This window comes from Notamacropus eugenii, chromosome 1 (assembly GCF_028372415.1).
Source record: "Notamacropus eugenii isolate mMacEug1 chromosome 1, mMacEug1.pri_v2, whole genome shotgun sequence".
In the NCBI taxonomy this organism is placed as follows: domain Eukaryota; kingdom Metazoa; phylum Chordata; class Mammalia; order Diprotodontia; family Macropodidae; genus Notamacropus; species Notamacropus eugenii.
The window spans coordinates 19,891,884-19,963,972 of record NC_092872.1 but is presented as its reverse complement, the minus strand read 5'-3'; the positions used below and the strand labels follow the sequence as shown (position 1 = coordinate 19,963,972).

Genomic DNA, 72,089 nt, shown 5'->3' with positions numbered 1-72,089 from the left:
ACACAATTAATAAATGTCTGAGGGCAGATTGGAATTTAGGAAGAAGTCTTCCTAATTCCAAACCTAGTTCTCTATCAACTGCACCACCTAGTTGCCTGAGCAATTAGAATGGATTTCATTGAATGCCTGACCCTGAAAGGAAAAATGTGGAAACCATCTAGTTCAGATGTTCTTAATCTGGGATCTATATACAAGGTTTCTTAATATTCTTTTCTTTAACTTGTTTCTTTTGCAATCCAGTGACTTTATTTTATTCATTTATATATATTATTCTGGAAAGCAGTCCATAAGTCACACCAGATTGCAAAAAGGTCCATGACACAGAAAAAGTTATGGGATTCTGATCTAGTTCACACATCATTATTTTACAGATGAGGAACCTGAGTTCAAGAATGTTGAGATTATTTGCTCTCACATCACATAGCCCATTTTTGGAAGAATCAGGACTTGAAAACAGATCTCACAACTCCAATCTGGTTCTTTTCTGACTATATTAAGCCACAGTCAGTCTTAGATAAAAATCCCAAAGTTTGCTTCACTATTCTCACTCCCTTTTGGCTCTCTAGAATGTTAGTGGGGGAGACATGGTTGTTTTTAATCATAAAAAGCTCTAAAAGCCTTTAAATAACACCATGGAAGCAGCCACTGTTCATCCAACCCACCCCTCCCCTCTTCCTCCAGGGATAGGTCTACCAAAGCTTTTTTTAGGACTAAAAGAAGGAGGGGAGAGCTGTTTGACATTCACATAGAAATGAAGAGTACCAGCCTCGGGTACAAGCTAAACAAAAGATTTACATGATAATGTTTGGCATCCCATTTCCTCTCCAGATCATTGGAAAAGAGCTTAGCCAAGGAGGTGACACTGACCTGAAGAGTGAGCCACTTGTCATCCACTGGTCACCACACACTTTCATATGTGTCTCCTTGTCGTAACTCATTATTTAATTTCACCATTCAGAAGAATTTAGAAAAGAGGGCAAAAGTCAGGATCATATTACAGACATAGCTGTGTCTTTCCACAAAATACTCCTTAAACATCTCAGAATGGAAGGCCTCCTTGGCAATAAATATAAGCCACCAGGAACTAAAAGAATTCTATTTCTGCAGAGATTTGCCTGGCTTTTCAGGTGTTTTAATCCAAATGAACAAGACTAGTCCATCTGTCTACAGGTAGGAATGAAGAAAGAAGCAAATATTTTTTGGCTTCTATAGGCAATCATTAATCATTTTCCTAGGAACTAAGCATGGTTTGGTTGTCATGAGAGGCAAAGAAACAAATCACTGAAACCAATCTGTTGCCCAGATGTTTTCCTTGCCCCAACAACCACATTTTCTCTTATTTGAAAGCAAAGATAAGATGATATGTTGGAGGAAAACTCACTTCTGAATATATGAGCTAACATCTTTGAACCATACTTAAATTACTGAAAAATTAAAATTTTGATGGTGTATAGTAATTCCTTCCTTCCTTCCTTCCTTCCTTCCTTCCTTCCTTCCTTCCTTCCTTCCTTCCTTCCTTCCTTTTCTCCTTCCTTCCTTCCTTCCTTCCTTCCTTCCTTCCTTCCTTCCTTCCTTCCTTCCTTCCTTCCTTCCTTCCTGCCATGTACTTGTTACTGAGGGTATTAGGAAGGGAATCAAGTAGAAGGTAATGTTTGAGGTGAGGTGAACCTGAGAAAGTTAGAGGTTCTTTGAGAAGGGATTTATTCTGGGCATTGGCGGGGAGCAGTCTGAGCAGAGGCATGAAGAGGAAAGATAGAATTTCTTGTACAGGAAGAACAAGCAGACCAGTGTGACTGGCAAGTAGAGGGCATGAAGGAGAGGAATGGCCAATAAGCTTGCTGAGGTAGGCTGGTGACAGATTGGGGAAGGTTTTAAATACCATAATGAAATGGCTTCTGCCCTCAGGGAGTTTACATTCTATTGGAGAGGGTACATAGCACGTACACAGATATTATAAAAACTTTATAATTATATACACATAAACATTCTGTATCATATTATGAAGTGATTTCAGGAAGTAGAGCATATTCAACCAGAAGGGATCAAGGAAGACTTTCAGCTATAGGTGACATGTAAGCAAGGGTGTATAGGTAAATGTTTAACAACAGACTTTTGGGAAAAGAAAATGTACACTTTTAAGGATACACTTTTAAGTTTAATCTGCATTATTAATATTTTCTCCATCACTTTCTTAGGTCTAGACAATCAACAAAATAATAGATCAAGAATTCTAATTTGTAGTAATTGTTGATTTCCACAGTTTAAATGATCATACTGAAAATTTAACAATTGACTCTCCTGAGCCAGAACAAGCTGGTTCCAGCATGTCATTGCATTTTTGTTATATTGTGAATGAAGCTAGGTGATCTGCAAATTGGAGGTGAAAAGAGAATACACTCTAGTCATGAAGGATAGAATTGTTAAAAGATATAGAGGTGTTTTGTTCTGCAAAAAGGATCAAGTAGGACAATTTTGAGGGAATAGTTTTTAAATAGGAAATATCTGAAATAGGAAATATCTGAAAAAGCAGCCTGGACCTAGGTTGTGTAGGGCTTTCAGTACCAAGCTAAGTAGGCTATTTTATGCTGAAAGCAATAGGGAAAGATAGTGGGACTTATACTTTAATTCTATTTTGATACATGAGGAAAGTCAGAAGAGAGAGACTAGAAGCAGAAAGAATGTGTTGAATTAGGGTGGTGGTGAGAGACATGGAGATAAAATGGACAAGACTTAGCTACTGATGTGATGACTGATGGTGTGAGGGAGGATGAGAGAGAGAAAGCGAAGAATTATAGACGATACTGAAGTTGTGATCCTGGGTGACTGGAAGGATAATGAGAGCCTGACCTTGGCAACATCTCTCAAATATCCCTTCCTTCCTTCTTCAAATGCTGCCAGAACTCTAGTACAGCCCCTCATCACCTCATACTTGGATGATTGCAATAACCTGCTGGTAGGTATACCAGCTTCAAGTGTGTCCCCACTTCAATCCCCTCAGCTGTTAAAATGACATGGTCCAACCACGTCATCCTTTCCACTCAATTAACCTTTATTATATTGTCCAGGTTCAACTATAACATTCTTTGTTTGATATTCATAGCCCTTCATAACCTATTGCTCTTTTCTGTGTCCAGTCTTTATATCTCACTCCCCAACATCTACTCTTCCATTCAGTAACACTGGCTTTCTGGCTATTCCGTGAACAAGACATCCCATCTTATGACACTGGGCAATTTCTTTGTCCCACATGCTCAGGATGTTCTCCTTCCTCATCTCTGCCTACTGATTTCCCTGGTTTTCTTTAAATTACAATGAAAATCTTGTATTTTATTGGAAGACCTTCCCAACTCCACTTACTTCTAGTGTCCTCCCTCTGGTAATTATTTCCCAATTATTCTCTATATAGCTTGTATATATTTGTTTGTCATCTTTTTGATTAGATTATGAACTCTTTGAGGGTAGGAATTGTCTTTTACCTCTTTTTGTATATTTGGAGATTAACTCAGTCCCTGACACATAGTAGGGCTTACTAAATGATGGACTAGGAAAACAGGGAAAAGTGGAATGAATGGAAGTTATGTTGAGGATGAAGAATATCTTTTGAAAGGATAGGACAGAGAAAAAGATGGAAAGACAAAGATTTATGGTCCAGTAGGGGAATTTCACAGCTCTAAGTTATAGCATTTGTGGGTGATAAGGAGATCAAGGTAGGTAATATGACCAACTTCTTCTGTAGCTGATATGAGATAATGGTGTGGATCATGGGGCTTGAGGACATTGATGAACTGAAAAGTAAGAGTTTCCTTCCTTCCTTTCCTCCTTCCTCCCTCCCTCCCTCTTTCCTTCCTTCCTCTCTCCCTCCCTCCCTCCCTCCCTCCCTCCCTCCCTCCCTCTCTCTCTCTCTCTCTCTCTCTCTCTCTCTCTCTCTCTCTCTCTCTCTCTCTCTTTCTCTCTCTCTCTCTTTCTCTCTCCTCTCTCTCTCTTTCTGGGGAAAATTAACAAGTACATTAAGTTACCCAAGTTTAACTGCATGATTTGGGCACCTATGTTGATCAGAGCTAATCTTTCATTTAGTAGATAAGTCCTAGGAAATTGACTAAGGCTTAGGAGGTTATCTGACTTTTCAAGTGTCACTCAAATGGGTGCATCAGAGGAGAGATTTGAAACCAATTTTTTCTGACTCCAAGTCCAGAATTCTATTCACTATACCATATTGCTTTTATATAATATATTACATTTCATCTTAGAAGTCTTCACAACAGTGTCCAAAGAACCCTCAAAAAGCAGTGCCAATGGAATGTAAGTTATACTAGAATTTACTAATGTGAAGAGGTTTTCATCATGGTCCTACCAACACATTGCCTGCTAAGTAGCAGACAGTTAATCATAGAGGGCTTCATCAACAACTCAGTAATCAAATGATGAACTTTTTGGGCTACAGCAAATAACTTATGAAATGGAAAAAAATACAAAATGCCTTTCACAATCATTTTTAGTCTTTCTTCGCTATCATAGTGAGAGTGACAGAGTAAAATCAATAGTTCTGAAAGAGGACAGAATTGCTCAGCTTTTAAACTGTTCAAAAACATGAATTTAACTTTTGGTACTCTTTTTCTAAACACCAATGAGTTGACATCAATAGAGGAAATGAATCACTCCATAGGGACAATCCTGTAATAAACAAAATGATATTGCATAAAGAAGTCTTATATATGTGTGTCTGTGTATAAATATACATCTGCTTGCATGAAAAAATATTTATTAAGCATTTATGTGCAAAATACTATGCTAAATACTGGTGAGAAAAATAGAAAAGTCGGACATTCCCGGCTCTCAGGAGCTCAAGTATTCTAATGGGGGGAGACAACCCATATGGAAAGTTTCAGCAAGTTAGATGGAAAGGTCCCATGGTCCATAGGTACAGTGACAAAGTAGTTGATAATGATTCTTTGTTAGTTTCATTTATAATGATAAAATTATGTTATTATGTTGAACCATTTGATGATGACAAGGATTTTGATGGCAAGAATTATCTTTTCTATGTCTTCTGTCATAGTAGTTTTTGCAGGAACAGTTGTCAAATTGCATCTTTATACGGTTTGCTTCTCAGAATATTTCTGAGGGCACTGGAGTGGAAACATCGCTATTCCCAAGGTTCTTGGTTTCAGGGCCTTGGACTGTCTCCATCAAGATCTGAAGGGAAATGGTGTTCAAGGTGGTGGTGATGATTTGACTTGCTTTGCACACGTTGCCTCCTGTCTCCTCAAGGTACCTTGTTACTTCAGCTAAACTGTATTGACTGCCCTGTGGTAATGGTTGGTGAGGATGGGCAGCCCTTTCTCCACAGGAATTGCTTTCTCTGTTGTGGGACTGTTGTTAATGGTTGTGAGATTAGAAGAAAGGCCTTTTGTTTGGGGGCTGCTACCAGTATTGTACTCTTGTGCCTATTGGTGACAGTTTTTTAGCACTTTCTGCTGGTGGCAAAGATAAGCCCTTTCTCCACAGTGATTTTTCTCCTCAGTGATGGCTGTCGGGGCTGGGCTGGAAGCAGGTTTGCCCAGTGGTTTGGAGGTCAGTGCTATTCCTGAAGCTTTGGGGTTCAGACTACTTTGCTGATTTAAGAGGGATGTGAGGGGAGATGGTGGTCAAGGCAGAGGTGGTGACTTGTTTTTCCTGACACATGCTGCTTTCTGTCCCTCCCTCAAGATGTCGTTTTGCTCCAGGTAGGCTGGCTAGTCTGCCTGGGGTGCAGTTGGTTGTCATTTGGTGGGGATGGTTAATATATGTGTCTATTTCTGTATATAAACATACATGTAGATTATATATGTTTGTGTTTATGTACATATGCTTCTATATTAGTGTACATATACACTATAGGATATGCATACACACATATATCTATATTATTGCCTATTATGTCCTAAAACTTTATCTCACATTTCTGAGATAATTTCTCACAACTTCTTCATGGATAGTAGATGTGGATTTGTTTAGTTCCTTCCAGATCTCATTTCTACAAACACAAATACATTTAAGAGACAACATGATGGAGTAATAGAGGGCTGGCCTCAGAGTCAAGAAGATCTGAGATCAGATGCTCCATCTGTTCTATATAAGACATATGTCCTTTGGCAATTCAGTGACCTCAACAGGAAGGCTAGATTAGAAGGTCAAGATTATATAAGAACACAAACTATAAAAATAGTAATTTTTATATAAGAAAAACACATTTAAAATCTGTGAATTTGTGAAATGACAAAATGATCTTATTGTGGTAATGAGCTATAAAGATTGCTATGTTTCCCAGTAATTATTTCTCTAGAACTTGCTCACTCTCTAAAGCCATTATTATAGACTACTTCTTGATCTGCATCCATGAAGAGAGTTTTCAAATTGGAGGTTCTCTGCACTGATAAAAATTACCAGTCTTTCCCCTTCCTAATCTCTCTCCCCAAAGTATATTTATATAGGACTTATCAGTTTTCAACATACTTTCACATAAATGTTCTCATTTGTTACTGGCTTCACAGCAGCTCTGTGAGGTAGTGGGAACAGGTTTAATTATCATCATCTATTTGATAAAGAAATCTAGTGAAAAGTTGAGTAACTTGCCCAACATCACAAAGATGAAGTAATGGGATTAGAATCTGGGTCTGGCACTGATCTTCCCAAATGAAAGAAGCAAATATTTTAGAAATAGTGCCATCAGACATTTTTAAAAGCTATATATCTTTGCATAGAAATAAGGGAAACATTTGAGAAAAGCAAGTGACCCAACATCATTCATTATATCAGTAGAGTCAAAAGAATGGCCAGAATCTGTCAATGATGAGTTATACCTGTGGAGAGCTTTGTCCCAGGAAAAGGATGACCATGAACTATAAATGGTGGTGGCCAAGATATAAGAGAAGAAGATAATGACATCTTGATCTAGTAGGTATACAATTGACAGAAGTATCCTTGGCTTTGGAGACCATTCTCCTCTCCCACTTTGAAGGTGGATACCTAAAAAAAAAAAAAGGATTCCTTCATGGATTAAGTTGCTGAAGGGTTCTCACTTGAGAAATGAGTGCTAAGAATGCTATTTTTAGGTTATCTATGTTCCAATTAAATGCCCTTTTAAAAAATCAGCTCCATGCTGTTTTTCTGAGTTTTATTAACATGCTGGTGACTAAATATCCAGATCCAAGTCTACTTTAGATGTTCCTGTATCTGAATGGGTGGCAGCACAGTGAGCCATGGTGAGTAATTTAACAGAGAATTTCTCAAAGGTAACTCAAGTCCATGAAACACTAGTGCTGGCACATGGCAGATGAATCTTTATGGGCAAGAAGTCAGAAGCATTATGTTGTGAGACACGTACGTTTCTCCAGACAACTTGGTGCTTAGGTGTTGCCCCCAATCTTCTAAGTGCAGCTTATCTCCACCCTACCCAGCTTTACATCTTTCAACTTATTATGAGAAGTCTTTGTGATATGTCAATTTCTTTACCGCAGTGCAGAATGAAATCACGCAGGAAGTGGAATTCTTGGAAACAGCTTCCAAGAGACACAAAGATGATGTAGAGATACCAAGAGTTTATTGTGTTTGGGAAAGCCAACAGAGTTCTCAAGTGGAGACTTTTGCTCTCATATAAAGAAGCTTGAACATTTCTTTTGTTCTATTTTGTTTTTACTTAATGACACTAGTAGGAAAACAACCAAAGAAGGATTAAGTCTAAGAGAACACATGACATGCATATAAAGTAATGAGGCTAATCTCATGTGTGACTCATACCTCTGTATGTCCCCTACCTTATAAAACAGGACCTCAGTATGGTTTTTCTCTGATTACAGGGATGTAGACTTACCAAAAGTAAATCTTATAACCCAAAACAGAACAACTATTTACAGGATAAGGCTGATATAATACAGGTGTTCATTTTAGCCAACATCTGTTAGACACCAGGGTGGTACAACATATATGAATCCATGTCTCTCTCACACACACACACACACATGCAAACATGCACACACAATGACTGACTAGTCTATATTTCCTGTACCAATTTCCTCTCTGAGGCCCACTCCATAAATTGTTATGCCATGGAATGAGCACTGGACTTGGTGCTTAGCCTGGTTCTTCTCCATACTACCTGGGAACCTTGGAACAAAACTGAACATTGGCCTTCCTCTATTAAATGAAAGGAGAAAGGCAACATTGCATAGTGGATAGAGGCCTCATCTTATGGTCGGGAAGGCCTGATTTCAAGTATTGTCACTGACATAGATGCTCTGTATGACAATGGGCAAGTCAGTGACTTTGGCAACTCTCTAAACCTATAAATTTCAGAAGAGCTGTAATTCTGCATTGGCAGAAGAGTTTTCACGCCCTCAGTTACCAAATGGATTAACTCAGAATTCTATACTTAAAAATCAAACAAACAAAAAAATTTTTTAAGGTCTCTTCCAAATCTAAATTCTGTTAAAATAATCAACTGATATTTTTCAAACTTGTAAATATTTTTATCTTTTACTTGTATCAGTCATCCAGATATATAATATTTTAAAAACAATATAACACCTGTCCTGATCTGAGTAGAGAAGGTATTTTTTGAAATAGGGGACAGAAATTAGAAAAAAAAAATTATTGGTCTGATTCATCTTTGTGTTCCTAGATCCTAGCCCAGGGCCTGGCACAAAAGAGACACTTAATAAATGTTTGCTGATTGATTGATTCATTCATTGATTCCCTACCTTGCCTTAGAAAAATAGCCCAAGGTCTTTAAAACTAATAATAGAAGCTCGCATGTAAGCAAAGCTTTAAGGTTTAAAAAAATGCTTTCCTCACAATAACCATGTGACACAAGTTGAAGTCAACATTATTTCAATACTTTTTGACAGATGTCAAAATGGCGTAGCTCAGCGGATAGAGTGCCAGATCTGGAGTAAAGAAGATTCATCTTGCTGACTTTAGGCCTGGTCTCAGATACTTACTAACGGTGAGACCCTAGGCACATCCCTTAACTCTGTTTACCTCAGTTTTTCATCTGTAAAATGAGCTGGAGAAGGAAATAGCAAACTACTCCAGCATCTTTGCCAAGAAAATCCCAAAATATGATCACAAAGTGTCAGACGACAGTGAAACAACTGAATAGCAGGAACAACTTTGACAGATTTAACTGTTCTTCTGGAAAGGCTGCCTAGTAAGATGGCCCACTTTGCTAAAGGCCCTGGAGGGTAAATGCTAAGGGTCTCCCTCGTGGTATGTTTTCTCTGTCTGTCTGTTTTTTCTGTCTTTGTCCCCATTCCCCAAGAGTTATAAAAATATCCACTATGTTGGAAAACTCTGCCCTCAAGTTCTGATCTCCTGTTAGCTTCCTCTCTTTTAAGCTAAGAAGAAGTACCACTTCCAAGTTCTTTAGTGAGTTAGGTTTTTTTTACAAGGCAATCAGTGTCCACCTTTTCAGAACTGATATACAAAGGCCATGAGACTTGGCAAGGTACCATGACTTGCTCATAGTCACACAGAATCAGGATAAAAGTCTCCCATTCTACTTTCATTATACTAAGCTGCCTCTCAGCAGGTCTTCTCTGTTGATAATTAGGTGAGTTACTTTGCTATCTCTGCTGTCTATGGACCATCCAGGTCACCTTCTCCATTTGAAAAAGATTAGTTCTACTTCAATAAAAATTCTTCACATACTGGGTCAGCATGAGCCTGGAGGATGGGAAAGTCAGAGGCAAGTCTCCAGTCCTACATACCATTAGCCAAAATGCCATGATTTCAAAACTTGGCAGGAAAGAAAGTGTTTTTGACCCAGAGAATAAGGATCTGTGTTCTTACTGTCTGGACCTTACCTCCTGGCAGTACCCTATCATCAACCTCTCCCCCTTCCTCTAATTTTTCTCTCCAGCCTTTCCTATTATCTCCTGACCTACTCACCACTTACTGTCCCTTAAGGTTGAAAATAATATGCTACATTTTGATGAGGGAAAAAACAAAAGGCCCTTACAAGTGTGTGTTGCCAGACCCTATCCCTATGGGGTGAGAGAACTCATTGGTAAATTTCAGGTTCTTAGACATTATTTTCCTCTTTTTAAAAATGGATAGGATAATATTTGTACTACCTATCTCACAGGATAATGAGAAAAGTGCTTTGGCACTCACAAAGTGCTATATAAATGCAAATTATTATATTTTCACTTCAAGGCAGGAGCATAGAATCATAGAATAAATTTGAGAGTTAGAAAGGACCAGTCCAACTTATACACAACAGGAACTCCCACTATAATATACCCTACAGGCAGTCTCTGCCTCTGCTTGAGGACCCAAGTAGGGAGAATCATCTTTCTAGGGAGTCAGTCAGTCAGCAAGTAATCATTAAGCCTTTCTACAAGATATAAAGTGCTAGGGATATAAAGAGTCCCTGATTTCAAAGAGCTCACTTTCTAAGTGGGATTGCAGGAAGGGGAAACAACATTAAAAAAAATGTACATGGAGGATAGATAGATACAGTACAAAAATGTTAAGTAACCTCAGAAGGAAAGTACTAAAAATGAGGGGGAAGGGAAGACTGGTGGTGGAGCAACTCTGAGGACAGGACACTTTTGGAAGCTTTTCCTAACATCAAGCTCTAAATTGGCCTTTTAGTAGCTTCTACCAATAATAATTCTATAATAATAATTATAGAATATATTAAATAATATACTAAATACATTATAGAACATAATAATTAAAAATAATAATTCTTGGTTCTTCCTTCCAAAGAGAACAAAATTAATCACTCCTTCAAATTATGTAGCCTTTGGACTGAAGCATTGCCTCGAGGCTGACTAGATAATAGTAAGATTAATAATTAGCCTTTATGTATCACTATAAGGTGTACAAAGTGATACACACACATGTACAAACACATATATTATCTCATCTGATCTTCCCAAGGATCTCATGAGGTAGGTGCTATTTTTATTCCTAATTTACAATTGAGGAAACTGAGGCTGGTTAAGTTATTTACCCAGAGTCACAAAGAAAGTAAGACTCTAAAGCTAGATTTGAATTCAGATCTCCCTGATTCCAAGTCCAACTGTCTATCCACTGTTCCACTTAGCTGCTCCCTAGATATAATGGGCTAAGTAAATTCATGCTCAATTCCATCAAAATAAAATTACTCATCCCTAAAGGAGGAGCTCAAAATTAACGCCAGAGACTGGGGAGTGGGACACAGAAGTCTTAGCTCCAGAGAAAACTGGTCCAAGTGCAGATAAACAGATCAGAGACAGAAGAAGTAGAAGGTTGGCTCTAGTGGGCAAGCAGATAACTAGATGCCATAGAAACACGATTTGGGGTCAGCCAATTAGATAAACATAGTTTACGTATGATCTGTGAGGCTGACTTCTCCCTCCTAGTAATAAGAGTGAAATTTGTATACTACTTACTCTGTGTCAGGCACTGTGATAAATACTTTATAAGTTTTTGCCTGATTTGAGAGAGGTAGGTGCTGTTATTATCACTCCTATTTCACAGATGAGGAAATTGAGGCAAACAGTGGTTAAGTGACTTGCCCAGGGTCACACAGCTAATGTCTGAGGCTGGATTTGAGTCCAGGCTACTTCTCCACCTATTGTTCAAACTGGTTGACTGGGGGTCTTAAAGAGCCTTAGGCTATGTAACCTAGGGTGTCATAATCCCTTTCTTGGACTTTAGCTTGCCAGTGCTGCTCTCATATTAAAATTTCGAAGAGAAAGAAGCTTCTCTTTCTATACAAATGCCATACCTCCTACTATCCCTTTCATGAAATTCCTTTCTCAATGTTTTCAAGGACCAGAGATCCTGGGCAAGGCAGAGACAAAACTGGCAGGTCCTGGAGTCAATAAATAATAGACATTTTTTTTCCCCTGAACTTTCTGCCTGTTCTGTCCCTGACTTTGTATTCAGATTGCTGAGTCATGGTTTATGTCCCTTCTCCTGAATTCAAATTCAGGAAGGAAAAGAAAATGGCACATATATAGCAATAAGTAGAGATGAATGAAGACCGAGCACATGATTTCCTTGGTATGGGGAACTCCCAAATGAGGAAGCTCCTTCTACCAATACAAATATAAATCTTCTTTGCAATTTATAGATTTGCCTGAAGTACAGAGAGATAAAATACTTACCCAAGGGTCATGCAACCATGCTGTATAAGAAGCAGGATTTAATACCAGGTATTTTTGACTGTAAGTACAGCTCTCTATCTACTATATTATGTTGGCTTTCATAACAATAAGTGAGCATAAATGATACATGACGCTGAATACCCATTAATGAGTATTCTAGAGACAACAAACCTTTTTATAGATATTCAGCATTAGGCACATCGGTCAGACCTCAGAAAATTCCATGCCCTCATGATAAGCAGTGACCTTATTAACTCTGATTATTTCAATATAGATATACAACTTGGTATGGTAACTTCTTAAAGTGTTTTGCAAGTAGGAGTAAGTAACATTTATTATAGTCGAAAATAAAAGAACATTCTACCAATATGACCATGGACAAGGAATGGTAAGGTTTTTGGGAAGGAGAGCTAACTAGAGTGGCTACCGCACTCAACATTCAAAAGTAGAGTCTGAAAAAACAGGCAAAACATATCCTTAAAGTGAATGACACATGAAACCAATTCACTCTAAAGCAGCTCAGAAGAGAACACATGGAATTTTGGTTCAGGCGGACAAGTCAAAAGGTTCCCATAGTCATCTGAGGAGGACTTTTTTGTATAGGGTTAGGTTGTGGGAACTGAGTGAAAGAACAGAAAATCTTACATGGTCCAAATGGATTCTAACTCTGGGTCTACATAAAATAACTGAAAAGTCTCAAATCGTACAAAGGTATTTAGTCCTTTAATTATGAGAGAACTATACCATCTATTACTCTTCCAACACAATTCTTCCATAGTTCAGCGGATCAAGAACCAGCACCTATCTCTTGGGGGAAAAGTTTGTTTGTGTCAGTCCTTTGTTTTCAAAGAAGACCATGACATCAGAGAAAAGATGACATGACTTGCACTTGACTTTGTTTTGAGTGAGGGAGGGATGTGCAGGTCACCAGCCTCACTTTCCCCTCCTGAGTGATCTGGATCCAGTGACCAGATGATCAGGATTTCTGAAGAAGGTCCAGGATGCAATGGGAGACCTTGGCCTATCAAAGTGCTCACTTAGAGTGAGGTAGCATCCATTCAGTGAGTAGACCTCTTTAAAGAGTAATCAGAGAATGGCCCCTTAATGAGCAAAAGAAAAAAAATAAGTAAATCAAGCTAGGAGGGAAAGAGCAGCAGTTACTACTGATAATCACTCTGAAGCCAGGAGGGTCCAGAAAAGAAACATTAAGTGGAGTTCGGGCAGGGACCTATTGGTGTACAATCCAGAAAAGTATCACCAATGTGAAACATCAAAAGGCATGAGGTAGAACATAATGACTTCCATAATGATGGCAGAACAGGAGTATCAAAACATCAAGACAGCAAGGAACCAAGGAGCAGAGGCATAGAGCTTTAGCACCAAGGAGCAATCCTAGACATTGTACCATACTGAGGACCCTTTAGGCCAGTACCATAAGTTACTTGGATTCATTTTTGTTATTGTTCAATCATTTCTGACTCCTTGTGACCCCATTTAGGGTTTTCTTGACAAAGATACTGGAGTGGTTTGCCTTTCCTACTCCAACTCACTTTACAGATGAAGAAACTGAGTCAAACATGGTTAAGTGGCTAATAATTGTCTGAGGCCAGATTTGAACTCAAGAAGGTGAATTTTCTTTACTCCAGGACTAGCACTCTATCCACTAGACCACTTGGACTCTACTCTGTAGGAAGTAAAGGGCAGTGATAACTGATTAGGCTTCATAGTTGAAGAACAAGGAAAGTAGGTATTGAGAGGTATTATTTTTTTTCCTTCAACTGTCATCTATTGGTCCCTGGCTGGGTGTGATTGTGATATTAATTTAAAAAAAACACATTATCTTTGAATTGAGAGAGATATCAGATGATACCTCTTCTTTCTAACAAGTGATCATTTACCCCATGGGCAGCTAGGTGGTACAGTGGATAGAGCACCAGAGCAGGAGTCAGGAGGACCTTAGTTCAAACCTCACCTCAGACACTTGACACTCACTAGCTGTGGGACCTTGGGAAAGTCACTTAACCCCCATTGCCTCATCCTGGGTCATCTCCAGTCATCCTGATGAATATCTGGTCACTGGATTCAGATGGCTCTGGAGTAGAAGTGAGGCTAGTGATCTGCACAGCCCTCCCTCACTCCAAATAAAGTCAAGTGCAAGTCATGTCATCATTTCTCTGATGGCGTGGTCTTCTTCAGCAACGAAGGACGAACACACATTTACCTCATTTCTATGAAGGGTAATCTGCTACCTACTAAGGCATTCTACTTCTGAATAGCTATACATGTTAAGTAACCTTTTCCTTATATCAAAATAAAATCTACCTCTCTTCAGTTCCAACTCATTGTTCCTAAGTCTATACTCTGAGGTCAAGCAAAAAAATTCCAATACTTATTCTATGGGTTAGGTTTTCAAATCCTTAAAGACAGTGATCATGCCCAACCTCCCCTCCCCCTTACTCCCACCAAGTCTTCTCTTTTCAAGGCAAAACCACACCAGTTGCTTTAGCAGATACTCATGCATAATAATCTTGCGGACCTTCAATACCCTGATCACAACACCTAGATACTATCCAACTTATCTATATCTTAAACATGTGATGGCCACAACTGAATGTAATATTCAAGATGTGTTCTGACAATGGCATCATGAAGTAGAGTCCCTAGTCCAAAAAATTATACTTCTATTAATACACCTTAATAATTCATTTCCCTTGCTATATCACATTATGGACTCACATTGAACTTTCAGGGAATACATCAAAGAGCCAGATCTTTTTCCCTAGTAAGAACCATAATCCAGCAACTCTCCATACATATTATAATTGTGAAATAGATTTTTTTGAATCCATATGAGACTTGACATTTATCCCTATTAAATCTCTTCTAATTAGACTTGGTCAGCCATTCTAACAGTTGAAATCTCTTTTGGATTCTAACTACATAATCCAGTGTTATCAGTCCTTGGTGTTGATCATCTGGAAATTTGAAAATGATGTCAAAAATTGGTCTGTGATTTCTCACCGCAGCCATATCAGTTTTTTTCAATAATTTCTCCCAGAAGGGAAGAGGGTGGAGGGGAGTGGGGCAGAGATGGGCATCACTTGAACCTTATTCTCATCAGTATTGGTTCAAAGAGGGAATAATACACACAATCAGCTGAATAGAGAAATCTATCTTATTCAACAGAAAAGTAGGAGGGAAAGAGAATAAGATTAAGTAAAGGTGGGGGAGGGATAACACATAAGTGAGGGCACATGAAGGGAAGTGATAGAGAGAAACAAAAACACTGGTAAGATGGGAAAGAGTGAAAGGAGAGAGAGGACAAATGGGAAGAAGAATAGGATGGAGGGAAATACACAGGTACTGTGAATGTGAATTGAATGAACTGTCCATAAAAATGAAAGCAGAAAGCAGAGGAGATAAAAAAAAAAAAACAAAACCCAGAATCCTGTAATATGTTGCTTACAAGAAACATACTTGAAGCAGAGAGATACACACAACATAAAGGTAAGGGGCTAGAACAGAATCTATTATGCTTCAATTGAAATTTAAAAAAAAGAGGGGTAGCAATACTGATCTTAGACAAAGTAAAAGCAAAATTATTCATAATTAAAGGATATAAGGAAGGAAGCTAGACATGTACCATTGACAATGAAGCAATTTAATTAGAAGATATAATATTAGAAGATATTAGAAGAATAATCTACTTGTCGGATCTATGAGGAGGGGAGGAATTCGAACCAAATGAGATAGAGAACATTAAAAAATGTAGAATAGATCATTTTGATCATAATAAATTGAAAAGTTTTTGTACAAAGAAAATCAATGAAACCAAGATTAGACAGAAAGCAGAAAACTGGGAAATAATCTTTACATTAACTGTCTCTAATAAAGGTCTCATTGTTCAAATATATAGAGAACTGAGTCAAATTTAGGAGAATGAAAGCCATTCCCAAATTGGTAAAAATGGTCAAAGGATATGAACAGGCAGCTTTCAGATGAAGAAATCAAAGATACCTAGAGGCATACGGTGAAGTGCTCTAAATCACTTTTGATTAAAGAAATGAAAATGAAAACAACTCTGAAATACCACTTCACACCAATCAGAATGGCTAAAATGACAAAAAAACAAAAAGGAAAATGATAAATGTTGGAGAGGATGTGGGAAAATTGCAGCTATGACCTGATCTAACCACTCTGGAGAGCATTTTGGAACTATGACTAAATGGCAACAAACTGTGCATAACTTTTGATCCTGAACACCACTACTAGATCCATAGCACAAAGAGATCATAAAAAAGGGGAAAGGACTCATGTTCAAAAATATTTATAGCAGCCCTTTTCATGGTGGCAAGATATGGCAAATGGAGGAGATGTCCATCAATTAGGGAATGACTGAACAAGCTATGGAATACGAATGTAATGGAATACTACTGTGCAATAAGAAATGATGTACAGGTAGATTTCAGAAAAAATCTGGAAAGGCTTGTGCAAACTGATGCAAAGTGAAATGAACAGAACCAGGAAAACATTGTACACAGTATCAGGAGCATCTTGTGATGATCAACTATGAGTGACTGAGCTCCTTTCAGCAATGATCCAATACAAATACAGAAGAGTCACAAAGGAAAATGCCATCTATATCCACATAAAGAACTGATGGAATCAGAGTGCAGATTGAAGCATTTTTTTTACTTACCTTATTCTTTCTCATGTTTTTATTTACATATGATCTGTTTCTTCTTCCACAACTGTGATAAATATGGATATATGTTTTACATGATAGCAGATGTTTAAACTTTCTCAAACTGTCTACCACTTTCAGAAGAGGGGAGAAGAGGGAGGGAGAAAAGTTTGGAAGTCTAAATCTAAAAGAAATGAATGCTAAAAATTTCTTAATATGCAATTGAGGAAAAACAAAATACTATTTAAATAAATTTTAGAAAAGAAAAATAAATTCTTTTTTTTCTTCATATTAATTATTTCTCATTACATCTATGGTGTTTAATTTCTGAGAGCTTCTCATTCCTCTTGGGCAGATTTCCAGCATAGAGTCCCTGCATTTGAAATAGTCACAGAGAATAAAAAAAATCCCCTAAACTCTAAACCCATCTAAACTTTTCTGGTTGTTGTTATTTATTACACCCCAATGGAAACCACAGAAATGAGGAACCTGAAGGTTTTTAGAATGACTTTTTGAGACACAGATGGAGCACAGGTTGGTGAGATCACATCAGTTCAATTAGTTTCAACATATCTTCACTAAGCACCCACTATGTGAAAGGAGTTTCAAATAAGAGAATAGATATAATCTTTGCATTCAGGACATGATAATATGCTAGTGGTTCTATGGAATACGCATGCCTAAGTACAGTTCAAGATGAATGTGATTATGAATGCAAAGGAAAGATTTAGGAGGGTACTGGGGGGGGGAATGAGGAAATTTATGGTGTAGGATTAATGACTTTATTTTTTTAAATGGGACCAACTTATGCTTGACTTAAAAAATATATATATTAAAAGCAATTTTCAGGAGCCATCAATATTCATGCCTCAAACTCTGTGTTCATGGAACGAAATGTTTAGTAGACTCTGTCCTTTGGGTCTGCAATAATGAATGGCCCTGCCCAAGCACCTCTCTCAGCATACTGTAATTATTGGCATGGCAGGAAGATAAATTAGCAGAAATGAAACTGCCAACTTGATTAGATGATTTATTTAAAGGCTTCAATGCTGATAGAATGGTTTGTTATTCTAAGATCTATTCACAAATATTAAAATGCCCTCTATCTTTAGGGCTTCTGGTGGTATTCTGTACATGTGCATGAAAATGTGCCTCCTGATTTTGTTTCTTGTGTCTTCAAACACTGTACTCACGTGTGAAACTAGCCACTGTCCTCGGACCAAATGAGGTAATGTGTGTCAAGGACTTCCTACGAGACTGTAAATCATGATGACATGCAAACTATTATTGTTCTTTTAATACAATTATTATGTATAACATCCATTATCCATAATACTATATGGTACGGAGAGCCTGGGAACTCATGTTGAAGATAACAATCCTAGAAGTGATGGCAATAATTTATAGTTTTCTGAAAGTTTTCCAACCATAGAAAATGAAGCCTTGAGAATATGTCAGCACTAGAGAGGCTCTCTGACTGAACCTTCAAATTTATGGGCAACTGACAGCAGAGGTCTGAACATTATCATGGCAGTAGTGATCATACATGGCAAAGAAAAGCAAACTATTTTAATGATTTCAAAAAGGTTTTCTAATAGTACTCCCTCCCTCAGCCCCCATTCTGTAACAACATCATGGCAATATGTCCTGGAGATAAGTACCTTATAAAATAAGCTCTTCTGAACCAGAGAACTGCTTAAGGGGGAAAATAATTATTGTGGCACCATCCTTCTTAATATATTCAGTGCTTCGTGCATCAAATGCCCTTTATAAATGTTAACCATTGTTGTCATAATTCAGCTAGCCTCGATTATCATCGTGGGGTTAATTTTGACTTGTCCCTGCCCTTGATATTCCATATCCAATTGGTTATCAAGCTCTGTTGATTTTACATCCTCGTTTCCCCCTCCACTCCATTCCTACTGTCACCTTAAATAAAGTCCTCATTCCTGTTATCTTCAACTATTGCCATTCTGTCCTCTTGTCTACCTGCCTTCATTGTCTCCCTTCATCCCTTCTCATTCAACAATCACTTACTCATTAAATTCTTATTACTGTCAGTAAGTACTAAGGAAACAAACAAAAAATTTAAAAATTTTAATTGTGATAATTGCAATACTTTTCCTCAAGGAAAGTTGAAATCTACTGGGAAATGGGCAAAGGAGCATGCTTGAAGATAAATAAGCAGGAAATATATCCTGAAGAATTTTGATTGTTGTGAGAGGGAACATTAATAATTAGGAAAATCAAGAAATGACATTTGTAGCACTTGGCATTATGTTGAGATGAAGGAAACTAGGGTTTTTAAAATACCAGAGTTGAGGAGGGAGAATATCTTCTGGTATGTGCTGTGTGTACATCCTTTGTTGCCAAAGAAGACCATGCCATCAGAGAAATGATGACATGACTTGCACTTGACTTTGTTTGGAGTGAGGGAAGGCTGTGCAGGTCACCAGCCTCACTTCTCCTCCAGAGCCATCTGAATCCAGTGACCAGATATTCATCAGGATGACTGGAGATGACCCAGGATGAGGCAATGGGGGTTAAGTGACTTGCCCAAGGTCACACAGCTAGTGAGTGTCAAGTGTCTGAGGTGAGATTTGAACTCAGGTCCTCCTGACTTCTGCTCTATCCACTGCACCACCTAGTTGCCCTATAAGGCATGTGCTAGTGCTTGTACAAAGGCAAGGAGGTGGGAAATGGAATATCAAATATGGGGAAGACCAAGGAAGCCAATTAGATTACAACATAAAGTCCACAAGCAAGGTATTACCTAATTAGTCAGAAGATAAATTGAAAACAAATTGGAAGGGACTTTCAATGCTAAATAGAGCAATTTACATTGAATGAGGGTGTGACATGGTCAAAAGAGACTTTTCCCTATCACCAAGTGGCAGACTCCAGCCCAAGCCTTCTTCTGAACGACGTTTTTTTACATTATATCATCCTGCCTTGCCTAGAGATCTGGTAGTGTTTCATACATATGTGCATAAGATCCATCTGGTCCACATTATTAAGTGAAAAGATCAGAGGAGAGGGAAGAAATCAGAAGAAATATTCTTCTCCAGATATAATCATCTAGTATATTAATCTCTAAATAGTTTTTCACTTTGAGATCAAGTACAGATAAATGATGCATTCATCTCTATAAGGCAAGGTGTATCAGCCCTTAATAGCCTATATCAGGGCCAGTCTCCTGCTGGCTCTGCCTACCACAAGTTTGTCCCCTCTCCAATCCATCCTCCATTCAACTGTGAAAGTAATTTTCCTAAAATGCAGGTTCAATCAAATCACCTTCCTACTGAATAAACTCTAGTGGTTCCCTATCAGGGAGCCAGATTCTAAGCTCAAATACAAAATTCTTTGTTTCATGTTTAAAGCTCTTCAGAATCTAGACCCCTGCTTCTCCAGCACCCCTTGTTCTCGGGGTTCTTATTCCTTACTCCTGTTATATACTCTTTTATCCAGTGATACTGCCCTCCTTTCTTTTTTCATACCAGACACACCATATCTTGGCTCTATGCATTTTCTCTGGCTTTCTCCAATGTCTACTTCCTCCTCTACTTCCTGGTTTAACTGACTTTCTTCAAGTCCCAGAAAAAATTTCCCTTTCTTAAGGAGGCTTTCCCCCTAAACTCTTTCTAATTCAAGTGCCTTCCTTCTGTTACTTTTTGGTTATCCTGCAAATAGCTTGTTTATGCATATTCATACCCATACACATACACATATACACATACATCTTGTCTCCCCAACTGATCATAATCTCCTTGAGGACAGGGTGTGTCTTTTGCCTCTTTATGTATCCCAATTTCTTGGCTTGGTATCTGGCACATAGTAGATACTTGCTAAATGCTTATTGGCTGACTGACCTGTACTGTACATGTTATTATTAAAAAGCTTATCTTTGATTCATGGTAGTCAGTCGATATGCATGAATTTAAGTTCCAACTTGACAGAATAGATTTTATATAGCAGAAAATGGTGACTGTGAAATGAGGCTAAGGGCAAGAGCACCTTAAAGCCCAGGAAACGTGAATTCTATCACAACTACAATTGACTTCCTGATATACATGATGAAATGACTTTACTGCTTTATGCCTCGGTTTCTGAATAATGTAGTCAGTTCTGGTATAACTCTGGTTTTAAAAATGCAAATTTGTTCCAATGGATTGATGTAACAGGAAACATTTCTGCAGTGAAAAAGGATGAGTACAGAAAATGTCACCCAGCTGAACTGAGCCTAGAAGGAATACACAAAATGCACACAAACTTCAAATACCTACCTCAGTTTACCACATGCATTTTCCTATGTGAACATGTTTGCTATTCTTTCACATTTGGGAATTTTCTTTATCTATCTATCTATCATTTATCTACCTATCTATCTAAACTAACCTATCTAAACTACTTAAACTCATTCAACAATTCAATATCCCAAACATATCTGAGTATCACATTTATTGTATATCTTCTAGTGGAGTAGGAACTGTGGGTGGAAGATAGCTGGATTCTTATTCCCTGATTCTGGATCCCCACCTTCTTCAGTCATAGATGAGACTGGCCCCCGTCCTGGAGTTTTGACCTTCTGAGTCTGATCTCTCACCCCATAGCCATTGACTTTGCCAGACCTTGGCCACTGACATCCATAGGACTGGGGCTCAGACACCACTACTATTCATTGCAGTATTTTTGGATTTATTGACCATTTAACACATATAAAACTATGCCCTTATTTTTATTATGTTCCTATCTTTTTTTTAAATGTGTCACTGATGAAGTTTTCGAGTGTTGGGCTACCAATTCCATTTTCCATAAGCTCTTTTGCTTTTATTGTGCAATTTTACATAGCAGAGAAGTTTTTAGGTGGGCATGTGTTGATTTATAGCAGAATTGATTGTAATGAAAATAATCTGTTCTCTTAACTACTTTGAATGGGAGTATTTGAGGAGAATATGGTACACTTATACAAGTGCCAGGAAGGCAGAGATATGACCTGACAAAAAAGAGATGTGTTGTGTTTTTTTTCACCTATTATACCATGGAATTATACATTATATGGCTTTGTAGGATTCATACTTCCTAAAAGTAGAACTACACACAGTAGGTGTTTATTAAGGATTTTTGTCTTCTTTTCCTTTCTTTCCCCAGCAAAGTGCTTGGCACGTAGTAAATGCTTAGGCAATGCTTGTTAACTGATAGTCTGTTGAATGATTGAACAAATAAATGAATCAGAACCATTTATCCTCTCAACCTCCATCTCACCTCCTTTTTTTAGCTTTTCTCAAAGGGGCAGAAGGTCTCCAAAAAAAAAAAAAAAAGGATCTAATAAGTTGTTAGGGTTTCCCACAGGTTAACACCATTTAATCCCAATATTTGGACTCTTGACAATCTCTTTATTGTAACTGGAAAAAAAAACCCAAACATATACAACAATGAAGAAATAAGTGTAACAATTGTCAACACCAAAGGTGTTGACATGGGGCTTACCTGACAAAAGAGAGGTAAGAAGATGAACATAAAATAGATCGAGTGTCAAATTGTCCTCATTTCTATGTGTCCTGTTGATTACCAGCCTTGGCATCTTTTTCTACCTTCTGACACTCAGAATTAGACTATGGATCATGTTTATTTGGCCTTGCTACTTAGTTTAGAAGTTTTGTAAGTACTTTTGATGGTAATATTAGGAAAGCTCACTAAGATAGTAGAATTAAAGGTGTGAAAGACATTTGGATGAATGATTAATTACCCTCCTTGAGAGGTATGCTAATGACATCACACCTGATCAAATCAGCCTATCACTTTACTTCCCTTTAAAAGTGCCAATATGCTCAACCTTCCTTCATCTGGGTTAGAGGTATAAAAGAGTTTATAGGGATTTAGATAATCTTCTAAAATTATTTTAGATTTAATTCTATGTAAGTAAATTAGTGGTTCTAAGGCCTGTATCTGAAAGACTCCCATTACAAATACCTTTTCTGCTTCCTATGAAATACAGTGGGTGTTTGTATATGCCATGTAGCAATCTAAAAGACCCATGGTACTGGTCTTTTACTGAAGATCATACTTTATCATCAGCCAAAGAAATTGAGGCGGGTTCTCTTTTGCAAAAAGTTATAATTTAATTGACCAGGCAGGACTCATGTGTAAGAAGATAAATTCTAAATACAATTAGCATCCTCCAAATGGCATAGACAATGAATACTACAGCAGTTTGGACGTGAGGTCATACTAAAATGGACAGTCAGGGAAATTTTCACAGGGGAAAATGATTTGAGCTGGACTTAATGTTACCATTTCCTGCTTCCTTTTTCTAAGTTCAGTGGAATGTGATAAGGGTCATCATTTAGGCACACGGAAGAGAACTAATTCATTGTGAAGCAAATTCTAAAATAATACTTATACTCACTGTTGTCTTCCAAATGTCAGCTTTTTGTGCTGAGGTACTGGGCCTGTTTCATCAATGTGACATATTTTGAAGACGTGACAGGAAACAGAGAGAGAGAGAGAGCAGAGAGAGAACACAGAAACAGAGAGAGAGAGAGAGAGAGAGAGAGAGAGAGAGAGAGAGAGAGAGAGAGAGAAAGAAGAGAAGGAAAGAAAGAAGATAGAAAAGTATAAGAAAGAAGGAAGATTAAGGATTTGAGGTCCTGAAAATGAGAGAATAGTAAAGTTTTTATTACAGTCATTTTAATCTAATTAATTAATTAAAAAATACTTTTAGTATTTGTATTTGCCACAAACTGTGTAACTTCAGGGTATAAAAATATCATCAAGTAAGGCAGTCCTTTCTCTCAAGAAATATATTGTAGTAAGGAAAGGCAGCACAACACAAGGGAGTGGTGGCCAGGAAGTAGTATTTAAATAGGGAAGTCACAGAAATAATGACTCGAATCATAGGATAAGTGATTGCCCATTCTCTCTAGGAATGGTAATGTGGTAGGATTTGATTTCTAGTCTCAAAGTTTGAGTTGGAGAGTAAGGGAAAGAAATAGAGGAAGAGTAAAAACCCATGGTATGAAGATGAACATGCTACTGTACCATGGATCCGGAACTGGGAATAGAAATGCTAAGACCAAGTATCTTATAGTAGGATCTTGAGTTCCCGATTGGAGATGGAGCCTGGAGTTCAAGAGCATGATAGTTCGAAGAAATGATGAACATTTCTTCCTTTGCAAATATTTTGAACCAACCAGCTAAGCAATATGAGATTTTATAAATTAGATAGCAATGACCAACATCCTCAGAGAAAATTATGAATGACAGAAATATATGGAAATAAAGAGATAGAGCTTTTAATATATTTGATTCAATACATCCTCATCTGAATCCAGGCAGCCTATAATTCAAAACAACTATAATAGCAATTTTTTGTTTTATCGTAGGAGACAAGGACATAATTCTGGGAATAGTCAATTGAAAGTTTTTTTTTATAACAATGTGAGATAAAATACTTCAAAAGATGTTATATTTAATTAGTTTCAAAATGGTTTGGATATTCCTTCTATCACACTACAACCTCTCCTCCGTACTTTAGCAGACAGTCTGAATTGTTGTGGACAAAATCCCCCATCATTTGGTGGTCATACTTCTGGTCATCCTTCTGGTAAAGAGTCTGTATGCATTTAGTTGGACCTCAGACAGAAGTATAAAGCTAAGTGAAGTTACAAGATTGAGCAGATCTTGTGCTCCCCTGACATAGCTTTCTAGCACTCCATGCCATGACAAAATACAAAAATACATGAGTCAAGGAAGAGGCAATAAAAGAAATCAAACTTGGTGCCTAGAGGAAGTTAATATAGTCAGAGAAGCCAAGACCTATACTTACTGCTTAATATGGATTGGAAGGTAAACAGATTGATCATCAGAAATGAAAACAATAAATAGACAAGGAGGCAGGGTGCTTAAAGCAATATAGTGAATAAATCTATCCTCACCTGTCTGAGGGCTTTATGATAAAATTGGACTATGATAGACTTGGCCAAAACTGCAGACACCTTGTAGATCCCCTTGTACTACGTGCCAGGGATACAAAGATAAACAAAAACAGCCCCATCCTCAAAGATCTTACATTCTAATGGAAGATGTAACTTGATCATAAAAAGTTCGGAGAAGAGAGAAATAAATCTGTGTCAGTTGTAGAAGTAATGAATGACTCAATGGAAGAGGAGAGACTTGATGGGAATCGGAAGGAAAGGTAAGATTTGTTCTCTAAGCAGTATAAATACATTGAGTAAAAAATATCAAGGCAATGAAAGACAGTTGAGAAGATTTCATGAGAATTTCAAAATTAAGTTGATAACTCACCAACTTCCACCACTGTTTCCCCCTCTAACCCAAAGCTTTCCAAATATTGTAGCTATTAGGTAAATAAATTATCTGGGTCACTAACTCACTAATAGATCATAGCAGATAGTAGTAAGCAGATCAACAACCTTTTCAATCACATAATGCAACCATCTCTTTCCAAGCTCCTGTCATCCTGAAGATATAAAAGCAGGTTTTCTACCTAGTTTCCTGTATTTGCTTTGTTTATTCAGTTCAAGATTCCGAAAGACATTGTCCATATAGTTTTTCTACCTGTCTTTTACTCTTTCCAGAGAAGGAATGGCTGGGAAGTTAGTCCTCTTGAAGATTCTCTTAACTCACTGACATTCAAATTAACCTTAGTCACTCTACTGGATGCAGTCAATATCACCCACACACAAGGACACACTCACTCACTACCACCCTTCATCACCTTATCGCTATCAGCTGCCTAGCCCTGGATGCCCTTCATACTTAGGAATGATCTCCACTCTGGAAGCTGATGGAGACATCAATGACAAAGTGTTGAAGGAAACAAAATACAGACTTCTCCTCACAGTAAACTCAGCACCAATCCTTTCTAGGACCTATCTCTTGCCCTTCCTTTCTACTGTATGCTCTGGACCTGTCCTTTGTTTTAGAAATTAGATTTATGTTAGCATACCTTACTTCCCATATTGTTCTTGCTACTTACTAGTTGATTGTGTGGTGTAAGGCAGGATAAGTCACCTCCTTCGAATCTTAGTTTATTTATCTATTGGGGCAGCTAGGTGATACAGTGGATAGAGCACCAGTGCAGGAGTCAGGAAGACCTGAGTTTAAATTTCACCTCAGACACTTGACACTTAGTAGCTCCGTGACCTTGGGCAAGTCACTTAACCCCAACTGCCTCATCTTGGGTCATCTCTAGTCATCCTGATGAATATCTGGTCACTGGATTCAGATGGCTCTGGAGGAAAAGTGAGGCTGGTGACCTGCACAGCCCTCCCTCACTCAAAACAAAGTCAAGTGCAAGTCATGTCATCATTTCTCTGATGTCATGGTCTTCTTTGGCAATGAAGTATGAACACACACACACACACAGTCATCTGTTACTTGAGGGGTTTTTACTAAGATCCATCCTCACCCAATTATCTTTACATCCTATTCAGATTCTTGTAACTGTCATCTATGGACTTCTTGCTCACTTTTCCTACTCCTCAATCAGTTAAATACCTAGACTACAGTCTTCATATCCAACTCAATATGTGATCCCTTCAAAAACCCTGGCTTCCCAGGTCCTTAACTTGCTCATCTCCCTTGTTTTTTGTCTTGACTACCTCAAGTACGCTCAGGAATAGTAATACTTTAAGCATCCACTTCCTGCAAACTAAATTTATCTCAGGTTGTGGATTTGTCATTACATTTCTGCTGGAGTCTCATGATGGGTCTGGTGGGAAAAAAGTAAGAGGTGAGGAATGCATACATATATCTAGACAATGAGGTCTAGAAAGTCTAGTGGAAATGATTATAGAGAATGAGAGGTCAAGATACCCTAGACTGCAACTGCTGCACCCAGAAAAGTCAACAAAGATCTTAACATTGATGTCTCATTTCCATGTCAAAGAGCCAGCACTTTCAAGAATTCTGCTATTGTGATTATCTCTAGCACTTTTCCGTGAGTTTACTGATTGGTCTCTCTCCAAGACCCAGAGGTTATGTTGTCACCAAAGGTAGTTCTCCCTTGAAGGATGAGAGAAGTGAAAGACATTTGGGAATGGGTCCCAAAAATATTGGGACAGTTAGGTGGCACAGTGAACAGAGTGTTAGCCCTGGAATCAGTTCCAATTCAGCCTCATATTCTTATTAACTGTGTTACCCTAGGAAAGTCACTTAACCCTGTTTACCTCAGTTTTCTCATCTGTGAAATGAGCTGAAGAAGGAAATAGCAAAACACTCTAGTATCTCTGCCAAGAAACCCCAAGTGGGGTCACAGAGAGTCAGACACAAATCAATAAAATTAAGAACATTTTAAAACCTGAGTCAATTCTGTGTTACCTTGGAATTCCATTTCATTAAATGCCTTTTACTTTGAATTCATGTGTTATACCTCTTATTTTGGCATAAACTGATGCATTGGCTGTGGTTTGGTTCTACAAATTTTAATGCACAGCTACCCTCATTAATAACATGAACCTGGTTTTAGGTAAGAGGAGGCTAGTGGCAGGGGCACGCTGAAGAGCCTGAAGGACACATTCTCATCTTCAGGAGCCGCGAACTTTATGTGATGGTTATTAAATATTTGAAAACTATATTTTCCTACACTATTTCATTTAGTCCTTAGGAGACAGACACTATCATTATCTGGTTAAGTGTGTCACCCATAGTTACAGAGCCAATAAGTGTGGGATACTGAATCACTTTCAGGTCTGCTGGAATTCCAGGATTCCAGCGCTCTTTCCACCATGCTATTTTGTATCTCAACATATATGTTTATATTTGTTGCTAAATAAACTTACATTTATTAAGAGATTAAAATCATACAAATGCTCCCTTAACTCTTCCTCTCTACCCCAAATTATTTCTACGGACTAGAAAAACACATCTGATAATAAAATTCATTGAGAATGATGATTCTTGGCCAGAAATAGGATTACATTAACATTAATTGTATGGCTTTGGGCAAGTAATTTCCTGCCTCTGAGATTCAGCTTGCTCATACATTACAAAAGGAATGTGGATTAGAAGCTCTCCAAAGTCCCTTCCCTTAGATTGTAAGCTCTTTGAGAGCAGACTGACTTTTTCAAAAGTTTTTTTTCTTTGTTTTATCTATTTTTGTTTGTGTCCCCAGGATTCAGCATACTGCCTGGCATATAGCAGGCACTTAATAAATGCTTGTTGAATGACTGATAACTGATTTCTAGCTTTAAAATGACTTTATGATTGTGTTTTAGGGCAGAGGAAGATTCTTTCTGTGTGTTTTTCTTTCCCAGAGAAACTGACCCCATCCATTGTGGCAGTCACATTGTTTGATAGGTACCGCTATTGTGTGATGCCAACGTAAACGTTTGAAAGAAAACCGCTTTCCCAGCACGGTGCTCTATGATTTTTTTTAAAATTTATTTTTATTCTTTTATGATTAATATTTTCTTTTGGTTTTAGTTCTGTGAGAAAACAGTGAGTAAGAGGAAATTACTCTAATCTCAAACTTAGCAACACATCACATGTGTTGTCATTTTCATAAGCAACAGAGGGCAAGAAAGGCATTTCAAGACCAGATCACACTTATCTGGGCAGCTCAGATCAGGGGAAAAACCAAACCAAACCAAAACAACAAAATATGTATTGTGGAGGCAACTGAAGGCAAGCAGGCAGGCAGGCCAGCAGGCAGCATGGAGAAGAGAAGGAGGAGGGGGAGAGGCACAGAGGATCCAATGTAAACACGGATTAGATTTGGAAGTCCTCTGCAGCATGGAGCTGATGGAGAGGGAAGAAGACTTAGGGATCAGGAGTTTGAAGACTCATTTTATAGGGTTTTTTGGGGAACAGACTAACCCTTATTTGTGCCATCTTAGGGTTAGTTCATTAATATATTCAAATCATCTCCAAGTTATTAGTGTAACTTTAAAGTTAACATGCCCACATCATCTCAAAATTGTCAGCACCTGTTGGTGTTGTGCGGATGTCTGGAATTTATCTGAGATTTCCTTATTATAGGATTAAAAATCTTGACAGCAGAGCCTAGATATTTTCCCCTTGTTCACACGTTGTTGTTCAGTTGTTTCAGTCATGTCTCTGTGACCCCATTTGGAGTTTTCTTGGTAAAGATACTGGAGTGGTCTGTCATTTCTTTCTCCAGCTGATTTTACAGATGAGGAAACTGAGGCAAATAGTGAAGTGACTTGCCCAGGGTCACGCAGCTAGTAAGTGTCTAAGGCTGGATCTGAGCTTGGAAAGATGACTTCCTGACATCAGGTCTGGTACTCTGTCTATCCATTGTGCCACTTAGCTGTCCCTGCACACATATTACCAGTATGTGATTTTAATTACTAAATGATACATTTTATAAATTTTGTTTCTTTGATCTTTGTGACTTCCACATTCCCCTTTGCAATCTTCCTTGCTACTCTTGTTTCTTTATACTATTTATCAACTTACTATACCAACTAGAGGGGAGTTGATGGCCAGAAGGATCAGAACAAGATCCAATTTTGATACATCAATTTAAAGTTAGCAAGGACTTCAACAGTAACATAGTTCAAATCTTCATTTTATAGATTAGCAAACTCAGGGACAAAGAAGTTATCTGCTTATATTATTTAATCTATACCAGTAGAGTAAGAATCTCAACCTTGTTCCTCTGACCCTAAATCTAAATCTACAGTTCATTCTCCTGTTCCTGCCTCAGACACATTCTAACTGTGTGATCTTGGACGAGTCACTTAACCTCTGTTTATCTCAGATTCTTCACCTGCAAAATGGGGGTAGTAGCTACCTCCCAGGTGGTTTGTGGGGGGTCAAATGAGATAATATTTATAAAGTGCTTAGCATACGGTGTTATTATGTCTGGCTCTCTCCCCTTTTTTACCTCATACTCTAAGCAAAATATTGGCAGGAGGGTGATAAAGTTAGTAAGTCACTCCTAGGCCGTTTGTAAGTCCAGGTATTAGAGGGACTTCCTCAGTCTAGGGGTGAAAGGGGGAAGAATAATTCACAAGAATCTGACGTTCACACAAGACTGATTTTCTGAAAGTGATTAAGCTGTGCTCCAAAAGAAAGTTCAGCTCATTTATAACATACCGTTGCTTATCTCTTCACCATCACTCCTATCAGTAATGGGAATAATAACAGCTTGTATTTGAGCCAAGCAGACCCAGCCAGAGCGAAGCGGACAGCTGCGCCATAATCAGGCAATTTCAGGCAGCAAAAGAAGTCAGGCTCAGTTATTCCAGCCAAAACATTCCAAAATGGAATTAGCCAGCTTGGCTGGCTTGCCAGTGACTGAATTCCCCTTGCTTTGGTAAGGCAGTGAGATCCTGTGCAACAGATCAAAGCATGAGACACTGATTCCTATAATTTCCTACATACCCTCTCCCCGCCTTCCCCATATCCATCCAGTGAGGTATGGATAATAACATGAGAATGCTGGGCACCCAGAATCTCAAAACTGGAATGGAGCTTGGAGGCCACCTTGTTCAACTCATTTCTGAACTAGGATTCTATGATATAAGGGACAAGCAGTCATCAAGTCTTTGCTTAAAATAAGTGGTCAGCAAACATTTCACTGTTGTTATTCAGTCATTTCTGTTGTGCCTGACTCTTTGTGACCCCATTTAGGGTATTTTTGGCAAAGATGCTGTTTGCTATTTCCCTCTCCAGCTTATTTTACTGGTGAGGAGACTGAAACAAACAGAATTAAGTGACTTGCCCAGGGTGGCACAGCTAGGAAGTGTCTGAGGCCAGATTTGAACTTCTGGCCTGGTACACTACTGTCCCACCTATTATGTGCTAGGCACTGTGTTAAAGCCTTTACGTGAAGGGGAATCTGACACCTCTTGAGATCTCTCCTTCCATTCTGCGAAAATTTTTATGAAGGGAATTTGTTCTGTGAAGTTTGGATTCAGTTAAAGGGTCACACTTGACCTAGAATACCACATATGACCTTGTGGCCACAAGTTCCCCATGCTGGATAGCCCCCTAGTCCTTCATACTAGACCTCTAGACCTCCATCATTAATGCAGATGAATATATTACATTATTGATTCATATTGAGTTGGAGTCCATTAAAACTCTCAAATCTTTTTCTCTCTGTCTCTCTCTGTCTCTGTCTCTCTGTTTCTCTCTCTGTCTCTGTCTCTCTCTGTCTCTGTCTCTCTCCTTCTCCCTCTCCCTCTCTCCTCTCTCTCTCTCTCTCTCTCTCTCTCTCTCTCTCTCTCTCTCTCTCTCTCTCTCTCTCTCTCTCTCTCTCTCCAGATGGACTACTGTCAATTTACAACCCTCCTTCCCCATCTGGTTTTGGTGAATGAAGGATATTTTTTAACCCAAATATTCATATTTCACATATAGACTCATGTCTCACCAATCTAGATTCACTTAACAAAGTAGTCCTAACTAAATCAGAAGCAAATGCTTTACAATAGGCAGATACATGATATATAAGACGGTCTATACATTTTATTTGTCCCCCCTCCTTTTTTCCCCAAATAAAACAGTTATATCTGGAAATATCTCTCTCCAAATTGAACCTTCACATCTAACATAAAAAAAACAACTAAACTAAAGACACCTATGTAGTGGTCTGGTGGTTGTGAAGGTTCACAATTCTTTCAGTCTCTTCCTAATCCAATTTTGTGAAATGTTGTGGTTTCCAGACTACTTTCAGTTTTGACTTTATATCCCTGGTTCCATCCATACTGACAAGTAAATAGTAGGTACTTAATAAACGCTTACTGAGTTGAACTGATCTAATTTGGAAAAGCAAGGCTGGTTAATAGTTTTCCAAGGATGTCTTAAGAATCTTCAGAGCAAAAGAAACAGACACTTTACGAAGCCTTTTTAAATGTGTCCTTTAAGTACTATATTTGGCAACTGCCATTTGATCTTGTTCAAGTGCCAAGGAAAGGCTCACTTACAAACTAAACTCACATGCAATTTCACTGGAGTGAGGGTATTTTTAGGCCCTTATGATCACTGTCAAAAAAGACAATAAAAGTTAACTAATGCCTCAAATTTCAGAAAGAAAACAACAAACTATATTGCTGTCTAGTTTTCATTTACATGTCAGCCTGGTTGTCCAGAGTTTTCAGTCTGGCATTGTACAGAACCAGGTAGGAAAGTATGTGATTAGATCCATGGTCCTATCTTGGTCCCTTTCTTTCCACTGCCACATCAGCAGCTCTCTTTCAGTCTGACATCCATACTGATTCACTGACTTTGCTTTTCAATTTATCACTTTATGTACTAGAATGATAATTAAAAAGATGGGCTTGGAGTTGTGGGTCACTCACTGTTGAAATAATGTAGCTATCACTTTAAGGAAGGGGATAAAACCACAAGTCTGGGTAGGAGAAATGCTATTTTGTTTTCTCTCTTGGGAACTTAAAAATAGAAGACACTTTTCGTGTCTTTACCTAATTCCCTTAGAAAATATTTTATAGCTTGAGGAAGTTTTTATGAGATAACTTATTTTGCATACCTGAAAATCCAAAATATTACCTATCTTGTCTCTGGCCAGTGGCTGGCTGGGTTTAGAGGTTTCTTCATAGTGATTTGTCTGGTATCACACAGATGAGAAGTAGTGTGGCATAGGGTATAAAGTGTGGGACATGCAGTTAGAAAAACTTGAATTCAAATCCAGTCTGCTGATGGTATAGATAAACTGACCATGGAAGAGTTACTAGACCATTGGACCTTCCAGTGTCTTCATTTATACAGTGACTTGGATTAGATGATTTCAGATGTATTGGGCTATAAAATTCTCTGATTCTACTAGGTAAAGTCGTAGAGAAGTTGGGAGATTTGAAAATCTAAAAAGAATTAAAAATCAAAACAACACTTGATTTTAATAAAGTTTCTTCATTTTTGAAGTGGAGGTGATCAAAATTGCATTTAACTACCTCATAGGATGTAATTTATAGTTTGGAGCAAATGATCTCTGAGGCCCTTCTAATCCTGAGATTTGATGATTCTGCGAAGTAGAAACAGAAAACCATACACTAGGAATGCCATCAGGATGTGGCATTGTACCAATAAGAACTTGCATTTCAGAAATGTCATAAAAATATCACCAGGGCACAAGAAAGAAGATAACGTACTTAAAAGATTATATAAATGGCAGTTATTAGTCTTAGCAATCTTATCTTTTCTTGGTGCTTTATAACTCCCTATTATTTTAAAAATCCTTGTGACTTCATAAAAGACCATACTGAAATTTTCCTGCCTAGTGTGGACTCTTGTGACATAGTCTACATTCCATTACAACCGGTGAATTAATAAGTCACTTACTAAGAACTGACTAGATGAATCTTGTGGTTATCAGACAATTTCCAAGAATATTTGAATATAATGTAGAATTCTTTGTGATTATAATGAATTCTAATAAAGCTGAATATTCTTTGCTTTTATGTTCATGGACCTTATTATGTCTTCAAATCATTTACAATTATTCTTGTTAATTACCCCTACCCACTCTATGTTAATAATATTATTTCCATTTTATAGGTGAAGAACACAGAGCACAGGAAGGTTAACTAATTCACTTAAAGTCACACGATAACTCTCCATATCAAAATCTTGTCATAGTAAGTAGTCTTTCCCAGAAGTTTTAATGGCAAAACTCACAAAATCTTACCCTCTTGTAATAAAGTCTTGCCTGTCATACAAATTGTTCTTGGGGATAGCAGCAAGTCAGAAAAATACCTTTGAACTTGACCAAAACAAAAGCACCAGCTAACAAAGTCCCTAAGTGGCTTTAGAATATCAGAGAATGAGCTTATGGAACATAAATTCATCCAATGGTATGTTAAAGAAAAGCTATTCTTGTAAACCAAGAGGAAATACTATTACTTTACAATGGTCAGTTCATAAAGAAGTTGACTTTCAATCAGATATGTATTTTTTTCACCAAAAGAGAACACAGATATAAGGGTATTCACAAAAATAGAAAAGCATTGCATCAGTGTAAGGTATTGAAGTTATCAGGATGTGTTGTGACTCATCTAGGTCCTGGATGACTATGTTTAGATTTACCTAACTGTTGGAAAATAGAAAGGAGGGACCTTTCAGATGCAAATATACAATAAAGTAGGGGAGGTAATCGGTAATCGGGGTGTTATGTCCATAGTAGAGCCATAAAAAGGACTACACAAGAGACTGTGCAAATGAGAAAAGGAGGAAATGAGCCAAGAGAAAGTTGATTTATAAGAGTATTCTCTTTCCCTACCAAATGGTCATTATACAAGCAAAGAAAAGAAAAGGGGAGGAGGAAAAGAAAGAAAAACAAGTCACACGGTGTAGTGCACATAATAAACTTTCAATTCTCTTCCGAATTCAATTGCTTTGGCTTAGCTCAAGCTCCTAAGGTCAGGCTGAACGTTTGAAAGCTGATGGGAAATAATAAGCAACTCCTACCCAAGCAGAGCTAAGAATGTGCTTCCTAATAAATGAGCTTTTATTAAAGCCTATTTCCTGCCTTCAAATGGATGTACAGACTTTCCCCTGAAGCAATTCAGAATGGAAAGAACGCTGGACATAGAGTCAGAAGTCCCATTTTGGTGGCAACTTACTAGCTTTCTGGCGTTGGGTAAGACTAGACTTTTCTGAATTAACTTCCCCTGAGACTTAGTTTTCTGCTCTGTAAAATGGGAGAAAGATTCATATTACCAATTTGACCATGCTATTGAGGGAGATTCAAGACATTAGGTATGAAAATCCTGTAACCACTGAAGGTTACATGTTATATGCATGCTAAGGATGTGGCCAAATACTTTTTTTTTTTTAAGTGCAGTGTATTTTCATTTTAAGTAGATTGATTTCAGCCACTCAAGTAGTCAAGTAATCTACATCTATAGTTAGAAGAAAAAAACCCTTATGAATACGGATTGGCACAACATGGAAACTGTCCCTGACTTAATTATACAGCTTTCCAAAGTAATGCCAGAATGGTGCATCATAGTGACTTTGGGGCAAAACGGCAGGCTGATGTCGTGCACATGTGTTTTCCCTTTTTCCTGCCACAAATTTTTCATGCAGTGAGACCTGGGCACTCAGGCCGACTTCACTGGGAAAAAATCTGCCAGGTGGAAAACCCCATGCATGCACACACAGTACTGAAGTGATAAAACGCCATCTGCTCTGGGAGTGTTAAGGGAGGTGCTGGATGGGCCAGCTTGGCCCGTTCTCCCTTTCCCCTCTGCTCTTGCCAAATGAGCCTGTTCCTTTGCTTTACAGCTAGCTGGATTCAGTACAAGGCCGTCACCACATCACAGCTTCATTACCTTCCAATCAAATTGTCCAGCACATTCCCGCCAGGGTGGAAACATGAACAAATACTTTCTCAACTGATGCATTGAAAGGAGATAGTTCTTTGGGGATTTGCTGCAGGCTGGTGCACTGAATTCCATGTTTTCTTGGCTGTTTGTTTTTGGTCCACATCCTCCCAGCCAAAGCTATGTCCAGCAAATGGAATGAAAAGGTCAGGTTAAGTGACATTTAACCCTGATCGAGCTACTAACTTCAGACAAAATGAGAGACTTGTTTTGTTTTCCTTGCACACTCAACATTTCCATTGTTGCCACTGGGAGTTTTTCCTCTTGTTAGGGTAATGAATTGGACTCTCAGTCAGGCTAACTGAAGTGGCTTTGGATCTTAAATGTCAAAGAGGCTCTAATCACCTTGCCAAACGGAGTCTTTATAAATGCTTTATTAATTTTTTTCTTTCATTCATAGGGAGGATGATTCTTCCCTCCTAATAAGAGAGGATGGATATAAAAACATGACCATGATTTTGTCCTTGATGCATAGCATCAAGAGCATTGAAATTAGTGGAAAAACACTAAAAAACAGCAAAAAGGTATTAAAAAACTATATTGGGACAAAGAGGAAGATGAGCAAAGGGATAGGATAGGTGCACAGAATGGTTTGGAAGGGGATGATGGAGAGCCTCAATTCCTATTTTTTTTGTATTCATTTCCAGAGAAAATAGTCTTTTGACTGGAAAGGATAGAACAATAAAAAACAAAAGCCTAATTGAGAGTTTAAAATCAAAATATGTAAGAGAGAAATTTAGAAAGTATCTAGGCTTTCTTGTTAAATTCAAGTCACTAGGCTCAGACAAAATACATCCCAGAATATTGAAAAAATAAAAGAAAACTGCCAGATGTGATTGCTGAAGTAGTGCAATGATCTTTAAAAGACCACAGACATTAAAAAAGGTATTGCAGGTCTGAGTGTGGGGCAAATATTGTCCCATTTTTTTTTCCAAAAAAAGAAAAAAGACTAATTTGCAGACTATTAATCAGTGAGTGACTTTAATTCTTAACAAAATTCTATGTATTTTTAAAAGGAAGGTAGGGAGTTCATGATATCTCTGACTATATATTGAGGTTCTGCCACACTGGATGAAGGATTCATTGAATTTTTCTTTGCCCCAGAATGCACAACTGGGAGCAATGGCTGGAAGTAGCTGAAAAACAGATTGCATGTTCAATGTCAAGAAAATTGAGTTCTCTCCAGAAGTGAAAGGGCTTCCACAGGAGGTAGTGTTTCCCGCGCATTAGAGATTTTCTGGTGGAACCTGGATAATTGATTATTAGGTATGCTGTAGAGCAGAGTCTTAGTTAACTATAGATTAGAATGGATGACCTCTAAGACCCCTTCTAATTCGAATTTTGATGATTTTACAAAGTGGAAATGGAAGGACTCACATGGGGAATGCAATCAGGATGCAGCATAATACCAATGAACTTGCACATAAGAAATGTCACCAAAAATAGGACCAAAGAAATGTTTGACCAGAAAGGTGAGGCTAATTGGTATTAATTTTTGCCATGTCTTATTCTTATTGAGATTAATAGATGAGAGAAAGCCAAACATTCTTTCAGATATTTAAAAAAAAGTCAAAGGAAAACTTCCTTATGGAGGATTTATTAAAAGAGAAGGATAAGAATCTCATAGGATAAAAAGGTGTGGAGGATGGGTAATTGGAAGGAATTCAGGAAATACCACTCCAATGACACCAAAGTTCATGAAACTTATCAAATTATCACAGTGTAACATAGGATGACAATATTTGTCATTTTTTAAAGATGTGTATAGAGCTAGAGATAAGCTCTCCTACCTCTTCTACAGACTCTTAAACAAGCCCTATGGCTATGATAGGTGGGACTGAGGTTGGTTTTGGAAAGAACATGATCTCTGAAGTCAGAGAACTAGGGGTCAAACTCACCTCTAATTTACCTTGGGTAAGTAATTTAAACTATCCTGGGCCTCAGGTTTCTCCTTTCTAAAATGAAAGAGTTGGGTAACCTCTAGATTCCCATTCAGTTTTAAGTTCTAGGATCCTACGAATCTTGGGAAATTACAATCTGACCGGTCAAGGTAGAACACCCAGCTGTAGGGGCTGGTGAATTAATCATTTGAGTTCAGGTGTTCAGAGTTTCATTAAGGCTAAACCAATGGAGTGACCACATTAAGTCTGAAACCAATAAGGGGAACACCTGGAGGCAAGAAAGACACTAGGCTGCCTGAGGAAGAACAAATCATCCCGGGTAAGATGGTTATTCAAAGCTTCTGTCACAATCAGGAGTAGGATCAGGTTTATGAGTGGCTGTTGCATTTCCCACATGGGCTCAAAGCAGCAACAAAAAACAAGCAACCTGGAGGAATTTAAACTTGAATTTCTCCCAATGTAGTATGAAATCCATGGTGTTGAAAGTTGCCTTTCCCAGTCTCTCCCTTCTCCCTCCTCTCCTTTTCTCCCTGGGAAGAAAGGAATCTGGACTTCCAAATTACTGACAAACTGCAAAGCCATTTAATATATATATATATATAGTATATATATATATATATATATATATACATATATATTTTAGAGAACATATCCATGACTTATCTTATGTATAATTATTAGAGCAAACTGATCATTTCAGAAAATGTCTAGAAAGGGAGCTGGAGTTGACTTTACTTTTCTAGAAACATTTCTAGGGACATATTTTCATAATTCATATTACTCAAAGGCAAAATAATTCCGGTCACATCTGCCCAATGACCTTATCTTCACTTGAATCATATCATTGTACTCTCAGGTGAGTATTGACAGTTGATATTGATAAAGTGAGAACATCAAATGGTTAGATTACCATTGCACAAAAAAAAAAAAAAAAAAGAAAAGAAAGAAAAGTGGTTGCCTGGGGAAAGTCCCCAAAGCAGGAGCAGGGATAGAGAGGTAGAAATCTCCGATGGTCCTGTTACCACATTTAGTTTCCTCTGCAGAACTTACTGTCCATGGTTGTAACTTGGTACACGTATGGATGATATCGCATCTGGGAAAGCCCATTTGTAATCCTATACAAGTAATTAAAATTATGGGATAAATAAACCACCAAGTAGAACTCACATTCACAGTAATCTTGTGAAATTGATAAGAGCAAGGATTATTGTCTCCTTTTTAGGAAGAGAGGGAAAAAATGATTTTAAGTGATATGTTGCTAGTTACATAGCTGAGATTTATACCCATTTCTCCTACTCTGTTAGTAAGTTAGCATCATGGAGATAGCACTGGGTTTAGAATCAGAAAGATCTGAGTTCAAATCTGACCTCAAATACTTACTAACTGTGTGACTCTGGCCAAGTTACTTACCATCCATCTACCTCAGTCTCCTTAACTATAAGATGGGGGTCATAATAATACACACTTCCCATGGTTGTTGTGACAGTCAAATGAGATGATATTTGTAAGTGTTTAACATAATGCCTAACCTACAATAAGTGCTTAATAGATACTTATTCCCTCTTCCTGTCCCCCAATTCTCAATGTCTGGAACTGAGTGGAGAGAATAGGACAAATGTAAAATATATTGTAAAATTAGAACATCAGGCCCATTTCTCTTCATCCTGATGAATATCTGGTCACTGGACCCAGATGGATCTGAAGGAGAGAGGTTGGTGACCTTGCACAGCACCTCCCTCACTCAAATCAAAGTCAACTGTAAGTCATATCATCATTTCCCTGATGTCATGATCCTCTTTGAAAACGAAGGACAAACATAGAATGGTGATGTAGAGGGCCCTGATGCCCTCACAAAAAGTGTACCTGGGGTAGGGAGTGAAGTCTAAAGGAACAATATGATTGGATTTGGTCTTTGAAAGTCAGGAACTTGGGCATCATTGGGTAGACGATGGAGAAACAGAAGATTTTTTATCACAAGAATGATATTTTTTGTACTTGTTAACTACAGTGCTTAGTACAATGTCTGGGACGTAGTAGATGTCAATAAATACTTGTTGCTTGATGGATTAGGTCCATGGAAGGGTTAGGTCTATGGGAAACTGGGTGGCCCAGTGTATAGAGTGCCAGACCTGGAATCAAGAAGACCTGAGTTCAAATCCAACTTGAGACACGTAATAGTTATATGATATTGGGCAAGTCTCTCAACCACTGTTTGCCTTAATGTCCTCATCTGTAAAATGGGGATAAACATAACACCTACCTCCCAGGGTTATTGGGAGGATCGAAGGAAATAATAATTATCAAGTCTTTAGCACAGTGCCTTGCACATAGTAAGTACTATATATAAATGTTATTTAATAGCATTTTCTTATTATCTCATAATAAAACATTATTGTTACTAATTATTTTTTGGCACACATCTGGTGATTTTAGGAAGTTTATCTGGGGAGTGACATACATGATGGCCAGGGGGAGGAGCCGTGTGTAGAAAGTGATTAGTTAGGAGATTATGGCAATAGTCTGGAGGAAAGGGTGCCAGAGTCTGAACTAAAATAATAACAGTGGGAAGGGAAAGGAGTAGACCACACACATGAAATGGTTAGAAAAATGGTGCCAATGTTTTTGGGATGCTGGCATCAGTTCTTTGGCTCAGCATGTAATGGCCATAAAAGGGGAGAATTGCCCTTATTTTGGAGGCATCGATTCAAAATATTATCTTTCATAAGAAGGGAAACACCTGTAAAAGTATGGTTGTCTCCCATATGTTTAATTTTCTATTTCCCACGTAAATTATTAGACATCCTACAGTGAGATCATGTTCCTTGGGTTCTGCTGGCTCCTAGAAGATGTATATATTGCACACCTTATTATGAGGGAAGAATATGGAGAATTTGTGCTCACAATAGACTGGAGATAGAAATCAGAAAATGTCTAAGATCAGGAGACAGGAATTGAGATGTATGTGGAGTATGTGGTAGAATAAGAAATATTTGCATTTCTTCAGGATGGGGTAAGGGGGAACAGTGTGGAGGTTAGACTGATTCATTAAAAATCATTAAATATATCTAATTTCCTTTTATTGTGAAGATGAGAAAAAGTTAATTTAGCATTTGTCAGAATTTTCTAGTTTGTTCCTTAAACTCTGTGCAAAGTTCATTTATTCTTTATGGATTTTCAAATTTTACCATTGCCTTTAACGTGCCATCCAGAGCAAACTTGGAGAACTGGTCAAAGAACCACACAGTTCACACCCCTTAATGTACTCCATGTGCCTTTAATATTCTCTTATGTGTATTTTCCTCCCACCTTTTCCTCCTGCATGCACCTGTTTTCCTTATTCTTTAGTGGTTTCAGTTACTGAGCTATTTGACTTGGGTTCTAGATATTTTGGTTACTTTGCCTTCCATAGCTTATGCTGTTTTTTGATATGCCCATCTCTTTATGTGTCGAGTATATTTAGAAAATGGTTTTTAGATTTCCTATTATATATTCTTTGTTAGTGTGGAGGAAAGGTCCTTCTCTTTTAAGTGTATTTGTCTTTTCTAAATCTTACTCTTACTCTCCTGCCATCTGGGATGCTTTGCAATGGTAGAACTGCATACCAACATAATAATATGCTTTCTTCTGAAAATGGATTATTCTGAACTTAAGAAACAAAACAAGCATTTCTATAACAGTAGAATAGAAGAAAAGTGATTGTACCTGAAACTGCAAATTGATTACATGCAACTTTTTATTCCTCTTAAATATATAATGAAGTTAGCGTGTAATTTTCTTTTTCTTTTTCTCTCCACTCCCCTCTCACCCCTCTCAAGATGGCTACATTAGACACACACATATACAATATATACATATATATGTATATATTATATATACATGTAAAATTATTCCATAATAGTTTTATTTATCAATTTTTTCTTCCATGAACACCCACTTGTACTCTTCATTGCTGTGTGGAGTTGACATTGGGCTCTCTAATGACATTCCAGTAGAGCATAAGCTCCCAGTGATCCTACCTCTGTTTGATAATAGACTACATAGGCTCTGGACCAGCATAGCTAGGTTAAAGAAGGATGAATCTGCACCAAAAATTTAAGTCCCATGTTAGGAACTTTTTCAGATAATAAATTCCATTTACTACAACATGAAGGGGTGGTAATCTGCATTGGTGAAGTGAGAATCCACATTGCAAAATTTATAGAGGTTTTTAGATGTATATCAATTAGAAGAACATGAGTCAGTGAGTCAGTCATTAAAAGGCAAGTTATCCTACACCACTGTATACTTTAAAAATAATTCATTGACATTTAATTCAGCTGCTGCTATACTACCTAAATTGTCAAGAGTATCATGTGAACTTTAAAAAATGTTTTATTTATGCTCTTTGTCTTTACATGAGAGCTATCTCTTTTTTAAAAGAAAAAAATGTTCAACCCCAAATTGAACCTTATCATGTAAGAAAGAAAACCAATTAGACAAAAATGCCATGTTGGGTAACCAAATCTAACAATGACTCAACATGGTGCACTTTTAGTTGCCTACCTTTTAACCAAGTTGAGAAAAAACATATATCATTTCCTGTTATCCAGGCTCATCATTTCTTTTACAATTGAGTTATTCAGTTAGATTTCCTTTTAGAAATTTTTTAATTTACATGGCTGTGTTTTTGTGCTTTTTTTCCACCTGGTTCTGTTTACTTCCTTCTGCATCTGTTCATATGTGTCTTCTCACATTTCTGTGAATTTCTCATACTCATCATTTAGTATAATGCAATAAAATTTTTTCATTATACTCATATCTTTTAAAAATTCTTTATCATTTTGTTTGCGATTTTTCTTCCAAGTGAAGTTTGTTATTGTTTTTTGCCTAATTCCAATATCAAAGTGGCAATTTGTTTTTTATAGCACCAAATGTGCAAATCTATGTAGGTATTGTCACCATGACTATGTTGCACTGAGCATTTCTCCAATTATGCATTGATTTGTTTTCTGTATTTTATAGTTACATTTATACAAATATTGCCTGTGCCTTAGCAGATTAACATCTATATATTTCTGGGGTTTTCAAAGTGTGTGTGTGTGTGTGTGTGTGTGTGTGTGTGTGTGTGAGAGAGAGAGAGAGAGAGAGAGAGAGAGAGAGAGAGAGAGAGAGAGAGAGAGAGAGAGAGAGAGGAGAGAGGAGAGAGAAATGACAGGGAGAGGGAAAGGGAAAGGGAAAGGGAAAGGGAAAGAGAGGAGAGGAGAGAGTGACTGAGTTAGGCTTGGAGTCAAGAAGGGAAGAGAAGGGAAAGAAAAAGAAGGGAATGGAACAGAACATAAGGGATTCTTCCTTTACATCCTTCTTTTGACAAATACTGATTGTGTATCCCTGGACAAGTTTACTTTTCAGTGCTACAGGAAACTCTCCAAGATTATAAATTGAAGAGAAGGTGTGTACTTGCACTACTAAAGAAGTTTCCTCACCTGAGAGTTCCCTATGCTAGGGAATCATAGATCTTGTGCCTATCCAGATAGATAGATAGATGGATAGATAGATAGATAGATAGATAGATAGATAGATAGATAGATAGATAGACAGACAGATAGACAGATAATTTCTAACATGTTCTCATGTCATTGCTGTAACTAGAATTTCTAGAACTATGTCAAATAACAGTGTGGAAAGGGGGCATCTTTGAATTAACTTTTTTTTAATAGTAAAGATTCTAGTGTATCTCTATTGTACATAATGATAGCTTTTGGTTTTAGATATATTCTTTGGCTTATATTAAGGAAGAGTCTTTCTACACATGTGATTTTTAGGATTGTTAATGAAACGTATTTTTGGCATTTATTGTCATAATTTTGTGGTTTATGCAATTATGAATCTACAGTTAATTATCAATTTCCCCCCTAACGTGTTTAAACTAACCTTTCATCCATGATATAAAGACAGCTTGGTTATAGTAAATTATTTTTTTGTATCAATTACTGAGTTTTTACTTTTAGGATTTTAATATATTAATACATTTAATATATATTTAATTGTCCTATAACATGTGTTTTGTGAATTTTTAATTTGTATAGTAAAAATATTTGTCTCATAAAAAGATTTTTCAAAAATGTCTTTTGCTTCTATTTTTGAAAAGAAAGTGTAACATAGATATTATTTTTAAAATGTTTAAGGGCAGCTAGGTGGTGCAGTGAATAGAGCACCAGCTCTGGAGTCAGGAGGACTTGAGTTCAAATTTGGTCTCAGGCACTTGACTCGCTGTGTGACATTGTCATTTAACCCCGTTTTTCTCTGCCTCCCCACTCCAAAAAAATAAAATAAAATGTTTGATGAAATTCAAGTGTAAATTGATCTGATCTATGGCTTTCGGGTCACATGTGGTCATCTAGGTCCTCAAATGTGGTCATCTGACTGAATCCAAACTTCATAGAACAAATCCCCTTAATAAAAGAATTTGTTCTGTAAAACTTGGTCTCAGTCAAAAGACTGTACCCAAGGACCTAGAAAACCACCTGTGGCCCAGAGTTTCCAGATTCCCCACTTCTGGTATTCTGGTATTCCTCACCATGCCACACACCCCTTAAGCAGTGCATATCTTGCTTATTCCTTTTTTGAGATTTGGTTGTTTAAAATCTATAATTCTTGTTTTGTCAATGTGGGTACTTTATAAAGTCATTGTCTTTGAATTGTCACTTTTGCTATGGTTTATGAAAACCATAGAACCTTGACTATCATGTTTAATTTCACAGATTATAAAAACTACCATACGAAAATCATGGACTGGGCATCCTCAGAGAAAAGGTCAATGATTAAGTTCAAGACGGTTTATACTCCACATCTAACCCATCTTCTTCATATGCCTCTTGTCATTCCCCTTTTTTCTTTCATTTCGTTATATATTCCTTTATCTTGTTGATATATCTTTTTTATAATTCACTTTTCTTCTCTTTTTTCTTTATTTGGTAAACTGGTTTGCTGATTTTGTCACTTTTTCCCCCAAAGAACAAGTTCTTAGTTCTGTTTCATGTTAGCCTTTTCTCTCCCTCCCTCAATTTCCATATTTCATATCAACTGTTCAACATTTCTTCTTTTCTTCAGGCTTTAAGGTCTCTACTTGTTTGTTTTCTATTATTTTCCATTGCATTTTTAGTGCATTGATCTCAATCCCTAGTTCCTTTAGCTCACTTTAATTGTTGTGTATATTCTCTCATTTCCATTTGTGGTTGGTTTTACTCTCCCCTTTCTCAGTTCAAATATGAATGAACTGCCAATCCTTCCTGTCCCCTTCCAACCTCATCCATGCTTTAAATTTAAGTTATATCAAATTGGAATGCCATTCTCCAGAAACACCATGGGAATTTTCTCTTTACCCCTCCCTTTTTGGTTATTCAGGAATCTATTCCTAAGAATGTTCATTTTTAACCAAGCTAGCAAGATCCAATGGGAAGGGGTCTATAACCTAAATCTAAGAGACCTAATATTGTACTTTATCTTTTTTATCATAGCTTATCTTGTTGGTACCATGTCATTTTCTCTCTCTGAACACTACTGACCCTTTTTCACACCTCTTTGAGCTGTGTCTCCTTTAGTTCTCTACCTCTTCCTCCCACCAGTGGAACTTAGCATTAAGTCACAGGATGCCAATTTGTTAAACAAAATTTCCTAAAATAGTATGATTGCCTTCTTATTATTCCTGCTTCTATGGATTTTCTTTGCTATACTTCTAGAGCATTTCCTTTCTCCTAATGAGAGCCAATTTCCATTCTTTATTCTGTGATCCACTCCCAAATGTTCTGTATTTGTATGTTTGCATTTCCACTATCCTAAAGGCAAAAAAAGAAATTGAAAACCTGTAGTTTACTTTTTATGATCTTGGTGTATCTTCCCCTTAAATATTAATTCACTACTTCCTCCTTTTTTCCTCCTGATTTTTCTTCTTATGTTTTATTTCTTAGAATCATGATGCTTTCTTCATCTTTACTTCTCTCTCAGACAACATGCAAGTTTTTTCAGAAGATAAAACAAAAAGATTCCCTCATACAATATGCATAGCCTTATCTAACTCTTCCCTAAAAGAAAAATCTGAAAACATTTTATTTTCCTGCCATTTATTAGCATCTGAAATTGCCTAATATTCCTCTGCATTGTCTTTGTGTGTGCGTGTGTGCACATGTGTGCATGTCTGTGTGTATGTGTGTGAATGTGTGCATGTGTGTGGGTATGTGTGCCGAATACCTACTCCCTTCTGTTTTCTTTTGAAGGCATGATTGAAATTTTCCCATTGGTTGAATGACCCTTTATTTTCTTGGATATTTCAGCTCAATTTGGGGGGTAATATTACTTTGGGTTGGCAAATGATCTTTGTTTTCCAGAGTAATATATTCCAATTTTCATTGATTTCTAGTAAAGGAATGTAATCATGGATTATAGCTATTGCTTTTACATGAAATGTGCAAACATTTTACTTGTAATTTAAAATTTGTTTTTATGATTCTGAACTTTGACTACCATGTTTAACTGTGAGTTAATCTTGTGGCTTGATGTATAATCCTTTGACTACCTCCTTATATTTTATCTTCAAATTCACCATTCATGCTTTATAGAGCTGTCATGTGTTTTTGATCTTGATTTTTTAAATTATTGCTGAATTATATTTTCTGCTGCTATAAGTAGGAATCCTATATCACCTTTAAAATTTTTTTCTACAAAGAATACCTTAAAAATATGAATTTTAACATTACTTAGATTATTGTGGCTGAAAGGAAACTGCTGTATTTTCTATTCCATGACCCTCATATTAGAAGAAGAATCTGAGGTCCTATTGTGAGAATCATAGGATTTTTAGTAGAGTGTATAAGCTGATTGTATTTGGTATTTTTGGCTTCAACATTTTTATCAACACCTTAGATAATAAATAATAAATGTAATATTCATCACCTTTCAGATTATATGAAGGTAAAAATCACATTGAATGATAGGATCAGGAAGACCAATAACAAGCTAGAATGATGTGTAAAATCAAAGCCTATGACATTTACATGATCATGTGAAAGTAGACCTCTTTTTCAAATTTTATTTATTTACTTTTAGTTTTCAACATTCATTTCCACCAAATTTTGAGTTCCAAATTTTCTCCCCCTGTTTCCCCTCCCCTACCCCCAAACACCATACATTCTGATTACCCCTTCCCCCAATCTGCCCTCCCTTCTATCACATACCTCCCTTCCCTTATCCTCATCTTCTCTCTTTTCTTCTAGGGCAAGAAAAATTTCTATACCCCATTACCTGTATTTCTTATTTCCCAGTTGCATGTAAAAAAAATTATCAACATTTGTTCTTAAAACTTTGAGTTCCAACTTCTCTCCCTTCCTCCCTCTCCACTCATCCCCACTGAGAAGGTAAGCAATTCAATATAGGCTATATATGTGTAACTTTGCAAAAGACTTCCATAATAGTCATGTTGTGAAAGAGTAACTGTATTTCCCTCCATCCTATCCTGCCCCTCATTTATTCTATTGTTTCTTTTCACCTTGCCCCTCCCCCTAAAGTGTTTACTTTTAATTACTCCTTCCTCCCATTTGCCCTCCCTTCTATCATTGCTTCCCACCCCACTTGTCCCCTTCTCCCCTACTTTCCTGTAGTGTAAGATAGATTTTCATACCAAATTGAGTGTGCATGTAGTTCCCTCCTTAGGCCAAATGTGATGAGAGTAAGCTTCACTTTTTGCCTCTCACCTCTCCCCTTTTCCCCTCCATTGAACAAAGCTTTTTCTTGCCTTTTATGAGAGATAATTTGCCCTGTTCCATTTCTCCCTTTCTCCTCCCAATATATTCCTCTCTCACCCCTTAAATTTATTTTTTTAGTTATCATCCCTTCCTATTCAACTCACCCTGTGCCATCTCTGTGTGTGTGTGTGTGTGTGTGTGTGTGTAAGTGTGTAATCCTTCCAACTGCCCAAATACTGAGAAAAGTTTCAAAACTTACAAATATTATCTTTTCATGTAGGAATATAAACAGTTCAACTTTAGTAAGTCCCTTATGATTTTTCTTTCCCATTTACCTTTTCATGCTTCTCTTGATTCTTGTTTCTGAAAGTGAAATTTTCTATCCAGTTCTGGTCTTTTCATCAAGAATGCTTGAAAGTCCTCTCTTTCCATTTTTCCCCCTGAAGTATTATACTCAGTTTTGCTGGGTAGGTGATTCTTGGTTTTAATCTTAGTTCCTTTGACTTCTGGAATATCATATTGAAAGCCCCTTGATCCTTTAATGTAGAAGCTGCTAGATCTTGTGTTATCCTGATTGTATTTCCACAATACTTGAATTGTTTCTTTATGGATGCTTGCAATATTTTTTCCTTGATCTGGGAACTCTGAAATTTGCCTATAATATTTCCTAGGCATTTTTCTTTTTGGACCTCTTTCATAAGGTGATTGATGGATTCTTTCAATACTTATTTTATCCACTGGTTCTAGAATATCAGGGCTGTTTTCATTTATAGTTTCTTAAAAGATGATGTCTATGCTCTTTTTTTGATCATGGCTTTCAGGTAGCCCCGTAAATTTTAAATTGTCTCTCCTAGATCTATTTCCAGTTCAATTGTTTCTCCAATGAGATATTTCACATTGTCTTCTATTTTTTCATTCTTTTGATTTTCTTTTGTAATTTCTTGAAGTCATTAGCTTCCATCTGCTCCATTCTAATTTTTAACGAATTATTTTCTTCAGTGAGCTTTTGAACCTCCCTTTCTCATTTGGCTAATTCTGCCTTTTAAAGCATTCTTCTCCTTGGCTTTTTTTTATCTCTTTTGCTATTTGGGTTAGTCTACTTTTAAAGGAGTTATTTTCTTCAGCATTTTTTGGGTCTGCTTTAGCAAGCTGCTGACTCACTTTTCATGATTTTCTTGCATCACTCTCATTTCTCTTCCCAGTTCTTCCTCTCTCTTACTTCATTTTCAAAATCCCTTTTGAACTCTCCCATGGCCTCCCATTGTATATTTATTTTGGAGGTTTTGGAAGGCTTAACTTCTGGTGGTATGCATTGTTCTTCCTCATCTGAAACGATGGATGAAAATACCTGTTCACTAAGAAAGTAACCTTCTATAGTCTTAATTTTTCCCCATTTTCTGGGAATTTTCCAAACCAGTTACTTGACTTTTGAGTCCTTTGTCAAAGGGAGGGTATACTCTAGGGACCTGTAAGTTCTCAGTTCCTCCAAGATGGCACAATCATGGGAGGGGAGTTTACTCCTCTCTTGGCCTGTGCTCTGGTCTGGAAGCAACCACAAGCTTTTCTGGCCAGGATCTGTAAGTAGAATTCCCTGTCCAGAGCCTCCATCAGCTCCACCTACCAGTGTTCCTCCTTATCCCAGCACTGCCACTCAGGGCTGAGACCCAGATCAGGGGCTCAATTATCCCAGGGGCTTTAGGTGGAGGGCCCCACAAATGGATGGTACTGCTGCCTGTGGCTGCCTGGGCCCTGGGCTACGGCAGGACCCTGCTCCCTTCTCACTCAGGTGAAAGAACTTTCTCATTGATCTTTGAAGCTGTATTTGGCTCCTGCTGCCTGTGATTCTGCACCCTGAAGGCTGTTCTGGTCCTGTCCCTGCCACAGGACATGGCCAAACCTGGGCTGCGCTCCACTCTGAGCGCAGTGTGATAGACTTTTCTTGTCAGCTTTCCAGGCTGCCTTGGGTTGGAAATCTCCCTCCCTCATTTTGTGACTTCTCCTGCTCTAGAATTTGTTTAGTCATTTTTACAGGTATAGTATGGGCTTCAGGGGGAGAGCTTCTATAGATCAGTCCTTCTACTCCACTATCTTGGCTCTGCCCCCCAAAATAGAACTCTTTAAAGAGGACTACAGAGATATCATCAATATGCGTAAATAGGAAGTTCTACATTTGAGTTCAAAATATTAACTGCAATTTTGCTACTTAACAGGAAAAACTGCCTTACAATTTGAGATGCCCCAAGTGGTTGGGCTAACTCAGGAGACATTGAATTAAGACTGCTCAGATGGTAATTTGACAATGTTCTTGCAAAATCAAAATGATTTAATCAGAGGCTTAACTAAAAGTCCATTGGGGTGATTTTTGTGTCCAAGATACTCTAATTTTATGAGAGAATGGGCTAATTAGATCTAAAAGGAATGTTACAATTTTTGGGGTAAAAAGAGAAGGCAGGATCTATAAATTGTGCAAAGGTCAATGTGTTTGGCTTCAGTTTCTGGAAAAACTGAAACTATTAGATATAATTTATAAATATTTTAAAATAAATTTGGGCTTATAATCGCTATCATGGATTTATTAAGAAGAGGTCATTACAATTTTGCCAGGTCTTTGGCAAAGAATTGGATATTGAGGAGATGCCCATTGATTGGAGAATGGCTAAACAAGTTGTGGTATATAAATATAATAGAATATTATCATTCTATAAGAAATAATGAGAAGGCAGATTTCAGTAAAACCTGGTAAGATTCACAAGAACTGATGCTCAGTGAAGTAAGCAGAATCAGAACATTGTATATATAATAGCAATATTGTGCAATGATCAATTTTGATAAACTTAGCTCTTCTCAGCAATACAATGTTCCAAGACAATTCCAAAAAAAAAAAGCCTTGATAGAAAAAGTTCTATCCACATCCAGAGAAAGAACTGTGGAGTCTGAATGCATATTGAAGCACACTGTTTTTTCTCTTTCTTTTGTTGGGTTTTTCTTTCTCATGATTTTTCCCTTTCATTCTGTTTTTTTTCCACAACATGACTGATGTGGAAATACGTTTAACATAATTGTACATGTATAACCTATATCAGATTGCTTGCTATCTTAGGAAGGGAGAAGTAGAGGGAAGGAGAAAAATGTGAAATTCAAAATCTTATAAAAATGAATGTTAAAAACTATCTTTATCTTTGCCAAGAAAACCTCAAATGGGATCACAAGGGGTCTGCCATGACTTAAAAGTACTTAATAACCACAACCACAAATTGGATTGGCAGATTGGAACATTTACCATAAACAGAGAATACTTTGATTTCAGGGAAAAAATATTTAACATAGTTTCTTGTTTTTTTGTGGATAACATGAAAAATCTTGGCTAGCTGACAAGTATAATTATATGGATTCTAAGTTGGTTGAATTAATGGACTCAGACAATAGTTATCAATAAATTAATATCACTGTGGAGTGAAGTCTCTAGTAGAGTGCTCCAGAGAGCTTTCCTTGGCCTTGTGCGTTTCAATATTTTTATGAATGACTTGGATGAAGCCATCAGAAACATACTTGTCATATTTGCAAATAACTCAGAGCTCTAGGAGATAGATTACCCATTGGAAAAGAGTGTTGGGATCCAATCATAATACAACAGATGACACTTGCATTGTGCTTTGTCTATATTATCTCATTTGACACAACATCCATGAAAAGTCAGTACTATGGGGATTATTTCCTCTATCCTGAATATGAGAAAATCAAAGCTTACAGATGCCCAGTGACTTCTCCATGGTCACATAATTAATAGTTATCAGAGATCAGAGTCAAATCTAGATCTTTCCAAGACAAGGTCCAAGACTTTTCACTATATCACAGTGTCCATCAGCAAGATGGGTTAGAAAGTTGGGGGCTATTAAAAATAGTTTAATCTATATTGATAGTTGTTTCTATATGATTTTAAAATAAATTTCAAAAGTACGGAATGGGTAATACTGATGAGATAATACTTCTTGGAGGGATCTAGCGGTCATATGTATATATATATATATAGCGGTCATATGTGTATATATATATATATATATACACATATGACCGCTATATATATATATATATATATATATAAAGGTTTTAAAGGGCTTTTAGAAGTCATTTAGTTCAACCTCCTCATCTTATAGATGAAGAAAGTGAGGCCACAAAATTTAAGTGAGAGTCTTGAGTTAACACAGATAATAAGTGCTAGAACCTAAATTCAATCATCTCTTTCCAAACCCAGTTCTCTCTTCCACTGTAACAATAACAATAATAACATTTATCTAGAACTTAAAGTTTTGCAAAGCACTTTTAACCATCACAAGACTGGTAGGTTGGTGTTATTCCCCATTTTACATCTGGGGAAAATGAAATAGGCAGATATTAAATGATTTGCCTAGAGTCACATAGCTTGTGCATGTTGGAATCCAGATTTGGATTTGTTTTCCTCACTCCAGATCCAGTGCTCCAACAACTGTGTAACTTAGCTACCAGCAATGAAGAAAGATAGGCCATAGAATTTAAGACTTCCTTAGGGTTACAAAGGTAATCAGTCATGGATCTAGGACTTGAATTCACATCACCCAATTCTAAAACCAATTCTCTTGTAGAGTTTAGGTTTAATGTGAAATCAGCAGTTCATGAGCAGACAGCCAATGCTATACTAGGTTGAGATTAAGGGGGCCTTGGATACAGAATGAGGGGCAAGTACTAGATCTGCCCTTGCCAGATAACATTTGGAGTACTAGGTACAGTTTTACATGGCCCATTTTAGGAAACATAGAGACTCCATGCAGAAAAGAGGTGACAGGATTGCTCGAGGACAAGAGAGATTGTCATGTAAAAATCACTTGATGAAACCAAGGATGTTTAGTTTGGAGAAAGGATAATTTTAAAAGATCATGATTAAATTTTTCAAGTGTTTGAGGATCTGTTATGTGGAACAGCTGATAGTCTTGTTCTGCTTGCTTCCAAAAAGCTGGACTAGGAACAATAGCCAGATGTTACACAGAGGATGATGTAGGTTTTATATAAGGGAGAAAATCTTACCTTTCTAAAAGGTAGGATGGATTGTCCCTGGAGGTAGTGAACTTCCTCATATCTGAGGTCTTTAAGCCACTTGTTGGTAATGTTACAGAAGAAATTCTTCATCAAATTGGGTTCCTTTCAACCCTGAGATGAAGCTAGATGGAAACTTCTTCTGGTACAGAGTGACACATCTGCAAGCTTCCCTATAGTCAAGGATTCTTTCCTTGTTTATTCCTCTGAAGAGTTCAGACTGGGCTAGAAGTTGTAATTGAGAGCTTGCTCTACTCTCAGGGTCAGAGCCACACTGCTGATGCTACTTGCTTCTGAATTTAGTCCCTACATAGTCCAGAGCCTGTGGCTCTTTACTCTAGAATGTCTCCCTGACCATAGACCCCATTTCAGTCCTCTCTGAATCAATGACCTGGCATGGAGTCGTGCTACCAGTTGGCACTTGTTCCCAAGTCATGCATGAGGTTGTGATGTTCATTTTGCCCTACTATACATTGAAATGGTCCTCACCCTGATCATCACAGATCTTTCTTTCTCCCTATACCAACTTGGAGTGGAAAGAAAGACTTTTTCTTGGGTTTCCAAATCAGGATCCAGTCTGTTCATTTTTTAGATATGTTCTGAGGAGTTAGAAGCAAGGAGAAATACTTAGTGTACTTTGTCCTGCTCCTTTACCATCTTGATTCCAATTTATGTTTTGTTATCTGTACAAGTATAGGGAGTGATATGATGACTCTATAATAATACCAAGATCTTGACTATATGTTAAAATTTCAGGTAACAATCAAACACTCTCCTAATACCTTCAGGGAACTCAGGAGAAATATAAGACAAAATGCAAATATAAATGCAAAACAGAAGACTAGAACTTTGAATTTTGATTGGGGAGATAAGACTTGAACACACAATACACAGAGAGCAAAGAGCTGATAAATGTGTGTATGCTATCTATGGGAAAGGCATGATGTGCTCAATGGGACTACATGAATAAAACTAAAATATTTTAAACTTACAGAAAAATTACTCCAATCTCTTGGCTACAAGCGATATTGCACTGATTATTTCAAATCTTAGAATAAATTATTTACTCAAAAGAGATTGATGATTGATTGGTAGATGCATCATGGAAAAAACACCTAGATATAGGAAACATTGTCCATATTATGACATGAAAGTGCATTGACTTCTCATTGAGTCTTCTACTATGGTAGATGTCTTGGATGTATAAAAGATGAACTGTACCTTGCGTTAAACTAGTATATTAGGCTAGTTAACATTAGGGAAATTATATAGTGCTTTTGATTTTCCCAAGCTATATATCCTTCTGTAAAAGACATTTTTGAATACCACTATATGCTGAGTGAGGCTGACTTAATAAGAGTCATAAAACATCATGAACTGTTAAGATTCAAAATTATAAGAAGACTAAATGGCAGTGGAAAACACCAAGTGAAGAAAACTTGGTGATTGCTTGCATATTAAAAGCAATATAAAAGACATCCTTGGGGATATGGAGAATTAAAAAAAGAAAAGAGGCAAGAGTGAGGGTCAGAGCCATGACTAAGAATTTTTTGTCAGGCAAGTGCCATAAACCATCCAGGGAGCAAGCAGCACGATGAGCTCCCTCAGTGAGTGGGAGAGGATGAATATTCTAGAAAACTGGCTTGAATAGAATCTTCAGAATAAGGTGGGGCTGATTGAGGAGGAAGTAGAATAATATACTAATAGTGGTAGAATGAGGAAAAGCATATTTCAGAAAAGTTAAAGTATGATGGATGTAAGCGAGTCATCTATTCTCTTTATTTTTAAATTAGTGTATTTATCTTTGACAACAAGGAGAACTTTCTTTGAAATTAGAGCTCTGTCATTTAGCCAGTTCCTCAACTGGACAAAAGATAATGAAAGTTTGCTACTCAGTCATTTAAATTGAGGTTCATTAACCTAGCAGCCACAGAGCCATTCCTTTTATAAAGTATTTAGATTTATTGACATATATATATATATATATATATGTTAGATTATGTTAAAATAAATCTCCCCCTCCCATCAGAGTTTGAGTTGATCAAATACCTGATGATGAGGCTGAATAATTATCACAGAATATTAATGATTTTTAAGTGGTTGATCTACTTACTGTAGTTCAGTCACTTAAATTTGAGATTTGTCTAATTTTTCCTCAGCATTAAGATATGCTAGCTAAGAAAAGTTGCTTTTATTTTATTGAATGAGCTTGGCAGCTACATGAGAAGAGTAAGATCATTACCCAATCTAAACCTTGCCCCCTTTCCCAGCCCTCAGAGAATATTGGTTTTACTGATAGCCTACCAATAATATTCAGCAAACATTCCACAAACACCTACTATGTTCCAGATACTATGTGCAGTAGGATTTGGGGCTACAAAACAAAAAATCGTCCCTGAATTTAAGGAGATTACACTCAATAGAGCAGAACAGCAACGGTTTAGCCACCATTTATTAAAAAGCTGTGCTAGATACTAGAATCACAAAAAATAGAATAAATGAAACATTTCCTGACCTGAAGGAAGTTACAGTGTAACAAAATAGATAAAATGCACATAGCCCAGTAAAAACAAAACATACGAAGTAGATATGAACAAACTTCTAAGAAGAATACTAGACACTGTGGGGATCAGGTTTGATTTTTTACAGTAGGCAGCACCTAAGCTAAACCTTACAAGAAGCAAAGAATTGCAGGAGTCAGGAGGGAGGACAGCATGCATTACAGACAAGGTGGTCTGTTTGTACAAAAGCCTGGAGATAGGAAATGGAATGTCCTGTAAGAGGAAAGCTAGTTAATTTCGCCAATATGTAACATTCGCCAAGGAGAGTTGTGTGAACTTGAAAAAGTAGACCGAAACTGACCTGGGCAGGGCTTTAAAAGTCCAGCAGAGAAGTTTTGTATTTTACTGTAGAGGAAAGACGGACCTTCTGGGATTTCTTTCACAAGGGAAAGGCATAGTTAGACCTATGCTTTAGGAATGTCACTTTGGCAGCTGTGTGAAGAATGGACAGGAATGGGGGGAGAGTGAATAAAGAGAAAGCAATTAGGGGGCTATTGTAATAGTCCAGGTGACAAGTTAGAGAGCCTAAAGATACAGTGATATCTCTGTAAGTGGAGAGAGGGAAAACAGATGTTAAATATATTATGGAGGTAGGCATAACATGACAGCTTTATCCAATTCATCAAACTGGAACTGATTTATCCCTCCTAGATTTTCCCATAACACTGTAGATCTTGCCCTCTTACTTAATGGATAATTTATATTGCGATTATTTATATACATGTTACATCCTCCTTTCATACTTCAAGTCCCTCATTAACAGGAATCATTTCACTTTCTATCTTTCTATACTATTTACAAATAGTAGGTGTCTAATAAATGTTTGTTTAATTAAATCAATAGTTGAGCTAAACTACTCTCCCAGAATCAAAACTTAATTTGTCAAAATTGTTACATGTCACATTCCTTTGAGAGAACCATTCCTCTTTATTTATTCTGCCAGAAGAGAAGTTTGTGGAAGACATATTGGCTTAATATTATGCCATCTGTACTGGCTCTAACATTTTGTTGCTTCATTGACCTTTGTATTGACTTACAGAGGTTATTCTAATTACAACATTATCACATGGTCAAATTGTGCAGCAAAGGTGCTTCCTCACCAGTGCTCTGCATTTCAGTCATTGTTTTTCATTTAAATAATGCCAGGGGATAGCACAGGATATTACACGTGATCTCACAGTTTAACATCTCATTCTTTTAATGGGAAAATACACGGCCTGTTTATGCAGCTTTAGAATTGTCTGCTAATAGGTCATTTTCTATTTCAGGTTCCAAGTGACTTTAGGAAGATAACTGACATATAACAGAAGTCCACATCCCTAGATATGGTCAAATAAGTGGTTAAATATTTCCTGGTCAACTCCCTACATACAATTTAGTAAAGATTACTATGACCAAAAGTCTTAAAATAGTTTATGATAAAAACTAAGGCAAAAATAAAATGAAACCTCCACCCTCAATAAATTCCTTAGATCTCATGATGATTAGTGTTAGAACAATGTTATCTTCATTTTAGAGATGAGGAAGCTGAGGTTTGAAGAGGTGGAGTGATTTTCCCACTTCCACATAGCTAATAAGTGGCAAGAGCCAAGACTTGTAGTGAGTTTGAAGCCAAATTCAATATTTTTTCCACTGATTATTTTCCTTCACACAATATAATCATCCAATCCCCTGACAGTCACCTTTATCAAATATTCAACAAGAAGCTTATTGCCACTTGTGCTCACCAAAAATACCTGGTAATTTAAAACAATGGGAAAGAGATAATAAAACGCTTCACACATGACAGTGAGTGGTAGTTACCATCATCATCATCTTCATCACTACTTTCACCAATTACTATGTCTATCATTCTCATTCTCATCTTGTATTCAATGGTGTTTAGTTGGAAATAATATGTATTGGACAAATCATTATCCTATTATTATCCTTTCACAAATAAAGTTCAGCAGACTGCTGCACGGGAGGACAAGATGATTGTATTTTCTAATTGACTAAAAGTGTTGGGATATAAATTCTTCTTGCTCCCTGAAAATATTGTTGTTACATCACTATGGACAGACATTAGAGGAAAAAGATTATGGAGGGAGTAAAGATTAATAGAAAGACAAGCTGGTGCTGTTCCAATATTTGGAAAACTTAAAAAAGATGAAAGGAAAGTCTCCAGATCATTTTGTGGACACAGCATGGAGGAGGCACAAAAGGAACCAAATGAATCATGCAAGATTCCAAGCTTTGGATGCCTTATGATTATTCCTAGTAGATTGTGGGAGTACCCACAGAGATCAGATCAAGGAACCATTGATGTATAGCTTTACCAAGGTGACCTTGTGATTTATATAAGTGCGAAATAAGGATTGATGCTCAGCAGCATTAACAGTAACAGATTTAAATGTTTTGGCCAGAAATATTTCTGGGGAACTGATCTACAAAGCAGCAAAAATAAAAAAAAAATCGAACAAAAGCACCCTCTTTATGACATTTGTAGGAACGATGGGTTTTGTTGGGACATCTCTGTTTATGGCAAAACTGGTTGATTCAGGGAATCCTGGTGACTTCCCTAGGCACAAAACAAATCCTGGGGAAATTTTAGGCAGTAGGCATATAAATACCCTTTGCCATTACAGTTATCATCATCGTCTTGGTCATTAGCACCATGGGTAGCAGTAACATCAGCAGTATTTTTATTGTTTTTCTTTTTTCCAGTTGTTAACAGCTGTTTTTTTCCACGCTGATCAAAAAATTGATATATATATATATATGGGTCAATCTGTGGAAAATCTCATTTCTGCTATTATATTACCTTGGTAATACAGTGATACTTTACCAATTACCTTAGGGTAGGTAGCATTGCCTTAATAAAACAAGGAAGTCAGGTTAGGCAATGGGTGGGAGTCTTCCTTAACATGTATAGCCCAAGCACCAGGAAGTATCCTAGTACTTTCATTTTAAGGAGTGGCTGTGGTAGGTCAGACTATTTAAAGAAGGGCAGTAACAGATGATGGTGGTATTTTATCTGTATACTGGCCCCTGTAATTCTATCATTAGTAATTAAGCAAGTATAAAACAGGAGAAAGATGTTAAGGAAGAAAAAGAAGAAGGGGTAAGATAATGTACTTGCAAGGTTTATGGTCTGTAGGGGATTTTTCCTTTGTGTGTTTCCTCCTTTTCTGTTTTTATGCCTCTTGTTTGGAAAAAAAAAGGTCTAGAAAAACCTCTGGATTTATAGATTGGGTTGGGGATGAGGAAAATAGTCTTTTGATTTTTTAAATAGGCTATCTCTGCCCCTGTAGTGATTCTTCCTTCAAAATCAACTTTCTCTTTTAAGAATCTGCTGGGCTAGAAAAGTGCCATCTCCTATGCCACTTCAGTGACTGATACTTCATTGACTGTGACATCAAAAGCCAGGAAATCAGATTCCCCTGAGGAAGATTCTTCCTATTCCTGTAAAAGTCCTGGCCTTCTGCAGCACCTCAGTTTTACTTGAATGTGAACAGTCCCACTCATCAAAATAGGGGAAAATCATGGGTGTTTAATTTAATAGTAACCCATATCCCAGGAGCAGCCTCTCCTAGATCAATTGTATCTTCTACCTCCATTGTAACTAATGCTCTGAAAGCATCCCTCCTTGGATACTTTTCTTGTTTTTTTCTTATCACATTTTAGATGAACCAGCTGCTACCCTGTTTGATACAATATTAAAATTTCTCTCATTTTCTTCATGATTTCTGTTTCCTCCTCTGTTCTCTGAGCCTTGGGGTCTACCTAGTCTTTTCTGCAACATACCAAATATAAGGACCTAGAATGGACTGATTTGTCCCAGCAATGAGTTAGTTCATAAGGCATACATTGTGTGTATTCCCTGGTATGTCTAGAGTGTAATGATGAAATGTTCAAAGGTAAATGATTTCCTGGAAATTGATCAGCAATAACCTAGTGTCTTCAGTTCAGCTTTGCTGCGTGCCTGAGCTTATATCTCTGAGACTAAACTAGTACAACTCAATAGTCAGTTCAAGGTCAAAGACATAATAATATTTTGTGCACTGTGCCTTTGGAGATTAGTTCAGCTTTTCATTTTTATCCAGCATTGTATAATTAGATATTAGGAGCCCAAAATAGCACATTTGTTCTCATCCTCCTTGGCTCCTACGATAAATTAAAGTGACCCATAAGCTTAAACAAAGATTTTTTAAGTAAGATTCATTTGAAAAGATGTCATAGCTAGATTTAGAAAAAAATGTGTGCATGTATATAACTACACATATATAATATATATATATACGTACAAATATATTGTGTATGTCTTTCATCCATGTATATGTACACATGCATGTAGATATGGAAAGAGAGAATAATGACTGGCTTAAAAATTACATTCATATGTACATTTTTCTGACACCACAGTCATTTGTAGATATACCCCCACCATCATCACTCAGTGCCTGCCAATCTTGGAACCAAACCTTTCGTTGTAATTTTTTTCGAGAATCAACCAAAAGCCACAGATACAAAGTCTACCTTTGGCAGATCATTCAACATTCTGTCCATTTTGCTCCCACATGGATGTATTTGTGTATGTATGTATATATCTACATATATATGCACATACATGTGCATACATGCATGCATGTATTCATATGTTTATCGTGTAATACTAGCCAGTAAGGAAGATACTTTCCTTACTGAGCTGTAACAGCTGGGGGGCATAAGCTAAAGGCTCTACCAGTGTATGTGGGTGCACATCTGTGCTACTTGTGATGTTGTTGGGGAGAACAGCAACACAAGTTACATCTCTGCTAATACGAGTTCAATTAGAGGTATATTCAAATTTTATAGAAAGCAGATTTAAGTAGGTGGAAGGAATCTAGGCTATATTTAGAACAATATAATAAATCACCTTGAGCTTTTTTAGTTTCATTTTTTTTTAAATTAGAAAGCCAGTAAACATGTTGTTATTGTTGGTTTTGGTAGAGGGGAGTTGATTATTATCATTATCAACAATAATCAGTATCATCAATTTCATTCACAAAAAAAAAAGAAAAACTGCTCCATGGGCTTTGTGCCTGCTAATTATTTTCAGCCTAAGTAGGCATCAAGCATAAAAGCCCAGACTAGAAGAGAGAAAGTAATTATGCTGCATTGACTACATAGATAGAGTGAATGAATTTTGCTTTGCGGGGAGGGGGCCTGGAGAGAGGAGAAAAGAGCATATTCAAGTGAAATTGAATTTTAGGGGCGATGGATATCACTGAACGTCAGACCTGGAATGGAATTCACTGGCTCAGGTTACAGATGGGAATACTCAGAGTTTAGAAAATAAATGATTTGCCAGTAGTCACAAAAGTAGTGTAGAGTCAGGTTCAGGTCTTTCCAGTGCAAAGCTGGTAGATTTTCCATTATGTCACATTGCCCCCAATCAATGACTCTACTGCCTCCTCTTCCTCCTCCTCCTCCTCCTTTTTTTCTTTCTCTTATTCCCTCTCTGCCTTCTCTTTCTGCACCTCCCCCTTCCTTTCTTCCCTCTTTCGCCTCCCCCCACCTTATCCCTCTCCCTCTTCTTCCTCCTCTATCATTCCTTTCCTTTTTTCCTCTTTCTCTTCTCCTTCCTCCTCTTCTCCTTATCCTCTCCTTCTGTCTCTCTTTTGTCCTTCCCTTCCCTTCCTCTTATTCCTTATTCATTACCACCACCAAACCTCTTAGAAGCTATAGTATAAATCAAGACAAGGAAAGACATGCAGAATGTATGATTTTGTTCCCAAGATCTATTCAAACACTGGTCCATTTAAAATCCTGTGGTTTTAGTAAACATTCCACTTTGTCAGTCCATGAACTCATGTTTGAAACACATGCTGCAGAAATCATGTTAACATCATGAAACTCCTAATCATATTCCTTTGGAGGTCCAATGCGACATTTACTTGCTCCAGAAGCCCAACTCAATGGTGAAAAAAATCACCATACATGACCAACAGATTCACGATAAGCCTTTTTGGACTTTGATAGACATAAATTCCATTGTTGAGCTAAATTTAAACTTTCTAGCTCATTAAGACCTACCAGAATCTGTGTTCTGCCAGAGTTTTTGCCTATAGGATAAAACACAAACTCCTCTGTTTGGAATTTCAAGACTTTCCCAAGGTGGCTCCTGCTGATATTTCTTGAGTGATTTTTTCCAGTAGTCCTCTTCATGCATACTATGTTCCAGCTGGGCTAGCCTATTAGGTGTTCACTGTACGTGACTGCCCATCTCAAGCCTCCTGGGCCTTTGCACAGACTGTCTGCTGTGGCTGGAATTCTCCTTTCCCCTCACCTCTGCCTCCTGGAATTCATAGCTTCCTTCAAGAGCCACATCTTTAAAAAAGGCTTTTCCATGGGTTGATCCAAGTTCCCAAGACTTTAAAAGTTGTAAGGTAGATCTTTGTCTAAAAATAAAATTTAATTAAAAATACTTTTTCTGATTTTCCCATTCCCCACCCAATTCTTAGTGCCCCCCATTACCTTATATTATACATTTTGTATTAACTTACTAATACAAAAGTAAATTAAATTAATACTAATGGAAACTTCTATAGCTCAGAGTCTATTTTGTTTATGTCTTCAGTAACTACCAAAGTACTTTGCATATTTGCGTGGGAATAGGGAGGGAGCAGGAAACAGAAGTGGAGGGATGGGGTCTAGATCTGCAACTTCATCAATCTAAGTCCCAGCATGGATATCCCTACACTGATTAAGTGATACAGAAAGGAACTCATCTATAACATATATAATTTTTAAAAGGCTCCTTGGGATAATGAGGATTAACACTTTGAACATAGTCACATAACCAGTATATATCAGAAACAGGACTTGAACTCAGATCTTCATGACTTGAAGTGCAACCTTCTTTCCCTTTCCAGCCTGCTTCCTCTCACTTTGCATATAATTAGAATTAATAACTGCTAATTGAATTGAATGCAGTGGAATTGAGAATTGGAATGGAAATGACACTAAAGAAGATATATTACCTTCTGACTTGCTCCTGCACTTGAAGAATCACTTTTTTCATTGTTATATCTGAAACTGCCTATGAGAGTTGTTTCTCCCATGAGAATGTGAACTCCTTGAGAGCAGGAACTATTATCAAAATACTTGCATATTTGGATAACCAGCACTTAGCATAATGTAGTAAGTAAGCACTTTTCAAATGCTCATTTATTCATTCATTCCATTTTTAGTAAATAATCAGTATCTGAGTTAGAATAGTCCCAAAGACATTTCAGGAGTGAGAGACGGATAACAGAAAATCTCTGTAAGACCTGGAAGAAGGTCCCAGCATGGATGTTCTCCTAACCATTCCTAGATAAGCAACTCTTCCTAACTACATATTAGGCTAGAAAATGTCAGAGTTAAAAACAAAACATTTTGCCTTTTTACTGACCCCTTTCTGTATGCATTTTATCTTTGCATATACTTTTGTGTCCTCACATCCCACAGGAGATCTTTCCAGTTATCCTCCAGATGTTAGGGATAAAAATCAGTCACAAAAGAGTGATACAGTGGACAGGGTGTAGGCTCTGGAATCTGACAGCCTAAGGACAAATTCTATCTTTGATACTCGTAACCTATATTATAAGTATTTAACTTGGTCAAGCCATTTAACATCTTATAGCCTGTTTCCTTTCCTGTAAATAAGAGAGTTGGATTAGATGGCCCTTCTGGTCCCTTTCAGTTCTAGAGTTATAATAATCCCCTACCTGCCGTCTAGCCCTACACAATTATTTCATTAACAAATTTATCTGTATATGTGTTGTTTCCCACTAGGGGAAAGTAGTTACTATTTGTATATCACTTTAAGATTTTCAAAGAGTTATAGCTTTGTCTATCATATATACACATATACATATGTGTGTCTATGTGTACATATATACACATACACATATATGAGTATGTATATTACACAATACATATGTACATGCATATTTATGCATAAATACACACATATGTATTTGATCCTAACAAAATGCTGTCACCTTAGCACTTAACACTGTACCTGGTAAATAATAGGTACTATATAAATGCATATTCCTTTCACCCTTCCCTATTATTATTTTAGAAGTGGAGAAACTCAAGCTAGGAATAGGTAAGTGATTTGCCCAAGGTCACACAACTTAATAAGTGTCTGGGGGCAAGTTTTTCTGACTCCAAGCCCAGTGGCTAATTTATGGCCATCTAACAAGAGTGTAAGCTTCTTGAGGGTAAAGACTATTCTGTTTTTTGCCAGTGTCCTCAATGCTTAGCATATAATAGATGCTTAATGAATTAACTGTGGGGCAGCTAGGTAGTATGATAGATAGTGCTGGGCCTGGAGTCAGAAAGTCGCATCTTCCAGAGTTTAAATCTGACCTCAGACACTTACTAGTCGTGTGACCTTGGGTCACAAAACCCTGTTTGCCTCAGTTTCCTCATCTGCAAAATGAGCTGGGGAATAAAATTGGCAAACCACTCCAGTGTCTGTGCCAAGAAAATCCCCAAAATGAGATCACAAAGAGTCAGATATGACTGAAAGGACTGAACCACAGCACTTGACTGGAAATATTTTTTTCTCTGAATAAAAGAGAAATACTTTTATCGTTCTCCTTTTGACAGTGTTGATTCAGCAGAGAAACAGGACTGGATGGTAGAAGTGGCACATAAAATGCTGATGGAGAAAACAGAAACTGCTAAGTTGAAACAGAAAAAAAGGAAGAGGAATTTGCAGAGAAAGGTTGGTTAAAATCATTATTTCCCCTCGTGATAAGTTATCCATAGCAAGTGAAGACGAAGTGACTGGAGCATCATTATTCTAAAGGTATTATTGGCTTATCTTTTTCCTGATAGCAGTGTTTAGTTTCACTGAGTTATTCTTGCCTGGTCCAAATCATGAGGAGTGAGCATTTAGCTAAATGGCTAGCTGGTGTCTCTTATGATTAAAAAAGACCACTTATTTTTCAGTGAGTGAAACTACTTGGCCCAAACTGTGAGACTTCCCTAAAAACTATGAGTTGGCCAAGTAGGTTAAATGGCCCATATGGGCCTAAACAATATGGTTCATGTTACATAGGCAGTTAAAATATAATAAAATCACACAAATTGGGTGGACTGGTGGAAAGAGCTATAGGAGGAGGAAATGTGGTATGGTGTAATGAATGAGCAATGGGTCTTAAGTCACAGCATCTGGATTCCGATTATGATTCTTCCACTTACTACCCATATAGCCTTTGGTAAGTTATTTAGTATCTATTATCTTCAATTTCTTCACTTATAAAACCAAGGTTTGAAGTAGATGACCTCTAATAAAATTCTTATCTCTAAATCTCTGATCCTATGATCAGAATGAAGATTATTACAAAAAATTAAAATGTGTATTTTTCCATATACTCTATAATGCCTAGGAAGGAACAGTGCTTCCTAGCATCTAGAACTTTCTATGTGACTATTGAGAAGTGACTGGACATCTCTAGGTCTTAACTTCCTCAACCATAAAATAACAATTTGAAATCAATGAACTTGTAGATCTGTCCTGAAATCCAAGAATTCTATGATTTAAAATAGAAAAATATACCTAAAATTGATTAAATTTCCAAGAAGAGGTTTTACCAAACCTGCTGCAGTGATGCTACATTCCAAAAGAGCACATTATTTATTCTTATGAAAATGGATGATGCTAATATTCTCTAAAGAAAATGGATTCTAAATAACTACCTTCTTATGGTTTTGTCTTCACTAATAACTTGATGAGGGACTAATCTTTGAATTTTTCTTCACAAAAATGGGAAGGAAACCTTAAATTATACTAGATCATTAATTGATATGAGTGAAAAATGAATTAATTTGAACAGTAATGTCAAAAATACAATTAAAAGGCAGTTCTGAAGGTCAGGATTACCTGGCAAAATGTCACATTCCTAAACAGATAAGAATTCTCTGAAAGCTGATGAATTTTTATTCTGTAATCAAAATCAAGTTCATTAGGTACATGAATCATTTCAACAATGTCAGTATTTGGAAAATTGAAACCACACTTATTTAAATGGATAAACCAAGTCAGAAGATTGAATGCGGTTATTGACAAAGCTAGAAAGTGAGTTAGTTGCCTTTCTAATTAATGCTCTCTTTTCCTCCATACTGCTCAGCCTTGTGAACATGAAAACAGGTCTTCAAAGCTAAAGTTATATAGCAAAGGAACTGACCCTATCATTTTTGAGTGATTCAAATCAAAATAAAGTCAGATTTTTCTTGTTGTTTCTAATATGCTGGTTAATTTGATTATTTTTTCATACCACTGAACTTCCTGGTTTCAGTTCAAATTGAAGGTAGAAATATTTAAATACCAAGAAAAAACTAACTCAGAACTAAACAAAGTTAGTATTTGCTCAAATTCTCTTGATGAAGACTGACTAGCATTCTGAATGACTGTCTGTACTTCATTAGTGGAGAAATTTCCTTCGCAATCTCATGAGAAAATAAATCTTTGTAATATTTCCTACACTTTCTAGCTTGATCCAATCAGAAATAGTCCTTACAACCGTTTTTGTTGTGGTATTATGGAAGTTTCCTTTGTAACCACAAAGTACAAGGAAAACAGATAAACATTCTGACATCTGTTAAAATCTTAAAATTTTTGATTATCCAAATTTTGTTAAAAATCTAATAACTTTTCCCAATTAAAATATTTGGACTGCTTTGATATATCTATAACTGCTTTCTTCTAGAGTACATTGTTACTGTATGGCTTAGGCAAGAGAAAAAAAAATGGTGATACAGTTCAATGTGCGTACCAGATCTAAGGCTGAAGCTGATTCAGTGTTGGAATAGGAAGATTCATCTTATTCTCCTGACTTGAATGGGTACAACTTCATAAAAACCCTCCTTCTGCCCCTATCCCTCATAACACTGAAGGGAGGCCAGCTGCATGTAGCTCTAACTTATGGCATTTACCCTCCTAAAATCAGTCATGTTGACTGTAGGGGAGAAGTGTTGGCCAGATGAGAGCAGCTTGGCTGAGCTCCTCTCCCATTGAAATCATTCCTTTCGAGGGTGCCACTTGGCGGCATGGTGGCCAGATGAGGAAAGTATGATAGCTTGACCTCAAGTGAACCCTATTTGACCTACTTTGATCAGTCTCCAATTACCTTCCCCACTTTTTTCAACTATTCAGTCTGATTACACCCAGAGCTCAAATTGCTACATAGCTTCACACACCCTCTGTGGGGAGGATTGGACAGAGAGAGAGGGATATTCAACACTCTTCTGCTCCCCCTTCTTTCAGGCTCCATGCACTCACCTCTCAGGCATCATGATGACAGCTCACTCCCCCCGAATTCAGGGACACAGCAAGGTTAAATATATATTTCATTGTTCATATCAGCATATTGCATGTAATGTACGTGCTTATAACCTGGACAACATTCAAGTTACCCTGCATATCATGTTTTTAGCTTTAATAACATGCAGGTTTCTAAATTTGAAATGATTGTTCCCTCAGATTGAAGAGGGTCTCCAGAGCTATTACTTTAGTTTCCAGAAAGAACTTAGGATTTGCGTCACTTTGTTTTTGTAAGCATTTGGCTCTGTTCTGGATATGATGCTAATGGGATAAGATGAGAATAATCTTGACAGAAATACTGCTCTCCATGCACTGTAAGTACAAATTTTAAATCTTTGCAATTAATCATTCAACAGGTATATTACCAATGTGCATATGCCAAATTAAAAACAAGAACATGTCAAAGTACTGAGTTCCAAAAAAAGAAAGGAAAATGACAAGTTCACCAGCTCTCCAAGAACAACAAAGGAGAATCTGGCCTACTCTTGGAGAAACAGAGAGGACAAATTGCACTCCACCTGATTTTGATGAGAGAGTGTTCTTAAGAAGCTTCTGGATTGGTGGGTCCGCTCTTTTCCAAAGGAGCAGCCTAGCATGAATGAATAAAAACTAAGTTCCACAGGTGTGGGTTACTTATCTCCCAAGAATGAAATGGTCAATCTTGTATGAACCTATCCAATAAGATGGTAGCATTCATCAGACCTAAGGTTGATTCTGCTTTTACTGGCATGCTAGTAGCCCCCAAAAGACACAGTTTCTCATAAAATAAAACAGAATAAAAGAGCACATGAAGCTCTGTTTGGAAAGTGTCTCCTTGAAACCCTAAGAACTCGATAAAGTTCAACGCTACTTCTCAAAGGAGACATTAGCTCAGTCTGTAGTACCCCTGTTGCTACTGCCCATACTGAAACAAGTTGGCTCGTTTAAAAATGTATATAAAATAAATTTGTGTATATATATATATATATGTACATATATATATATACACACACACATATATTCTTTGCATTATCATGGCAAAAGTCTATCAAGCTTAAAATTTTATATCAGAACAATAGCTAACACTTATATGGTGCTTTGAAAGTTTACAAAGCACTTTGTATATTATTTCCTATGATTATTACAGCAATCTCTGTTTTACATATTCAGAAAAAGAAAAGCTGAGTGAATGACTTGACCAGGGTCACAAAACAATTGAGTATCTGGGATAGAATTGTAACCCAGGCCCAGTGCTCTAGTTATTGCCATAGAGTATACTAGAGTTCTTAAAGGCTATGTCGTTTTGGTCAAAGTACCGATAGATTCTTCCAGTCTGGAAAGTCTTCAAGCTTAGATAAAATGTGTAGATTGTGTGTCTGTTATCTGAGGACTAAATTGGAAGAGGCTTGTCACCAGAGCAACCACATAAGGATTTGTTTTTCTGTCACAGTAAGTCTCAATTTTTTAATCACAAAGGGGTTATGATCTAATAAAACACAATGGATTTATTGATTGAGGTAATATCTAGGCAGATGAAATCACAAATTCTTATATATAATGAACATTATGGAAAAAATGTGAAATGTAAAAGTCTAATGAAAAACATTTATTTACTGTTTACAATGTTCCAAACACTATGTAAAGTGTTAGGGATATAAATTCAGAAAATGATATTTCTGCCTTCAAAAACTTACATTCTAATAGGAGAGAGTGCATACCTAGGGAAATGGTGGCCAAAGAAGAGAATTATGGTTGCGTTAAAAGTTACAAAAATAGACAAGTGGAAGAACATGGAACAGTAGTCCATTGACATATCCTTTCCAGAGATGATGACAGTCATTATTTTGTTATAATGATCAGAATAAGGGGGAGGGACAAATGAAGGTAGATATATGTGTTGTCAAGGAAGAATAAGACTAGGGGTTAAATTCAAGGACTCATGGTCCCAGGGAATGTAGAGCTAAGTAAGTGATCTAGCTCCTCCTTGCCACAGCTTCCCTGGGTCATTTGGAGGGTAGAACCACAGTAGCAGAAGAAAAGGTAGAATGGAAAATGGATGAATGCACATGGACCCAGGGATGATAGGGGGTCAAAATACGTTAAAGACAGTTCAAAATACTGGCCTTGCAAAATGAAATGTTAACTTTGTCTCTTTCCTCTCTGAAATCTTAAGTATATGCCTTTCATTCTGATCAGGAAATGGCATATGTGAGTTAAAGATAGGATCAAAAGATCCCTAGAAATCAATTCCACATATTAACCATGAGGAAACTGAGGCAAAAGTGACTTCCCCAAGGTTATGTAAATAGTAAGGTACAGAGCTATTATTTACATGCAAGTCTTCTGAATTTGAATACAGTAGTCTTTCTATAGAATAATGCTAATGATAAAATAGTTTGCTTATGACATAGTATTTGAGAGATATAGTTGAGCAGACATATGAGTATTTCCTTCATCTCAATTCAACCTTATGTTTAATTTGAATACTAGAAAACTTACGCCAAATTATTTCATCCCTCACAGAGTTATCTGCTTAGTTATAATTTGCCTGCCTTTAGAAAAAATAGAATGAAAATTCTATTACTGAACAATGTTTTTTTTAAAAAATTTAAAAGGTTAAGGTTACTATTTATCACATTATTTAATTTCCCATACATAGACCCTCTTGCTAAATTTCTGTTTGAATTTAGTTCCAGGGGGAAAAAAAAGGCTGTCAGCAAAGTTTGTACTTTTCTGATGTCAGAAAATGAAAATTATGTAACTCAATGTGTTTCCTTTTCTGCTTTAACTGCTGGGAAAGTTAAACCAAAATTTATTGTCCAAATACTGGAATCTGCTCAACTCAGATGCCTGAAAGTATTTCCTCCTTCTGTTTCCTTCATGTGGTATAGAGGAGAAGATCATGTGTTTATAGTCAGAAGAGAACAGGGTTCAGATCCCACCTCAGCTACAGACTGTGTGACCATAGGCAAATCACTTTCTTTCTCTGATTCTCAGTTATTTCATTTGTAAAATGGAGCTAATGACAATAGTAGTGTTGACCTTAGACGTTGCTTTGAGGTTCAAATTCAATGAAACATGTAAAACATTAGGCAATTGTTAAATTTCAGCAATTAATATTATTTTATTACATTGTTGATCACATCACCTTCTCTAGAAAACATACACAGTATAGATCTTAAATGAATTTATTCTGTTTCATCAATTTAAATAGACATTAAAGCTAGTGTGTCTATTACAGACAAAGGAAACTTATAGGAATGCAGTATTTAGCTCTGGACACTGCTGAATGCTACCATTAAATTAGAAGCTTTATGCTATTTAAAAAATTCAGATTTTTCAGATTACTAATACTATCACAGCCCATATCTATATGAATGTATGCAAATCACTTAGCTTCCTGGAACTTGCTTTCATCATTTCTACATAGTAGGACTCTGAACTGATTCTCTCAAACCATACAAGCACTAGTAGGTCAGGTTTCCAGAGCTAAGATGGCTATTTCCTTTTCCTACAAACTAAACCTCTCCTTCAGGGTCTTGGCAATACCACTGAGGGTTTGGAAGTATCTTCCTCCAACACTCTCTAGTTGACTCCCTACAGTGGTATATTCTCCCTTTCGTCAACCAGAAGCTTATGTTTAATGTTCCAATATCATCTAACCAATTAACATAAATAAACTTTTCCCCCTAAAAGTATGTTGAAAAGATAGAGTAAGAATAAAATTATAAACATTTTTCATATCACTCAGGGGAACACTCTACCTTCAGTCCCTTGGTAGCATGGAATAAAAAAATAAAGCAGTTTCTACATAGAATGCATTGCACCAAGGTTACTTCCAAATGCAGGATAACCAATAGATAAATCTCTGTCATTCTCTATGTGTTTATTTTAATCTATATTGAGTCAGACAGGTTGCTTGGGACTTTGTTATTCATGATATCAAGTAAACAAGCATTTATTAAGCTCTCACAGGACAGGTTAAGCCAGCTTTCTTGAGGCAGCAACTCATCCTGAGGGAGAAATAGGACACAGCATATTCCAGGCAAGTTAAATCACCACCCCTACCACTTTTAGCATTGCTTTTCATACTCTGATGAAGATAACCCAGGATCCTGAACACAAGAACCCAGGGAATAGCAAACCATCATCCTTCAGCTTCAAACCATCAGACCTGCTTCCAACCCAGTCCTCACAACCAACATTGAGGAGAGAAATCATTGTGAAGAAGATGCCCACATTCCTCATCATTAGAAGCAACAACTGTTGCCTGTTCTGACTGTTGGATAGGCATAAGAGCCCTGGGAATGGCGGTACCTCCAGGATACCAGTGCTGCCTAACCTACACAGATCCCATCTAAAGTGTCACCCATCCCCACGAACTGCCAACCATCTTCCAGTCAGTACAGAAAGCAAGCCAGCCTAGCAAGGTATTCTGAGGAAGAGAGGGAAGGCAGCATATGCCAAGCATATCAAAAGACTATCACCACTGTGATCACCATCTCCCTTCAAACCCTGATGGAGACAGCTCAGGACACTGAAATCAAGAGCCGTACAAATAGAAATGTTCCCAGACCTCATTTTTTGGGAAGATTCAATGTTGGGATATAGATAGAAGGAGAGACAGACAGACAGACAGACAGACAGACAGACAGATAGATAGATAGATAGATAGATAGATAGATACATATATACATACATACATACATACATACATACATACATACATACATAGTCCTTTTAGTCACCTAGAAACTGCTTATGAGAGTTTTTTACAAAGTTGAAAAGTTGACTAGAGAAATAGTTATGTTAATTGTCATGTTTTTTATGTTAACACAATTGCATTAACTGTTAATAAAAATCACCAAAATGCTAAAAATTTAAAAATCACTTAAGTATTGTCTTTTGTGTGTAGCCTTCATACTTCTGAAGATATTATAAGTTAAAAGTGAATGAAAATTTTGAGGGCCTTGTATATTGTAGAACCTCTGAAGGCAATTCTTATACCTTCCTGATGTGCCCCCTGAAAACTGCAGTGACTTTATAAGATTAGAAGGATGGACTTAGAGTCAGGAAAGCTTGACTTCTGAAAATGTCTATCAACCATTTTCCTCATTTTTGGAGACAGGGTTAATCTTTCTATAGCTTGATTTGGATCATAGCTCCTATGCGTTGGCAATATTATACATGTTTTTGTTAGGATACTTTGTGAGTACGTTATGGTCCATTTTTCAGCTGCCAACATATCTTTAAAACTGGTATTGTACAGATATTATTTGTTTTTGAATGCATCATTCCTATCGATCTCTGATATGAGGTTGCCAACAATTCTCTTAGCATGTTTAGCCACAACTTTCTCCTTGCTAGCTTTACGCTTATTGTGTCTTGCCTGGAGGAAACCAAGGTATTCATAAGTATTGTCTTTATCAGCTCAATTTGACCCCCTGATGTAACCACAATGCCTTCAATCTCTATATTTCTATGGCTCGTATTAGGAATTTTATACCTACCAAGTCCAAGTGATAAGTTGATCTTTGGAGAAAGATTCCACAAGAAGAAGGAATTGTTGGACAGCTTTTTAATAGGAGGCATACAGCTTGATGCCATTAATACACATCAAGTGATATGATCATCTCATTCTTCTTGTACTGCTGTTTTCGATGAACCTCAGATGTAAATAGTCCTGGCACAAGTCATTCTTCCTATAATTACAATTTGTTTTATGTCCTTTGGAATATTGCAAGGTAGTGGTGGTGGGAAGGATAAGAATAAAAGCCTTAGGATGTAAACTCATTCTCAGTAGGCTCAGTGAAAGCATCCTAGCTACTACTCCAATAATGGAGCATCAGTCCTTTGGGCTCATGACTTGCCGTTGCATTATTCAGAGTTCTTAAGTCTTTCAAAGTTGCTTTTCTTCACAGTGTTCTTGTTAAGGTATGTATTGTTCTCTGTATTCTCCACCAATTCATACATTTCTTCTAAAACAATACCATTTGATACAATCATATTCCGTTCTCCTCATATACCAAAATTGTTTACCCATTTTTCAACTCATGAACAACTCCTTTATATCTGGATCTTTACTATGATAACCACAAAAATATCAATCAAGCAATAAACCTTTATTAAGAGCCTACTGCATGGCAGGCATTTTACTAAGAGTGGCTATACATATTTTAGTTACTATGGGTCCTATTATCTCTTTGAGATATAGCCCTAGTAGTGGTATTTCTGGATCAGAAGGTTACAAGCTACTAACTTTATAACCTTAGTACCAAACTTCTTTCCAGAATGGCTGATTAATTCATAGCTCCATTAGGAATATATTAGTGTGTTTGTCTTTCTGCAGCCCCTCCAACAGTGATCATTTT

The 72,089-nt window shown here is 37.1% G+C and overlaps 1 long non-coding RNA gene across 1 annotated transcript; it reads left to right on the top strand.

Moving 5' to 3' along the window:
* Positions 1-37,272: 37,272 nt before the first annotated feature.
* On the top strand, positions 37,273-66,533 carry LOC140522436 (uncharacterized). The gene is made up of 3 exons (XR_011973342.1): positions 37,273-37,370; positions 63,021-63,138; positions 66,096-66,533. It is a non-coding gene; the product is annotated as an uncharacterized lncRNA (long non-coding RNA).
* The last annotated feature ends 5,556 nt before the right edge of the window (positions 66,534-72,089 follow it).